General features: G+C 43.8%; 6 protein-coding genes across 8 annotated transcripts; 4 read left to right on the forward strand and 2 right to left on the reverse strand.

The window, feature by feature from the left end:
• Positions 1-10904: 10904 nt before the first annotated feature.
• On the forward strand, positions 10905-18384 carry LOC143109860 (C-C chemokine receptor type 6-like). 2 transcript variants are annotated; one of them, XM_076272654.1, is made up of 3 exons: positions 10905-11225; positions 13576-13748; positions 14299-18384. In XM_076272654.1, the coding sequence occupies exon 3, from the start codon at positions 14313-14315 to the stop codon at positions 15504-15506; it is 1194 nt and encodes a 397-aa protein (XP_076128769.1). In that variant the 5' UTR covers positions 10905-11225; positions 13576-13748; positions 14299-14312; the 3' UTR covers positions 15507-18384. The 2 variants fall into 2 exon arrangements, with proteins under 2 accessions (XP_076128769.1, XP_076128770.1); XM_076272655.1 differs by having other exon boundaries at positions 13579-13748.
• A 5487-nt stretch (positions 18385-23871) lies between these two features.
• Positions 23872-39985, forward strand: LOC143109811 (heme-binding protein 1-like). Its single transcript, XM_076272610.1, has 5 exons — positions 23872-24412; positions 32491-32585; positions 33920-34052; positions 36110-36293; positions 36437-39985. Exons 1-5 carry the CDS (start codon positions 24154-24156, stop codon positions 36618-36620), a joined length of 855 nt encoding a protein of 284 aa, XP_076128725.1. The 5' UTR covers positions 23872-24153; the 3' UTR covers positions 36621-39985.
• Positions 39986-42270: 2285 nt separating this feature from the next.
• fkbp3 (FKBP prolyl isomerase 3) lies at positions 42271-45674 on the forward strand. Its single transcript, XM_076272928.1, has 7 exons — positions 42271-42396; positions 42767-42868; positions 42975-43073; positions 43718-43853; positions 44127-44194; positions 44513-44610; positions 45385-45674. Exons 1-7 carry the CDS (start codon positions 42292-42294, stop codon positions 45437-45439), a joined length of 663 nt encoding a protein of 220 aa, XP_076129043.1. The 5' UTR covers positions 42271-42291; the 3' UTR covers positions 45440-45674.
• Positions 45675-46583: 909 nt separating this feature from the next.
• On the reverse strand, positions 46584-48836 carry faua (FAU ubiquitin like and ribosomal protein S30 fusion a). Its single transcript, XM_076272931.1, has 5 exons — positions 48754-48836; positions 47936-48018; positions 47561-47705; positions 47246-47301; positions 46584-46783 (listed from the first exon to the last, which is right to left on the reverse strand). The coding sequence occupies exons 2-5, from the start codon at positions 48008-48010 to the stop codon at positions 46658-46660; spliced, it is 402 nt and encodes a 133-aa protein (XP_076129046.1). The 5' UTR covers positions 48011-48018; positions 48754-48836; the 3' UTR covers positions 46584-46657.
• Positions 48837-49370: 534 nt separating this feature from the next.
• Positions 49371-60672, reverse strand: prpf39 (PRP39 pre-mRNA processing factor 39 homolog (yeast)). Of its 2 annotated transcripts, none has more exons than XM_076272927.1 (14): positions 60560-60672; positions 59044-59603; positions 58441-58566; positions 57862-57980; positions 57387-57554; positions 55413-55620; positions 54831-54938; positions 54494-54658; positions 53856-53982; positions 53349-53617; positions 52309-52493; positions 51932-52006; positions 51096-51198; positions 49371-49864 (listed from the first exon to the last, which is right to left on the reverse strand). In XM_076272927.1, exons 1-14 carry the CDS (start codon positions 60570-60572, stop codon positions 49787-49789), a joined length of 2304 nt encoding a protein of 767 aa, XP_076129042.1. In that variant the 5' UTR covers positions 60573-60672; the 3' UTR covers positions 49371-49786. The 2 variants fall into 2 exon arrangements, with proteins under 2 accessions (XP_076129042.1, XP_076129041.1); XM_076272926.1 differs by having other exon boundaries at positions 49371-49867.
• A 793-nt stretch (positions 60673-61465) lies between these two features.
• arf6a (ADP-ribosylation factor 6a) lies at positions 61466-64561 on the forward strand. The gene is made up of 2 exons (XM_076271638.1): positions 61466-61862; positions 62033-64561. The coding sequence occupies exon 2, from the start codon at positions 62833-62835 to the stop codon at positions 63358-63360; it is 528 nt and encodes a 175-aa protein (XP_076127753.1). The 5' UTR covers positions 61466-61862; positions 62033-62832; the 3' UTR covers positions 63361-64561.
• The last annotated feature ends 4407 nt before the right edge of the window (positions 64562-68968 follow it).

Genomic DNA, 68968 nt, shown 5'->3' on the forward strand with positions numbered 1-68968 from the left:
GACCAGGCGTGCTCCAGCATTTTGAATCAGCTGTAATGATCTTGTTACACAAGCGGGTAAGCCAGCTAATAGTGAATTACAATAGTCCAGCTTAGAGATGACCATGGTCTGAACAAGAAGTTGTGTGGAATCTTGTGTCAGATAAGGTCTGATCTTCCTAATGTTGTAAAGCATAAACCGGCATGATTTTGCAATAGAAGCTATATGCTCAGAGAAGTTAAGTTGGTCATCAATTACAACGCCCAAGTTTCGTGCCGATCTAGTTGGGGTCAGTGAAGTTGAGTCAAGCTGGATGTTAATCTGTTGGGGAATAGCTGTTTTAGCTGGAAACACCAAAAACTCTGTTTTTGAGAGATTAAGCTGAAGGTGCCGATCTTTCATCCAGGCTGAAATATCCTTAAGGCATGCAGAAATCCGGTGGGAAACACTAGAGTCATCAGGTGGGAAAGACAGGTAAAGTTGAGTGTCGTCTGCATAACAGTGATAGTCAAATCCATGGGAGCGAATGGTATCACCTAAGGAAGTGGTGTTAATGCAGCTTCAACCGTTTAACGTAGAAACTTCATTCAAACTGCGTTGCGTAGGTCTTACTTATGACATGTGGGCTTTGTATTTTTCATCTTTGTAACTTTTATACTTTTTAAACTATTAATTAAAAACTGCTCAAAATTTCCCCATAGACTTAACATGGGCTGATGACATCACAATGGACTAATTAACTTGATTTGCACCTGGTATCATCTTCCAGCTGCTCATCTAGGCCCCATCAAAGAATCAGTTCAACTGATTGCACCTGTATCAACTGCTTTCTACTGAACTAGACCAACTCTCTCTGTCTCTCCATTCTACAAGGATATAAGACCCATTTCATCCAACTTTCTATCCATTCATCCTCTTCAAACCATTCACTCATCCACCCATTAAACTATCCATCAACATCCATTAAACAATCTGCCTATCAACATCCATTCAACTTTCTGTCTATCAACATCCATTACACTATCTACCTTTAACTTTTAAACTATATACTCGGTCTCAGGCTTTAAGCATACAATATGGCTCTATTAAGACTGCCGTTAAGCAATTAGAATCCTAGGCCAGGTGGCCAGGCCACCAGCATCAACTGCCAGTCTCAGGCTTTAAGCATACAAACTGGCCCTATTAAAGGAACACGCCACCCAAAATCAGTAGTGATATATGTTCTTACCGTAACTTTCACGAGTTGAGTCGTACCTCTTCCGCGTCGGTAGGTGCACTCAAACGCTCTGTCGCACGGCGCGAATGTGTTAGCATGTTGCTATGCTAGCGGGCTCTGCCGTGGCCGTAGAGAGAGGCACATAGCAGTATTCAAACACCTCCACGTTTTACCTACTTAAATACAGTTGCACGAGTAGTTGATGAAAAATGTTAGGGCACACAACATGAAACGTGACAATTTTCCAAGCGAATAAACATGAGAACTACAATGTGTGGCGCAATAGCACTTGGGAGTACTTTGACCTAGCGTGGTAATATTATTAACACCTAATTGTAGATCCTATCCACCACAGAGTTTAGAATCCATGCTGGATTGACCCTCAGCCTCTCCCTCCCCTCTGAGCGAGAGGCACACACACTAGAGATGCGCTGATGGGCTATTATTTCAACCATAACTGCATAGCAAAACTTATCATCCATCAGCCATCCATCAGCACCAAAGTTTGTTGACCAATTTTCAAAACTACCTGCCCACCATCCGCTGGTTGTTTTAATGTAAGCTATATGGGTGATGCAGCGCTGCTGACGTGAGGCTAGAAAGCCCTTGCCTGTAGAAAGACTGATCTAATGCAGCAAATATATTAAAAGGCAAAAGTCGTACATTGGCTAGGCCTATCCCCAGAATATCAGCAGCAAACTCAGTCCCTGTCGCGCAAAACAGTCTCCAAATAAAACGCACATCGGCCTGTTGCCTATTCTGCCAGCTTGTGACAATATATCGTCCAAAATGCTTGATTGCATTGCATTCTCCACATTTTTAGCTACATTTTCATGTACCACATCAGCATTTTTGTTCAGTGAATCTTTTGTAAATTGCTTTACAATTACCGTCGGGCCTATAGGCCTATTGCTTGGCTTGCCTCAGCTTCGGTCACGTCCTTTTACAATTTTATCATTGTGATAAAAAACGCAATTTGCCACATAATTTCAGCATGCTCCTGGCCTACTAATTAATGCCTATTGTACTTTATTTTTTGCAAAAAGAAAGAAATCCTTGATAAAATAACAAGTCATTCACATTATAGGCTACTTTACACACTGTTATGTCAGGTTGACTGACAAGCCTGTTCTGAAGACTCCCATTCATTTTGACTGCACGAGCGCGTCTTTTTCAGACAGACATCGCAATTCATTTTATAGCAGGCCATCGGACAAATATGACGCCTCGATATTAAAGAAACTCCGACTCCATTCATTCTGAAAGTCCACCGCACAACAATGCAACGTGCATGTTCACTTTTTTACATTAATACACAGGATTAGATGTTAAAATCCCTTGTGCCAAAATCCAAGGTAAAAACACATTCAGAAGCCCCTGCTCAAGTTTAACTTTAAAAAGCACACTACCCACAAATCCGCCAACAAATGGTCACAAGCACAATGCAAATGGCCTATCCAACAGCAGTAGCCTATATAGTATGCGGCATGTCATTGGGGTTATCAAGTGGGCACCCTCATTCACCGATGTTTCGTTAAGTTAGGCCCACGACACCTCATGAAGGCTTAACAGTGAAACCAGCGTCCTGGAGACACTCCCCTCCATGCTACCACCATATTACCACATTGAAATATCCAATACTCAAAATACTCTTAACCAGCCCAGGCATGGTCTAAGTTGGCTAGGTCGGTCCGTCCCGTTGATGTGGACTGAACCATAAACCATAAAGAACCTTAGCCAAGTACCATCACCCTAGGCACAGCCCATCACAAACACAAAACAAATTAGCCAGTTAGCTTAGCCCATTATCTTAGGCCCCATCCCAAACACAAAACAAATTAGCCAGCAGTTAGCAGTTAGCTTACGCCCCATGCTGCCCCATATTACCACAACAAGCATCCAAATACCCTTAACCAACCTAGGCATGGTTTAAGTTGGCTAGGTCGGTCCGTCCCGTTGATGTGGACTGAACCATAAACCATAAAGAACCTTAGCCAAGTACCATCAACCTAGGCACAGTCCATCACAAACACAAAACAAATGAGCCAGTTAGCTTACCTTAGCTTGCGCCCCAGGAAGGGTAACTTCTCCTTACCCACCACCAAAACAAATGAGCCAGTTAGCTTACCTTAGCTTGCGCCCCAGGAAGGGTAACTTCTCCTTACCCACCACCAAAACAAATGAGCCAGTTAGCTTACCTTAGCTTGCGCCCCAGGAAGGGTAACTTCTCCTTACCCACGACCAAAACAAATGGGCCAGTTAGCTTACCTTAGCTTGCGCCCCAGGAAGGGTAACTTCTCCTTACCCACAACCATTCGCTTGCCCGTTCTGCTGCTAAGGACATGTTACTAACCACCTGCCTTAGACTTCGACCACAAATGCCCAATTCAGACAGCAAGCCAATAGCAGATCTGGCCACAAACCCACGTGCACCGATTTCAATAGGCCTTAATCGTGCACTCCAACCTCGCTTAGCTGCCTCCTCTGCTATTTCAGTATATTTAGCTCTCTTCAGCTCATTGGCCACTTCCACTCTGTCTTCCCAAAGAACAGTGAGTTCAATGAAGTAAACTATCTTCTCTGAATCCGACCATAGAATTACGTCAGGACGTAGCTTAGTACTCACTATATGTGGAGGTACCGCCATCTGCTGGCCAAGATCAACCTTCATTTCCCAGCCCGCCCCATTTTTCAACTGGCCGGTTTTACACCTGGCCTTCGCGGAACAAGGTTTATCCCCCTGACGTACAAAGTTAATTTGCCTTACCCCTTTACTAGCTGCTAATGAATTGACTTCTCTTCTTTTATCCTCTATTGCCGCTGCCACACATTTCAATACCTGGTTATGACGCCACGTATACCGCCCCTGGGTGAGACTTACCTTGCATCCTGATAGGATATGGTGGAGACTGCCCACACACGAGCAAAGTATGCATTTATCATCCTCACCAAACCATTGACTTAAATTCTTGGGAGATGGGAGCACATCATATGTAGCACCTAACATAAATCTGATCTTACTAGCTTCCATGCCCCATAGATCTTTCCATTTAATCTGTCTTTTTTCCACCCCTTCCCAGTTCACCCACTGCCCTTGTTTTGCCTGCGACACTGCCTTAGTACATCTTACAGCCTCCTCCTGTCTATGCATTTCCTCCACTACCATTTTCCTCTTTTCTCCTGCAGAAGCCTTACTCCACAAGGGTTTACTTGCACCCACCCCTAGACCCCCCCGCCCGTGCTGCACATGGCCCATTATATCTCTATGCTTCAATGCTGATTGAGCTTGCTTAACTGCCTGCTCTGGGTTCCACTTCCTCCCTGCATTAACTGAGGGTGCAACTTTCCTCACCACTGGGTCCTTGGACTGAGTAAGAGTCAATTCCAATCTAGCCTTAGCACACTTAAATTCCTCTGTCAGACTAGATATTGGCAACTCTACAATACCCTTCCCATACAAGGCTACACTGCTTAAGCAGCGTGGGACTCCGAGCCATTTTCTGACAAAGGAGTTGATCATTTTTTCCAACCTCTCTACCTTTGACAGAGGAACTTCATAAACTGTCAATGGCCACATTAGCCGAGGCAACAAACCAAACTGCAAACACCACAGCTTGAGCTTACCTGGCAGCCCCGACTTGTCAATTTTTGCAATACCTTGCCTAGTGACCTGTCTCAAGTCTTCAACCTGTGATTTATCACTAAGGCTTGCATCATACCACCTTCCCAGGCTCTTCACTGGTTTCTCCAGAACTGTGGGAATCACCTCCTTATTTATAGCAAACTTCTTATCTGTTACCTTCCCTTTAATAATTGAGAGACTCCTAGACTTACTTGGTTTCACCTTCATTCTGGCCCATTGCAGATTACTATTTAACTTACCCAGCAACCTGTTGGTGCATGGAACGGTTGTCGTCAAGGTTGTCATGTCGTCCATGAAAGCCCGAATCGGGGGGAGGCGTGGCCCTCCCTGCAACTTCTCCCCGCCCACTACCCATTTTGAGGCCCTAATAATGACCTCCATTGCCATTGTAAAAGCAAGTGGGGAGATGGTACATCCGGCCATGATTCCTATCTCAAGTTGTTGCCAACCTGTGGTGTAATCAGCTGTAGTAAAACATAATTGAATATCCAGAAAGTATGCTTTTACTAGGCTTTTAATGCTACCTGGGATTCTGAAATAATCAAAGGCCTCCCACAACAGACTATGCGGCACAGACCCAAAAGCATTAGCCAAATCCAAGAACACAACGTGCAGGTCTCTCTTCTCACGCTTTGCTAATTGAATTTGGTGCCAAATCATGCTGGTATGCTCTAAGCACCCGGAGAAGCCAGGAATTCCAGCTTTTTGCACCGTGGTATCAATTAGTTTATTCCTTTCTAGGTAATTTGTCAGTCTCCGTGCCACCACACTAAAGAAAACCTTCCCTTCAACATTCAGTAGACTAATTGGCCTAAATTGATTAATCTCCACTGCGTCCTTTTCTTTGGGAATAAATATTCCCCCAGCCCTCCGCCAAGCCTTGGGAATACTCTGCTTTTTCCAAACTATCTTCATTAATTGCCATAAAAATCTTAAAACATCTGGTGCACTCTTATACAACCGGTAGGGCACTCCATTAGGTCCCGGGGCTGAAGAGGCCCTTGCACGTTTTATTACTTCTTGTACCTCTTTCCACCTTGGTGGACTATCGTCGCATTGGCTACTTAATTCACCAATAGGTGGGATATCAGCAGGAAGTACCATCTCCCTGAACCTCTCCCTATCTTTGTGCACTCCCTCTAAATACTCCTCAAGCTTCTGCTTAGGTTCCAAAAGACTACCACTCTTCTGCATTACGAATAAAGACTTAACAAACTTAAATGGGTCTTTATAGAATGCTAGTCGGGCTCGTGATTTCTTCTTCCTATTTTTCCTATTATTTTCCTATATTTTTTAGTAACAACCGCCAAACTTGCTTGCTTGCCTTACACATCTAAGTTTTCCGACTATTTTTCTTACCTTCTTTTTCCGCTGTGGATGTTAGTGAGTTTGTAGAAGTTTTAGCTCTTACGTTCTGAACATCTCGCACTGCCATCGCCCGATGTCATTTCTTAGTCATATCACTCTCTGTCTCTCTTTTAAATGCCTATTCCCTGAATGGTAGGCTACAATTATGTGTTTTATATATAGGCTAATATCTAAACAAAATAACCCAGGCAGTCTCATCTAGGATATAACACAGGTTGAAGTTGGTTCTATTTAGGGAGGTGAACATCTGTAGATGACTCAGAAATGACATCGGAAGACAAGGAGTGAATATGGCAAGAGGCAAGCCGAAGTCTGCTGACAAGGGCCCGACGGTAATTGTAAAGCAATTTACAAAAGATTCACTGAACAAAAATGCTGATGTGGTACATGAAAATGTAGCTAAAAATGTGGAGAATGCAATGCAATCAAGCATTTTGGACGATATATTGTCACAAGCTGGCAGAATAGGCAACAGGCCGATGTGCGTTTTATTTGGAGACTGTTTTGCGCGACAGAGACTGAGTTTGCTGCTGATATTCTGGGGATAGGCCTAGCCAATGTACGACTTTTGCCTTTTAATATATTTGCTGCATTAGATCAGTCTTTCTAGAACAGGCAAGGGCTTTCTAGCCTCACGTCAGCAGCGCTGCACCCATATAGCCTACATTAAAACAACCAGCGGATGGTGGGCAGGTGTAGTTTTGAAAATTGGTCAACAAACTTTGGTGCTGATGGATGGCTGATGGATGATAAGTTTTGCTATGCAGTTATGGTTGAAATAATAGCCCATCAGCGCATGTGTGTGCCTCTCGCTCAGAGGGGAGGGAGAGGCTGAGGGTCGATCCAGCATGGATTCTAAACTCTGTGGTGGATAGGATCTACAATTAGGTGTTAATAATATTACCACGCTAGGTCAAAGTACTCCCAAGTGCTATTGCGCCACACATTGTAGTTCTCATGTTTATTCGCTTGGAAAATCGTCACGTTTCATGTTGTGTGCCCTAACATTTTTCATCAACTACTCGTGCAACTGTATTTAAGTAGGTAAAACGTGGAGGTGTTTGAATACTGCTATGTGCCTCTCTCTACGGCCACGGCAGAGCCCGCTAGCATAGCAACATGCTAACACATTCGCGCCACGCGACAGAGCGTTTGAGTGCACCTACCGACGCGGGAGAGGTACGACTCAACTCGTGAAAGTTACGGTAAGAACATATATCACTACTGATTTTGGGTGGCGTGTTCCTTTAAGACTACACATCCTGTTCAACTGCTTCCTCTGCCAAAAACTGTTTCAAAATAAAAGTCCTCACTACAATATTTCACTGTTAAACAATTTAACCCTTTAAACTACTGAACTTTTTAACTGTTCAGCCATTGTAACTGTTACTTGTCATCAACTATGACTCCTACCCACTTTAGCTAGTTAGCAGGGTTAACATAGTTAGCATGTTAGCATACTAACATGTTAGCATGCTAGTTAGCATTTTTAGCAAAACTGCTAAAAATGATTAGCTAAGTTAGCTAAGTCACATGGTTAGCATAGTTAGCATGCTAGCATGATTAGCTAAGTTAGCTAAGTCACATGGTTAGCATAGTTAGCATGCTAGCATAGTTAGCATAACTGTTAAAAATGTTTAGCGAAGTTAGCTAAGTCACATGGTTAACATAATTAGCATGTTAGCATGCTAATTAGCATAGTTATCATAACTAATAACAATGATTAGCTAGGTTAGCTAAGTAATATTGTTAGCATAGTTAACATTTTAACATTGTTAGCATGCTAGTTAGCATGGTTGCTTGGTTAACATTATTATCTTTGTTAACATAGTTAGCATAACTGCTAGCAAACATTGGAGCCATTCCAACTGTTAGTTATCGTCAACTATCTGCCTAAATAATTTAACCATTTCAATTATCAACCTATTTAACTGTTTAGTCATTCCAACTATAGTAAACCTTATCTACCAAGCAAATAATTTAACCATATGAACTCATCATAATTTTGCATTTTCATGCACTATATTTCCTTCAGGAAATGCTTTTCTAGTTAATCATTAAGATACTTAATGTTATCTTAATGAACTCTCAAAGTACACTCTTCCACCACAATAGTTTGTCATTTGTCAGAGAGGCATCCTTAAGTGCTTCTTTGTTATGGGGACGCTTCCTTAAGTGCTTTTTGTTGCTCTTATGTGTTGGTCTACTTGTTCAACAGTATCAGGTAATACTTGGTAACATCAGGTAATGCTGGGTGTGCGTCATAGATATATACACTAGATGTCGCCTTCTGCTTCTCAGCATGCGTCAACACCGCCGCCATCTTTGTACAGGGATCTGAAGCGCTAAACTAGTTCTCCTGTATTGTCAGTGTTACCTATTTAGCGACGTTTGGCCACCCCCAGCGATAGAAAACCTTTTTAGCGATTATCGACAAATTTGGGAACTTCTCACAATGATGGCAGATCGGCTTCTTTGTTGTTGAAACGTAAAACAATCACCTTTCTTATGGCTTTGTCATTTATGAATTCAGCTACATCTCGTTTGCCCATGGCACTGACCCATGATTATAAAAGTAACGACTGGCGTAGCCTATGTAGTAGCAGAGGTAAATGTTCTACAGATCTACAGCAACTTCTGGTGAGATTACAACTTACATGAGTAAACGAGACGAGGGGTATGTGGCCTCAACCAGAGCCTGTCTATGAAGAGCCTGTTTACTTTCATTGTATCGAACCTGGTTGCAGTTTACTCATTGTTCCTCTAGAGGCCGCCGCTAGCTAGTGCAGAATGAATGGGAGTCTATGGGGCTAGACGGGTAAAATGTATCTTTATTATCGTCTTAAGCTTAGTTTTCTCTAGACTCAACCATAAATACATGCCTGTCAGTTGGAACAACCCAAAAAACTAGATAATTGCTTGAGATTTTGACGATTTATGGTGATTTTATTTTCGCTAGATCATTGCCCAGATTGACGCTAATGTATTATAGAGGAGTGGATCACTGAATCAAGATGGCGTCTCGATTGACGCATTCGTTCCAATGAACAGCAGTAGTCAAGGCGACATCTAGTGTATATATCTATGGGTGTGCGTGCGAATAATGCTTGGTGTGCATGCAAACAGAGAGATGTCATAATGGGCAAGTCCCTACATACAAGTGAGGGCATGAACTTTGGGGGAACAGGATAACATGTTCTTACTGCAGAGTGGTACATAGGACTTTTTCACTCTCTTTTCATTGTATCGACTGGATTGGATGAAGGCTTGGAGTAGTACTGCATTTTCTAGTTGGTGAAGAGCTTCGCTTATATACCTCTTCTTGTCCCACACACAGACAACACCAGACAATATCATCTTTATCTGAGAGCCATTTTAGTTCTTTAGATTTTTTTTTTGTAAAAGCTGGGGCAAGAAGGGATACCTGGAGTATACCTGAAGAGTATCTTTTCCTTTGTCCAAACATTATATAGAGGTTATATTATCCAGGTTGTCTGAAAAGGGATATTGTATTGCTCTTTGTAGATTATGACTGTTATTTCTTAATGAAATTGCAACAACTGCAAACAACTTGTTGACCAGCCCATAGCGCTTTAAAACTATTTACCTTGACTATGGATTTAATTATGATGTGTAGCAAATGTATTCAAATGTATTGACCTTTGATACAAACTCTGGCGCCATCTTGACAGTTCAAAAACAGTCACGTGACAATTCAGCTCACGTTGCATGACGTTGGACTGGAGCAACGCGAGCTGAACTGTCACGTGACTTTTCCCAAGATGGCGCCCGCTTGTACAGTATACGTGAACAGTAGGCCTACTGTTTCTAAACTATCTTTTTAATAAACTGTCTGTACACTTACAAAGTTCTCAATGCTTCAGCCAGGACCCTCAGGGGGGGCACAGCAAGTTGGAGGGGAAAATAAAACGAAATAAATATAAAAAATAACTATAAAAAATTAAATATATCAAAATTATTATGGATATTGTTATAAAATAGCACTACATGTTTTAGTGTGTTCATTTTTATTTAGATGGTTTATTTATTTATTGCTTAATTTTGTCATAGTAGCCTATTGTCGCTGTAATAACAAATCTTGCAAATGGGGGGCCATGGCTCAAACCTGATGGTACTGTATATGGGGGGCCTTGTCATGGAAAAGTTTAGGAAACCCTGCTTTAAAGTACACTTGTAGCCTTCCCTCCCCTTTTTAAACACAAATTATGACTTTTCAATCACTCAAAGAATCACACTGTTTAATGCTGTAAACACATAATAAATACAGTAAATACCTTTAAGTTATTGTAGCATTGGTGTTTATCACAGATAACAACAAAGCCCCCCTGATACTATTAGTCGTGATAATTATTTTATTGTATAAGAGCCTTTCGTTAGGATAACAGATTTAAACACAATGTACCACCTTGATTGAGAACTCTTCAGTATGCTAAATATTAGAATACATTTTTACATGTGTTACATATTGGCTGACTTACTGTTGACTGTGTTCCAGTAATCGAAAGTTGATCCTTTTTTTTACTTTATCTTTTTCTGCATGTATGTTCCTCATTCCTTCTTTCACTTCTGTCATTTCATACCATTGTCACATGATTGCTTTATGCTTAGACTTAGATCTTTATCCGTTTGTGAAATTAGTGCTATTCAGTGGCTTTGGAGATGTTTGTAATGCATAATCAAAGGTGACTTGTTTGCCCCCAGTGGTTCAGTGGGGCTTATCTCTGTCTTATTGAAAGGATCATACAGATCATCTGATCTGGCTGGATTTTTTTTTTGCTTCACTTACAGTATATGCTTTTTGATTTTGCTTTGACATTTTCCTCCTCGAGCTTTAAACTTACATCTCTATAGCCAAAATGTGTGTGTATGTGTGTGTTGCATCGCCTGATTCCTGTGCAAACATCACAGGCTGCCAGTCTTTGTGCACCAGTCCCTCTGTGATCACCCGGCAGTGGAGGTCTCTCTGTAGTCTCTGTTGGATTGTGTGTGTGTGCGCAGGTGAGTCAACAAAACTCATTCATTCTTAGGCAAACACTTAGAACCCTGGTTCTGATGAGAACACAGAACATCAGAGTTCCCATAGCATAGTTGTGTTCCTGGAAGAGGACAGATAACCAAATTGTTGAGCCGCTGAGCTAAAAGGAAGCACTAGTTAGAAATTAATAAATGCACTCTTAAAACTCTCTAATGTCAAAGCTGCAGTTTGTTTACCCTTGATTTACATTGCCCCTGGTGTGCTTGTTTATTTGGGTTGTTTGTTCAAGTTTACTCTTGTACTGTATGTGCTGGGGAGCCTTTCATACCGTGTGTGTGTGTGTGTTCCATCTTTGACTCAAAAACCTTTCATTTACAAAAAGGTTTTCATATTATCTCTGGCAATGTGATTTCTCAATGAAAACTTTTTGTAAATCTAAATGCTACAAAATTACTGTCTGACCTCAGGAAATAATCCCGAAACCCATCATGCCTGTCCCACGTCTGTGTGACTGCTGAATGAGTGTTTGAAATAGTTAGTAATTATTGTGTATGAATGACAATGAGCTGTGTGCCACTATGCTTGGTTTTTAAGTCGATATAAAAACTATTTTAGCTTCCACCTTTTCCCTAAAAACGCCAGCAACATGTACAGTAGCTGCACAAAATGAGGAGGGCAGGATTTTCGGTAGCCTGATGAGCCAGAGGGGCGGGATAATCGGTTTTCTTTCAAATTCCCTCTGCACGCACAGCGCTGAGTCCCATGCGTTTTCCCACTAGCGGAGCTAGTTGGCTAGTTCAAACTTTTGCCAACTTAAAACAAGCTTAACTCGTGTCACACTGTTGGCCAACAGCAACATCCATCTTCTTTGTTTTCAAGTAGCAGGGAATTCAAGCCAAACCGTTGCAACTTTGATTGGCGTGATAGAAGTTTAATTTTTCGAGCTCACAAGCCAACGGAGAGTTTGGAGAGCTTGCTGGTCAACACAACACTGTAATTGTAGCGGCAAATATATAGCTGCAACTTCATGATTATGTGTACTTTTAGACAAAACAGCAGTAGCTAATGTGTTCATTCACCTTGACATTAAATTGACATATTTAAGGTAAATAGAGTAGACTACGGCTAGATCAGCTAAAATGTGTTCATTCATAAAGGAACAAAGACCCAGCCTATGCCGACAAACATGACAACAAAACAACAAAAAGGCTTGGCAGAAATATTATATTGATGAAAAGGTTTCAAGTCCCCATTTTGCCTAGGCTACAGAGCCATAATCACTCTGCTTCTAGCCAAGAACGAGTGACTGACTTAACAAGAACGACAGACCGAAGTGAAACAAGTGGGGGGTCTTGGCGTGAGAATGAACGAACGAACGAGACAGATTGAAGAGACATTTATTAACCTGACATGACACAGAAAATACAAAGACAGCATGCATTTACCATTAGACAGATATTTAAATGTAAATGCCAATATTGAAATGCAAAATGGAATTGTTAATGTAAACCATTATCGTTATTTTTTTATTGTACTGTATGCTCTCCCACTACTCTCACTCAGGTCTCACTAGCCCATTTGTTTTTTTTTTCATGGAAACGGTTGCTATTCTTTCATGCCCCTCATTGGCTAATTTGATGAGAACGTTTTAGAAACAATAAAGACAACAGCAGACGATTGGTTTGGCTCTCGCCTTAGGAAGCTGGGCCATAGGCATTCACAGCAGCACTAGGTCAGTGTGATTCAGCGATGAACGAAAGAACGAACAAAAACTGGAAAGGCGAGCCAGTTCAGGTTGTTCATTTTAAAGACCCGTTCGAACGAACTAGTTCGTTCGCGACCGACCCACCTCTAATTTTGGACCATCTGAAGACGATTTAGTAGGGACTGGGGGAAGCCTAGGTATAGACTGTTGCAATAGTCCAGCTGTGATGTAATGAAGGCTAATGAAGGCGTGGAAGCCTTTTTCAAGATCATAAAGGCAGGAAAGGTTTAATTTTGGCAATTACTTGACAAACTGACTGACAAACTGACTGACAAACTAACTGACAATTACTGACAACAGACAGATTTGCTTGTCAAAACAAAGGTCTGAATCAAGCATAACACCTAGGTCTCTAGCATGGGACTTGACATATGAGGCAAGATGATCTAACTTGCTGACAAGAGTGTGTCTTGATTGGGTAGGCCCAAAGATCACAACTTCTGTTTTGTTGCTGTTTAACTGGAGGAAGTTATTTGCCACCCAGCCTTTAATATCCTCTAGACAATCCATGAGAGACTGTAGAGAGTCCCTAGAATTCAGTGGGATATACAGTTGTGAGTCGTCTGCAAGTTTAATGAGATGTTGTGTTTCCTGATAATGTTACCTAGCAGGAGCATATACAGACAGAAGAGGACTGGTCCAAGGATGGACCCTTGGGGGACCCCATAGGAGACAGGAGCAGTGGATGAGAAGAACTGACAGATACTGAAAAAGTCCTATGCTTCAAATAAGAGCTGAACCATTGAAGGGCTGTACCTTTGATGCCAGCCCACTGTTCAAGGTGGGTCAGAAGAGTGTTATGGTCTACAGTATCAAAGGCAGCACTAAGGTCCAATAAAACCAGGATAGCATTGTCACCTGAGTCTAGTTTGAGTAATGAAAAATGATCTTTGAAACCTGACTGAAAAAGTTCCAATAATTAATTTAAGTCTAAAAAAGGTTGCAGTTGTGACAAGACAACCTTTTCCATCACTTTTGAAAGAAATGGGGCGATACAGTGTAGTAGATGCAGTTTTTAAGACATCCAGGTTAGGTTTTTTAAGGAGAGGGGACAAGCACATGCTTAAAACATGAAGGGACGGTGGCAGAAGCTTAATGATTGTTTGAAGCTTAATGATTGTTTGAATGCTGGGGCCAACTGTATCAAAAGTATTCTTAATAATATGGGAGGGGGCAACATTGTGAGGGGAAAGATGTATATGGGAAGATGTGTATGGTTATGTTGGGGCTATGTTAGGTGGATTGATATAAGATAGAAAAGGATTGTTATTAGCCACACATTTTGCAGCTATGTCACTAATTGCGAAACTCACACTTTATTTCCTCTGTAGGGTGACTGCTGAAAATGGCCATTCCCACTGAAGATCCTGATTACATGGCATATAATTATCATGACAACAGCTCATCTGAAATGAATTATACTTTATTTTATGACTATTATGATGAATACAGCCTAGATTTTGGGGTGTGTACGACAGACACGTTCAACAAAGTGTACCATCACCTCAGCCTGTACGTCCATTCCATCATTGCTGTGCTGGGGTTGCTGGGCAACCTACTGGTCATCGTCACGTATGCCTTCTACAAGAAGACCAAGTCCATGACGGATGTGTACCTCCTCAATGTGGCGGTGGCAGATGGTTTCTTCATGGTGGTGTTGCCCTTCATAATCTACAACGAGCAGCATGACTGGGTGATGGGGGATGGGGCCTGCAAGGTCCTGAGAGGTGCCTACAGTCTCAACCTGCACAGTGGTGTGCTTCTGCTGGCCTGCATCAGCGGCGACCGTTACCTCGCCATTGTCCACACTAGCAGCTCAAGATACCTCCGCTCACGCACACTCGTCTACAGCCATGCCATCTGCTTTACCGCCTGGGTGATGGCGCTCCTGCTCTCCCTGCCGACATTCATGTACTCAACAACCCATCAGCCCTCTGATGTAACATTCATGCTTGATGCAATACCTGACACAGCCACCGATCCAGTACATACAAGACAGTGTATGCTTTACTTTGATAGCAATGAGACGGCAGACCTCATGAAGGTCCTGATCCCAGGCCTGCAGATGACGATCGGGTTCCTGCTGCCTCTGATGGTGATGACCTCCTGCTACACCTGCATCATCCTCACGCTGCTCAAGTCGCGCAATTTCCAGAGGCACAAGGCAGTGCGGGTGGTGCTGACGGTGGTGCTGGTGTTTGTTTTCTGCCACCTGCCCTACAACCTCACCCGTCTGGTACACACCATCACTCTGGGTGAGGAGAGGGAGTGCACTACAGAGATCTCCTTCATGGTGGGACTCAGCATCACTGAGACTGTGGCCTATCTCCCTTGCTGCCTCAACCCCTTCTTGTATGCCTTCAGTGGTGTGGGCTTCCACAACCACTTCCAGAAGGTTCTATGGGACCTGTGGTGTGTGGGGAAGGACTACATACATGCGCGACGCCCCTCTTCCCGTCTCACCTCGGAAGTTTGTCTGTCCACGCGCAGATCACTCAACGGATCTAATATGGACAACAGCACGTCCTTCACTATGTGATCCCAACAGGTCCCCTCAGGACTTCCTTTTACTTTAGTTCAGATAAAATGCCAGAAATGCAGACTTAGGGTAGCCTAGAAAAATCCAAACTTATTCACAGTGAATAGAGTCTGACGACTCATGATTGGGATTCCTTTCCAACACTTGCATCGTATCAGGCACTAACTTTGAAATTATTGGTCCAGCCTTACCAATCACATTGATCAGAGATTCCCGATGTTACGTCCTACTTCGCCTAAACTTTACGTCGGCAGCTTAAGTGCTCTAGTGCCACTAACAGGTACAAGTTGGACGTTCATGCGTGTCACTTTTGATCCATTTGTCCGATTTCCGATTTTTGAAAATGAGGTATCCCTGGAATCTTTGAACCAAGCCGAGTTCACATCTATGATATCAATTTTCGCCATATTGGATTTGATAAAAAAAACACAGGTTTTCACAGGTCACATATTTTACATAATCTTCACCAAAATTGGTGCAGACCATCTTCAGACCATGCATTACCAGTGCATCACTTTGTGGAGCTATTGACAAAAGTGTTTGTCTATGACAGCCAATCAAAATAGCCAGTGAAGACGGCAAACAGGAAGTGAACTCATATCTCAGCAACCCTTACATGTATCAAAACCAAAGTTGGTACATTGACTTATTGTGCATTACATTTGTATATGCTGACAGCTTGTGACACTCTGTAACTTGTGAATTGACATAACTTCCTTGTCGTAAGGACTCTCCGTGAACTGGGGATTCTTTGATTTGCACAAGTTCGCGTTTAGGGGGTGTGCCGTCACATCATTTTGCATAACTTCTTGCTTTTCGGTCATCTTACTACTCGTAAAAAGAGCCCTTTGGAAAACTGGATTGCAACTGGAAACTTACACAAGTGGCTTAGTTTTATCAGTTTGGTCTTAACCTCTCAGCAGCAGACCTGCTTTACATTGTAAATGTATCATTGCTGTCTGGCACATTTCCTAAGTCCCTGCTGTTTTAAAGCCCCTTTTCAAGAAAATTAACTTGGATGCCACCATACTAAACAACTACAGGCCCATATCCAATCTAGAATGAAGTAGGTCCCCTGTCATTTTAACAGGATAGACAGATTGGCTATAGTCAGAGTGTAACGGACGGTTCTATACAGCTCGGGATTACAGCTCTGCTATCAGCCCTGGGATTAGGCATTTTGGCCCTGAAAGGAACTATATGTGTGCGCGCACAGTTTGGGACTACTTGGGAGTAACTGTGCCCCTTGTAATCAACACGCAACTTCCCTGTATATGGAATGCTTCTTGAGTAGGAAACAACTCTGTGCCAGAGGAACCTCCATTTTAAGGATGTCTCCTTAACCCCACAGCTCAGAGTCACCGAGTCTCCTTCAGCTAGCCAGCTTTGTACAGTAACTCTAAGAACCAGACGGGGTCTCGCTGTTTTCCAGAAACACAGAAAGAGCCTTAGTATAAATATCAGTACTCCTGATGTGAACAGTGTGTCCATGTTAATTACAAAACTGTATGTTGAACTCATAAAATCCTAGAAGTACACTACAATGGACCAATTCACATCAACAAAAACATCAAACAAAAAATATTAAATTAGAAGACCTCTGTTCAAAAGTGTCCTTTAAATCAATGTTTCTGAACTGGTGGGTCGGGACCCAAGGGTGGGTTGCAGAGTTTGTGTTAAAAAAGAAGAAATCATTCATTTAAAATGCTACCTTATCAGATATTGGACCTTTATTTTCATATACAAATAAAGTCTGTCAGTCATTGCCATGGACATAGATAGACACTTAGACAGTGTTTATGTGACAGGTCATGTTAGACATCATTTTAGCGGTAAACACAAGTAAACCAAATGGGACAAAAACCCCAGTATGTGGTGTGCAGTGCTGGCATATGAGAACATGAAACCATCAAAACTAAAATGCCACATGGATGACTTCACAAATGTAATGCCAAACATCAGCATGTTCCAAAGAAATAGGCTTACAGGCACTCTGCGTGTCTTAGCATGTAGCTCACCATATCTGTTGTCTTGAACACTAAAAAAATATATGGGTCGCGACTTGATGAACATATTGTGGGTCCCAACGCCAGACCAGTTAAGAACCACTGCTTCAAATAGTTACGAAACAATTTTTGTGCAACTACCTTTTGTGTGTCCCAGCTGAAGAGAAATCGCCCCAGTATTCGTCCAAATGAAAACAGACTTGCAGTCATAGCACTCACACTATAATACTCACACTCCAAAAGTAATTTCCAGCATAGTATGTTTAGTCCAAAATAGCCTAAAACAGTGCCTATAGATCTTAAATCAATCACATTACAGAACAGCAGGGTTGAGGTACTTGTGTCCGTGTCTAGAAGTACTTGTCTTCGAGTCTTGACTCAAAGTGTTTTTTATGGTCTCGGACTTGTCTTGGTCTCTGGTATTTGCACTCGGACTAATCTTGGTCTTTGCCATTGGTCTCACCAAATATTCTACTTAGTCTTGACTGAGATTATTATCTAAAATTATAAAATAAGAATTAGAAATCTAAAACAAAACCATTGATTAAGTGACCATGGTCAGCTAACATGGGAATCTCCGGTTCTGCTCTCTCCTGGTTTGAATCCTACCTCACAGGACGCTCGTTTAACGTATCATGGCTTGGTCAGCTATCTGCACCTCACCATCTCACCACAGGGGTCCCCCAGGGCTCAGTACTGGGCCCCCTTCTCTTTGCTATCTACACCACCTCCTTGGGACAGATTATACGTTCGCATGGCTTCTCATACCACTGCTATGCAGACGACACACAGCTCTATCTGTCCTTTCCACCTGATGACCCCTTGGTTTCAGCACGGATCTCGGATTGCCTCTCAGACATAGCTACATGGATGAAGGCACACCACCTCCAGCTGAACCTCTCAAAGACTGAACTGCTGGTCCTCCCAGCTAAACCTACCATACACCACGACATCAACATCAAATTTGACTCCCTCTCTGTTTCACCTACCAGGACTGCAAGAAATCTAGGAGTTGTTCTCGACAACCAACTAAACTTCTCAGATCATGTTGCCTCAGTCGCCCGGTCATGCCGTTTCGCACTCTACAATATACGGAAAATCAGGACTTACTTAACTCAAGATGCCACCCAACTTCTGGTTCAGGCAATAGTCATCTCACGACTCGACTACTGCAACGCCCTCCTGACAGGTCTCCCAGCCTGCGCAGTGAAACCACTTCAGATGATCCAGAACGCGGCGGCGCGCCTGGTCTACAACCAACCCAAGAGGGCACATGTTACCCCGCTACTCATCCAGCTACATTGGCTACCTATGGCGGCCCGCATCAAATTCAAGGCTCTAACGCTTGCCTACAAAGTAGTCTCCGGTTCTGCTCCCACCTACTTGAATGCCTTCATACAGACATACGCTACCTCCAGACCGATGCGCTCCTCAGACGAACGACGTCTAGCTCTACCTCCGGTACGCTCAGGCCAATCCAAACTTTTCTCATCTGTTGTTCCTCGTTGGTGGAACACACTGCCAGTTCCTACAAGGGCAGGGACATCCCTCTCCATTTTCAAAAAACTCGTGAAGACCCAGCTCTTTAGAGAACATCTCCTCTCATAGCAACACTTACAACAAGTCTTGCTGATCCTAGCACTCACCAGCCGTCTTAAACGGACACGTAACTGTTAACAACAGCACTCACTGATGCACTTATTCTTACTGTACTTATTCTTATGTTTTTTAAATTGTCCTAAAATTGTTGTGAATTGCTCTAAAACTTAAACTGTTTACCATGTTGTTAGTCGCTTTGGTTAAAAATGCGTCAGCCAAATGTAATGTAATGTAATGTAATGTCAGAAAAAGAACTTTAATTTGTTGAAAAACAATTTATAATGGCTGGGCATTGACATTGGCAACCTATTTGAATTGAATACTCGAAAATCATACTTAAGGTACAGCAATCAAGTAAATGTAGCCTACTGTCTGTCCACTCCTGGCTACAGTTACAGTAGTCTATATTGTAGCCCACACACTGAGCGGAACATCACATCAGACAGATGAAACCAAAGCATGAAGGAACTCAGAGAGCAGCTGATTCCATGCAAAGAGCTCCATGCTGCCCCGAGACCTGTGTGCCTGCGTGCTCCCCTGATGGGTCAGGAGGACAGTAAACGTTTAATTTGTTTGCTGTAGGCTATAAAACGTGCAGTAGCCCAACACATAGGTGAAGAGCCACTACTGCACCGGCGAGAAGAGACACGGAGGCACAGTGCACTTTAGATACGCCTACATGCCGCTGTGAGAGGAAAACATGCAATGGGGATTTATTCTGAGCTGCTAACAGTCAGGCTTGGTTCATTCTGGTGTCTCATTGCCTCTCTCTGACCCGACATTCAAGTGTTTTTGCTATGATTTCATGTTGTTATATGTATTTTGCTGTATTTCAATGAACTTGCAAAACACCACAGGTGATCTACATGTTAACACATGATTCATATTCATTGTATACCTAGTTTGTTGCAAAAGCATTCATGGTCAAACAGGAAAGAAAGGCCGGACTGTTTCAGCTCTGCTTTCGAGTAAGGAAAAAATATAACATTAGAAATGTAAACACAGGATACATCCCTTGTATCCCTATATGTGCAGTGCTCCTCTACTTGACAATTGAAGGTTGAGCTTAGAGAGCTGGTTGATCACTGGTTCATCCAATGCTCCCCTTTGTGAAGTCAAGATCCACCTGACACAAAAAAAGAATTTTACGGACTGATTATAAATTACAGTTGGTTCATCACTTTGCAATAATAAGCAATTAGCTAAAGGGGGGTATGAGTATTCATCCAGAACCAATATTATGCATGTTGACCAACATGACATGAGCAATTGATCAAAAAACAGCAGGCAATTATACACATGCATGTTTGTTACACAATCAAGTGCATGTGTGTGGCAAAGCACTGGCTCTTTGTTCCAAATCATGAGAAATAGCTTCGCTGATGTGCACAAGTGAGATAATGGGTTTTTTTTGTGACAAAATAGCTTATTTTCTCTGTACATGCATCTAAACGTTTTCTTTAGGAAATTTTGATATTTTTTATATTAAAAATATTATTTTCATATTTTACACCCTTTCAGTGTGTCCTTCTCACACTGCCACAAAAGGGCACTCAGGACCACTATACTTGCAGCGTATATAACGCTCTCTCCACCAGAGGGTGCTCATAACCATCTTGGCCCTGTCAAGCATTGGGCCTGCCCCTTTCATTGACAATGATATTATGATTTGGACAGCTCAGGAGCTGCATTGTCAGTAAGGCTGTGATATCAAAAACACACAAGAGGTGGAGGCGGCTTCACCACGCAAACTGGTAATTTCATACTAATAATGCCCATTCACTGTAGGCAACATTCACTGATGGACTCATTTTTATTCTACCTGTTTAGCCTCTGATTGATCTGAGAAGGTATGTTTCAATTGGTTAATCATTTCTTGTAAATGATTCATATGTGTACACTTTAAGAACACATGCTGTGATTTAAGAACATCACCTTGAGAATATGCATGGCTATAACTAAAAAGAAAAAAGGCTACACTGTCTGAAAAATCACGTTATTTTTCATGCACCTACGTTTGTGTCAAGTTCCTCATGAAATGATCTCTCAGGTAGAGAGGTGTAGTGGTTAAATACGATGTGGGTAAACTGAATTCTGTGATCATGGTAAGGCAGTGGTTCTCAAACTTTTTCTTTCATTCCCCACTTTGATCAAGGGGGCATTTTCGAGCCCCACCTGTCCCTCATCGCTCTAAAAAAGTGGTAGGTCAAGCTTAAAATTGTGAAATTTATTGAAATAATGTTCTAAATATATCCTCTTCAGTAGAGTAAAAATCAGCTGGTGCTGCAGATATAATACATAAATACATAATGTGCCATTGTAAATTAAACATACATATTTCTGTTTTCCAGCACAATTTGAGAACTAACTTGTTTGTACAAAATCAATGGTTATTGCATTTCCATCATATCTGCGGGTGTAAAATGTAATAGAATATAAATGACAACTATATATTTCATAATTTAGGATATTTTTAAATAAAAAATATAATTATTTTTAATAAAATAAATTCCACTATTTTTCAAAGCATTAATGTATTTTAGAATAAATAATTATTAACACAACAAATAACACTTTTTCACTTTTTATACTAGCGTTTAAATATAACAACTCATTTACTGTTCATTTCCTGCAGCAGTGCTTTCACTTCAGGTCGTTATATGCTAATTAAGAACATTGGCACGCCCTGACAACTTAAGAATAAATGGTATTCAGCATGATAAGAACAAAACTGCGAACGATTCTGAGGTTGAACAGCTTTGTGAATCTGCCTAAGAGTTTTCGTAGTACATTCTTAAAGGAGAATTCCGGTGTGATATTGACCTAACATGATACAGAGTGTGAACGTATGTTTCATAGCTCATCTCAGCTTGTCCCCTGCTCTCGGTGCTAGTTAGCCGATGCTACCAACAGGTTTTCAAAGGGGGTGCCTCGGGCATCAGCCTAGCCATGCAAATAAATCACTGTTTTACACCATTTACGAGGTTCAAAGAAGCTCCACACTTCATTGGTAGACTTCCGAGTGCCCTGACATTTAAAACGAGACATTGAGAACTTTGAAAAAGCACTGGTAGTTTATTTACAAGACGATTTATACAGACAGTACCTTCAGGAAGTTTACCGTTCGCCGCCATCTTGAATTTAGTCACGAGCGACGAGTAAGAATGAACAGGTATGATAAGGGATCAGATTCCAAAAATAATTCTGTGGAAATGCATGGATTCCAGTTTCTTCCAGTAGCAGCAACTGGAATCCATGCAAGAAATCTAGGAGTTGTTTTCGACAACCACCTAACATTCTCAGATCATGTTGCCTCAGTCGCCCGGTCATGCCGTTTCGCACTCTACAACATACGGAAAATCAGGACTTATTTGACTTAAGATGCTACCCAACTCCTGGTCATCTCACGACTTGACTACTGCAACCCCCTCCTGACAGGTCTCCCAGCCTGCACAGTGAAACCCCTTCAGATGATCCAGAACGCGGCGGCGCGCCTGGTCTACAACCAACCCAAAAGGGCACATGTTACCCCGCTGCTCATCCAGCTACACTGGCTACCTATGGCGGCCCGCATCAAATTCAAGGCTCTAACGCTAGCCTACAAAGTAGTCTCCGGTTCTGCTCCTACCTACTTGAATGCCCTCATACAGACATATGCTACCTCCAGACCGTTGCGCTCCTCAGACAAACGACGTCTAGCTCTACCACTGCTACGCTCAGGCCAATCCAAACTTTTCTCATCTGTTGTTCCTCGTTGGTGGAACACACTGCCAGTTCCCTCAAGGGCAGGGACATCCCTCTCCATTTTCAAAAAACTCCTGAAGACCCAGCTCTTTGGAGAACATCTCCTCTCATAGCACCACTTACAACAAGTCTTGCTGATCCTAGCACTTACCACCTGTCTTCAACTGACACTCAACTGTTTAAAAACAGCACTCACTGATGCACTTATTCTTACTGTACTCTACCGTCTACAATTTAATTGTCCTAAATTGTTGAGAGAATTGCTTTAAAACTTAAACTGTTAATATAATGACTCTCCCCTACAGAGAGAGGAATCTAATGTATGTAGATGTATGTATGTATATATGTACGTGTACATGTGAATGTTGTGTTTGTATGGCTGCTGGAACACTGCAATTTCCCTTTGGGGATTAATAAAGTGTATCTATCTATCTATCTATCTATCTATCTATTATTCTCTGAAATCAAAAGTAGGCCTAATTTTTTTTCTACATTTAAACTTAGATCAGTAATTTGCAAGATTTTGCCAGGTTTAAAGCCCAACACCTGGTTCCTGCAGGCTTTGACACTCACCCAAGATATAGTTCTGTATAAGTTCTTTTAATTTAAAAGTTTTAAAATAGGTGTATGCTATAGCCCATCTCTATGCTAATGAGGATGCGTTCGTCAATGCGCTTCTACCTACACACACCGGCGTTGTTTGTTTTTCCTTTGCTTTACAACAAAGATTCTAGAACAGAGGGTTTCATCAGGTCCCTTTCCAGAGGTGTATAAAATCAAGCGCCTAGATTATGAATGTAGACTGCATGGTCCTTGATTATTACACCTGTGGAAAGGGACCCGATGCAACCCATGAATAGGAGAACTGTCTGGAGGGGCACGTCGATTCAATCACGAGGAGAGAGCTCACGTCATATGGCCCACGTTGTCTTTCTGTCACATGAAACCCCTCCCCTTTCCGTCCACTCACGTGGCTCATCCTACTCCGCTCAGTTGTTGTTTTGGATAGGCTCCCTCCGTGACTTCAGCGGAGTGAGTCTCTCGTAAGAACACGCTGTTTAACGTAGGCTATGCATACACTTATTTAAGGAGAAAGGTGAAGAAAGAGACGAATTATTCGATTCCATAGCCATATGTATAGGCTAGTCTTTGCATAGCTGGTTACTTTGTTGCGGTTGCGCTCCTATTCTGTGTTACTTTGGGTAGTAGCCTTAATCGGTATCGGCGGCTAGGCTACTTTTTGTATCGTTTGGACTCAGTCCTTTGCGTGAAAAACACTTTGATGCCCCATTTGCACTATGGACGGAGAGGGTTGTAGATTGAATGGTGAAGGTCGAGTGGGTGGAAGAGATGGAGGCGTTGAAGCGGGCTCGCAGTTTCACCACTCTGGACTTATAACCCTGGAGGACCTCGAGTCTTTCACCGGCGACCTCGACTCCGACTTCAGCGGCAGCCCGGCGGGAGACAACGGAGAGGTCATGGACTTAGAAGAGCCAGATCAGCTGTTGAATTACTGGCAGGAAATCGGTAGAGGACACCGTGTGAACATACCCCAAGGTATGACCGCTGTCTTTAGACAGTATCTAGCACTCACAAATGCCTTGGTCTGTCGTTTTGCATAATCGAAGTGTTGCTGACGCAAGAGCATTTGGTTAAAGGTAGGCTACACTATCCAGGTTTAGGTAGGCTATTTTTGGGTCAACCCGTTACCCGCGGACACCTGCGGGTTTACTCCCGGGTCGGGCAGGTGCAGGTAAGCTTGATCGGAAAATATCGCGCGGGCAGGCGGGTCAAAAATTGACAAAGCACTTCTAACAAAGTTCTCAGTTATTAATCATGTAGGCTAGAACATTAAGTGCAACAAACTTTCTTGCAATCTCTCTTAACTGCATAAAACAGGTTAAGATATGATTAGTCTACAAGACCTTCAATCTTCCCATCTGTGTTCAATTGGTTTAAATGTGTGGGTTTGCGCGCGCGCGCCCGTAGAGAAAGACAGAGAGAGTTCATAGGCTACATGATGTAGCCTATTACTTTATTTTTACCTTTAAATACATCAATAAAGAATTAAGGATCTTTCAGTTTGTTTATTTATTTAGTAGGCCTAGCGTATGTCCATGAAGCTAGATTCAGATTCAATTAATACAACATAGCGAGCCAAGCCGCAACAACTCTTTGTTGAGCATAGCCTACAGTGCAAATTCTTCTTGTTTCAGTGTTAGTAGTTAATAAGAAAGCATTGTCTCTACCTCAATAATGTAACAATCTGCAAGGTTGTCTCAAAATGGTCTTTATTGGTTATGTACCAAAAACACACGAACACATAATTCCGGGCCAGACCTGACCCTTATGCTCCAGCACTAAGCATCTATGTGAGGCTGTATCTGCAACACACACTAGTTAGACCCGGTTATGAACACTGTAATCAACTATAAACATCAACACGACAGTCAGGACGCACAACATTGGTAACTTGCATGGTGAACATTAACATTCAACATAACACACACACAACCGAACAGCATCATGGGAGCACAGTCATGAATAGTTAGGCTCAGATCATTACACAGCCCCCCCCCCCCCCCCCCCCCCGAGACTTAGGGCCCATCCCAATACCTCCCCTACCCCTAGATTTTTGCCTTAACCCTCGTTTTTGCGCGTGCACGTGTAGGGCTAGGGTGTCCCATTACTTTAGGGAGCAAGGGGAAGTGCTATTTTCCCCTTAAAATCAACCCTCAAAACATAGCCAGGACCGATGCAGGCTTAAAACGAAGTGGGAGATGAAATTACCCTGGATACCGTGCAAGCTCAGCGAGCCGGACAAATTTTTCATATATTTTCGCAAATAAGCATGTTAAAATTTCGGAATATTTTGGAATATGTTAGCTGGATGCACATCTGATGGACTGTTGAGTTTTGAACACTAATGTTAGAAAATATCTCACGAAGCTATCTGACGATGTTCATGACATCTGCTGAGTGCTTTGAGAGAGTCTGCCCATCAAATAACGTTATATATCTGATCTGGGTAGTTTCGTCAATATTTAAGGTGGGTGTTCTGGCGTTCACATGAACACGAATATCTTTGTTGATTAACTAGACGTAGATAAACCAGCACAGCCCACACAACAACGACCGCTGGAATGGGCATGTTCCTGAATGAAAATAGTAGCAGGCTACTACCGGTAGACACGTCGGCGCTGCGCGTGACGTAGGTGAGCACGTTCGCTACGCTAATTTGCATTTAGTGGTGTCCCAATTCATAGGGAAAGATCTTCACCTCCACTTCCCTTGTCGAGGGGGCTTTAATGTTGAGGGCAATCAAAACCAAGTGGAAGTTTTAAGGGGGGAGAAATGGGACGGGCCCTTAGTCCATGTCCCCTTGACTCAAGTCTTACCCTACGTCAGTCCATGAGCCTAGCTGGGACGCGACGCTGGCGTTGTGGGCGCCCCGCTGTCATGGCGGTGACTTCCGGTGAAGGCTGCACGGTGACCGGTGTTAGAGCCACAGCTCCATTGTCACCAAGTTCCACAGGGTCGGTGTCAAAGTCTCCACGACCCTCAGCTGAGGCCAGGGGTCGATACGGGGCCAGTCGATCACGGTGGAGAGCCACAACTCTCCGACGCTTAATCAGCCTCACACGATAGACCACGTCAGACAGCTTCTCTAAGACATCGCACGGCCAGACCCACTGGCTAGTGAGTTTCGGGGAAATGCCTTTCTTTCTCTCCGGGCAGTACACCCAAACTTTATCGCCGGTCTGGAACTCCTGGCCGCGACAGCGCGTATCGTAAGCTCGCTTCTGCCGTATTCCAGCTTCACTCATAGCCTGCCGGGCCAACTCGTGTACTCCTTTCAGTCTCTCGCGTAGCTGCTTGTAGTATTCCAGGCCTGGCTTACCTCCAATCTCCGCTTCCGGAGGCGAACCGAACACCAAGTCCACCGGCGTGCGTAGCTCCCGCCCGAACATCAGAGCTGCCGGTGTGCATTTTGTTGACTCTTGCACAGCTGTGCGATATGCCCAGAGCACCAGGGGCAAGTGTAAGTCCCAGTCCTTTTGTCGGCGGACGGCCAATATGGCCAGCTGCACTGCTAGCGTCCGGTTAAACCGTTCCACCAGCCCGTCGCTTTGTGGATGCAGAGGTGTTGTCCGCCTCGAAATTCCGCCCTTGGTCGCTGTGGAGCTCTTCCGGTGCCCCGAACCGGCAGAACATCTCAGTGACCAGTCTGTCCGCTGTCGTCTGGGCGCTCTGATCTGGCACTGCATACGCCTCCGGCCACTTAGTGAAATAGTCCATGGCCACGAGCACGTAGCGATTTCCCCGCTCTGTGACTGGCAGTGGGCCCATGACATCGACGGCTACCCGCTCCATGGGAGCCCCAACTGCGTATTGCTGCAGCGGAGCGTGCGAGCGTCGCGTGGGGCCCTTCTTCGCTGTGCAGGCGTCACAGCAGTGAACATGCAGTTCAACGTCCAGCCTGCATCCCGGCCAATAGAAGTGGCTTCTCAGCCGACGGAGAGTCTTTGCAATGCCGAAATGAGCCGCCCCCACTGCCCCATGCACATGTTCCAGTACACAGGCTCGTAATCCAGCAGGAACCAGCAACTGGAAAATGTCAGATTGTCTATCGGGAGCTCGCCAGTGTCTATACAACAGTCCTTGACGTGCTACTATTCCCGGCCACTGTGAATAAATCGCTTTGGTCTCTGGATCGAGTGCTGATACGTCAGTCCATGGCGGTCGCTGACCGGCTTCGATCCATGACCACACTCGGCCAAGCGTGGCGTCCTCCGATTGATCTCCTCCCTCGACATCACGTCCACCGGCGACTGCGCGTCCATGGCCTCAGCTGCTGCTCTGCAGTGCTGTGTTGTGGCGTTGGGCTGCGGTGCGTTGTCTCTCTCGCCGGCGTGAAGCTGGCGAGCGGTTGCTCTCTTGATGGTGCGGCGCTGGCGAGCGTTGAGTCTCTCGCTGGCGTGCTGTTGGCGAGCGTTGACCCTCTCGTTGGCGCGACGCTGCTGAGCGTTGAAAACAGCGACTCTCTCGCGACTCTCTCGCCGTGAAGGCGACCCGCCCGGTGTCGAATCTCCATGTCGTAGTCCTGGAGCGCCTCCAGCCAGCGAGCCAGCTGGCCCTCCGGTTCTTTGAAGTTCAGCAGCCAGGTGAGTGACGCGTGGTCCGTTCTCAGCAGGAACCGTTTGCCGTAGAGGTAGGTTCGGAAATGGCGCACTGCCACCACCACAGCCAACAGTTCTCTGCGTGTCACGCAGTAATTCTTCTCCGCTCGGTCCAGTGAGCGGCTGAAGTATGCGACCACTTGCTCGCCCTGCTCGCCTGCTTGTTAGAGGACGACGCCCACGTTGCTGGCGTCGGTGTCCAGGATAAACGGCAGTCGAGGGTCAGGGAAAGCGAGCACTGGGGCCTCACATAGCGCCCTCCGCAGCCGCCGGAATGCCGCGTCGCACTCCCGTGTCCACTCGAAGAGTTGGCCTTTGTGCGTCAATCGATGCAGCGGGCTGGCGACTGTAGCAAAGTCCCGAATGAAGCGCCGGTAATATGACGCCAGGCCCAGGAAGCTCCGCAGCTCAGCACCGTCGCATGGAACAGGCCAACGTCTCACCGTCTCCACCTTAGCTGGGTCGGTGGCCACTCTGGCAGCCCCCACGACATGGCCCAGGAACCCGGTTTGCCTCCGGAACAGGTGGCACTTTTTCGGGTGCAGTTTGAGCCCAGCACCTCGTATGGCGTCGAACACCTTCTCCAGATGTCCTATGGCACCGGTAAAGTCCATTGCATGACACAGGATGTCGTCCAGGTAAACCACGCAGCATGTTCGTGGAATGCCCGCCAGGACACGCTCCATCAGCCGCTCGAAGTTCGCTGGCCCGTTGCATAGGCCGAACGGAAGTAGCCGGAACTGCCACAGCCCTTGCCCGATGGTGAACGCTGTCTTCGGCCGAGCTTCCGGGGCTAGCTCAATCTGCCAGTAGCCACTGCGCAAGTCCAGCGAGCTAAACCAGCAGGAGCCGGCAATGCTGTCCAGCGCATCGTCAATGCGGGGAAGCGGGTAGGAGTCTTTCCGGGTTACCTGGTTGAGGCGCCTGTAGTCAATACAGAACTGCCACGAGCCGTCCTTCTTCCGGACGAGTACAGCTGGCGCAGCCCAGGGACTACTGCTTGGCTCTATTACTCCTGCCGCGGCCATCTCCTTTATCTTTTCTTCAGCTGCTTGTCGTTTGGCGAACGGTAAGCGATGAGGTTGAAGTCGGATGGGCCGGGCATTTCCGGTGTCGATATTGTGTTGGACCAGACTCGTTCGGGTGCAGTCCTCATCTCTTGCGGCAAAGATGTCGGTGTACGCTGCTAGTAGCCTCCGCACCTTACTACCCTGTGCTTCACTCAGCCCCTCACTGCTACGAGTGCAGAGTTCATTTACGGCTTGCTTTGTCTCTACAGAGTGCCGCGCTCTCTGAGCGGAGAGTGGTGATTGCTCAACCCGCTCTCCTGGCTCCTCTCTAGTGGGCGTGAGCTGAGCAGTGGCGGACTCAGCAAGCGGACCTGGATGAGACCTGTTGTTTTTCGCGGGCTTGAGTTTCGCGGGCTTGTGTGGGGAGGGGCGGAGTCTTGGATGGCGAGCACTCTTTGCGAGTTTGCTTTCTGCGGGCTTGTGTGGAGCGAGTTGGAGAGTTCTTCGTCGCGCCAGCTCTCCGCACTTCGTGCTCTGTCTTCCCCGCCGTGTGCAACACTACGCTGCTCGTCCCTAAGTGTAGTGTGAACCGGGAAATGTCCACCACAGCCCCCCATTTCTCTAGCACGTCCAGGCCGAGAATGCAATCATCCTGAATGCTAGCCAACCAAAGCTGGCGGCTCGCCGTCTCACCGTTGATGCACACGCACACCACTTTTTGTCCATACAGTTCCGCTCGCTCTCCGGTAACTGTGGTGATGCGTGTTTTTGTCTCTTCCCAGCCTCTGGGTCTGGCTACCAGCGTGCCGGGTAAGAGACCGGGGCGCACCAGCGAGATGGTGGAGCCAGTATCGATCAGGGCGCGACACCGAGTCCCATCTAGCGTACAGTCCACATAGATTCCTCTTGTTTGGCCGAGCCGGCCCAGCCGTATGCAGTCCATAGCCAGGGAGGTAGTGAAACTTGAAGGTGGCATCCCTCCCGCCGTGCCACCTCCTTCTAGTTTGACTGGGGCGCGCGCGTGTGAGGGGTGCTGGGGCGGGACAGTACCTCGCGATGTGCCCCGGCTCGCCACACCGGTAGCATCCGTCTCCGCTGGCCGGCCTCTTCCATTCGCGTGGGCGGCGTTGTGGTGGCTGTGCTGTGGTCTGTCGCGTCGTCTCCAACTCCCCCCCCGTCTTCCTCCATCGATGTCTGGTGTACGCAATGCCTCGACTCCGTTGTGTGGAAGATGTTTTCCACCCGTTCGGCCTCCGCCAGCGCCACGGCCAGCGAGCTGGGGGCGCTCAAGCGAAGGTGTTCTCTCTGCCGCTCCGGGTGGATGCCTCGCACAAACGCTTCCAGTGCCATCTCTTCATGTACATTCTGGCTGTACGTTGGGTAGCCCCACCGGGCATACAGCTGCAGGTCAGCCGCGAACTTGCCCAGTCTCTCGCCCTTGTGTCGCCGTCTGGAAGCGAGTTGTTCTCGAGCATCGCTGATGAAGATTCTCTGGCCGAATCGTCGTTGCAGAGCGGCTTCGATTGCGGTCCAGCTTGCTTGCTTGCTCTGCCGGTGGCAGGTCTTCTAATACTTGTAGCGCTTCCCCCTCCAGGGCCAACGCCACCTGTACGCCCGTTCCCCCCGCCGACCAGCCATTCAGCTCGGCTGCCAGACGGACCTGCACCAGGTATGTCGCCAGCAGCCTCTCACCATTGTAGCGGGGCAACTTGGCGTTGGAGCGCCCTTCCGCCGCCGTCGCGCCGGGGACCGGCCGATTTCCCTCGCTCCCGTGTGGAGCGGGTTCCAGTGGCGGGATGCTGCCATCAGCCCGGTTCGTCTCCTCCTGTGGCCTGGGGTGGGCTTCTTCGTTACGGTCACGCTGCAGGCTGGCTCCATCTGCTGGGCCCAGCAGGTGGCCATGGGCGAGCGCGCTGTCGAAGAGTCGCCTTGGCAGGAAACTCATCATCGCCCGGACATCGGTTGCAGCTTTCTCCTCCCGTCCAGTAGGGGTCGACATCCCACTTCTGACACCAATGTAACAATCTGCAAGGTTGTCTCAAAATGGTCTTTATTGGTTATGCACCAAAAACACACGAACACATAATTCCGGGCCAGACCTGACCCTTATGCTCCAGCATTAAGCATCTATGTGAGGCTGTATCTGCAACACACACTAGTTAGACCCGGTTATGAACACTGTAATCAACTATAAACATCAACACGACAGTCAGGACGCACAACATTGGTAACTTGCATGGTGAACAATAATATTCAACATAACACACACACAACCGAACAGCATCATGGGAGCACAGTCATGAATAGCTAGGCTCAGATCATTACAATAATATGAACTACAAAGGATAGCATAGGCTATAGGCACATTGTTTTGTTTTTTTGTCGAGTCGGGTCAGGTTCGGGTCTAGGCTATTCAGCGCATATTTTTGAGGGTCGGGTGGGTGCGGATTAACTCTCCTGACGGGTCGGGTGGGTGCGGATGTTAAAAAACCTTAACCCGCGCAACACTACTGTAGAGCTCCCACTAGAGTCGCGATATATTACTCTGCTGTCGTAAATAGCAAACTTGTCGTGACATATCCCCCTGTACACAGGGATGGATTACTGCACGGGCCTACCGGGCCCAGGCCCAAGGGGTCAGGGGGCCCTGAAGCCCAAGTCTTTGCATGGAATCATAGCCTACATCCTGATTTGTTGATATTGAGGCAATGAATCTGATTGAATTTAGTATTGGCCATCCCCAAAATGCACCAGAATACAGGAAATCACATCAAACAAATTTTAAAAAATCTGGGGGAGGACCCCCAAACCCCCCCTCCCACATATACGACAATAAGTGGGGGGGCCCAAAAGCTCTTAATCCGCCCATGCCTGTACACAATGAAAATGCTTTTGTTTTGGAAGTGAAGGAGTAACAACAGGCAAAAACTATCTCCGAAGAGCTATATTTACTGACAAGTTAGGCCTAATGTTTCACGATTCTCGAGATTGTCAGCCTATGCAAATTGACTTTGGAAAGGTGAAAATCCTGCATAGTGTGCCTTTAAAATGTTGCACAATTTTAAAATAACTAATGACTATATTCTGCTTACCAGTAACCCACGTGAGTTTATCAGAATGTTGTCATTTATCTATAAATGGCTGAAAATAGTCTTTATTACAAAGTTAATTGTCTTGTATACCATGTCACATATCACCCAATTACACAGACAGTAAGTTAAGATCAACAGAAAGGCTTTTGTTTGTTCAGTTGAATTTTATTTTGTGTCAGCAGGGACTTAATGTTTTCATAAACAGAACGCCATCTTGTTATCTCCAGATTATCAGTCTCTTATCACTGCAAGTCTTCAAGCTCTAAAAATGAGGTCATCATATTAAAGGTGAGTTGAATGATGCATCTCCATTTTTGTAAGTGCATTTTTCCCTCTCTTGGTCCTCACCACAGACATGGCCGAACCAATCCAGCAGCTGACCATGGAGATGGACACCAGCCAGGAGCGAGAGAGAGTCCCCTTCACAGTCCTCAAATGCCTTGACAAGGTGGCCATCTCGCTCTCATGAAAATACAGCTCTGGAAAAAATTAAGAGACCACTGCACATGTTTCTGACGTCATCCTACGGTTGCTGAGTGACATTCGAATGGGTTTACGGTCATATTCAAATGTGCAGTGGTCTCTTAATTTTGAACATGATCGTTAACTCATTTGAATGTCATTCAGCAACTGTAGGATGACATCAGAAACATGTGCAGTGATCTCTTAAGCTTCCCAGAGCTATATATGATCTTACTCCTGATCTTATTTATGAAATATTGCCAGCTAATTTAGGTGCACCCAATTAGGGGTACAAAAGATCGACCCCATGCCCAGGGAGGAGGTAGGCGACACACCCACAGGTCTATGGGCTATTGCTGGTGCAGAAGGATGATTCCAAGGCAGATGCTTTTGTCCAAAGCGACTTGAGACATTGACATCAATAAACATTGCATTAGCATTAAAATGAACAGTTTAAAGCGAAGTCAGAGTAAGAACAGCCCTATCTGGACAACGACCCCCCCCCCCCCCACACACACACACACACACCCTCTTACCAAGGCAGATGCTTTTGTCCAAAGGAACTTGAGACATTGACATCAATAAACATTGCATTAGCACTAAAATGAACAGTTTAAAGTCGGGAGTAAGAACGGCCCTGACTGAATGGACAAGATGATGTTTCTGACCTTTTAAGGACATGGATTTAATCTTGTGACGGAATTTTCCAACTGCGCTCTGAAGGAGCTTTTCCCCTGCATTACCTCCGTTCCTTCCTGTTGCTTGCGCTCGCAGCCCTTTTCATATTAGAGGCATGTGACTGACTGGACATCATAATCCCAAAGCAGCTTTTTCATAAAAAAATAGAGGAAGGAAATGAAACTGGTTTTCAATACAGCAGCCAGTTGACATATACTGAGCCAACTTTAGGCAAGCAATTAAATAAGCCACATCCAAGTGACTGATGATGTGTGTATCTTGAATGCCTGCATATGTTTGTCACTGTGTGTTGGGGGGGGGGGGGGGTTCTCTGTGTGTTGGAATTTGTGTGTGTGTGTTTGTGTATGTGAGAGAGAGAGAGAGAGAGGTGTGTGTATGTGTGAGATTAATCTATTTTTAATCGAAATCACAATTTGAACAAATGCAATTAGCGAACTGAGAAGGCCGCAATGAATAGTGCAGCTCACTGCTGATTATTTGGGAGTATTTTGTTGCTTCCAGAGGCAACAAACATGCAGCCTCTTACCAAAGCAGATGCTTATTGTCCAAAGCAACATGAGACATTGTGTGTGTGTGTGTTGAGTTTACTCTCTCTAACCCTGTGTGTGTGCGTGTGTGCAGGTGCAGGTGGATAAGCGGCGCTACGAGAAGACGGTGTGGGCGTGCATCACCATGAGGGAGGAGACGTATGAGCAGAGCATCTGCGCCGGCTTCATGAAGATCATGCGCTTCATCTGCCAGCAGAACTCCGCAGGTGACCAGGCACTCTCTAGCCAGACAGGCCAAATAACACACACACACACACACACACAGAGCATACACACATATACACCGAGAGCTTTATCAAACTCGGAGAGCCTTTACACACACACACACACACACACGCATGCACGCACGCAAGCACACACATATACACATGTCTTTTCACACACACACACACACACAAACACACACACAATGCATACACACATACACACACCGAAAGCCTTTATACACACCTTTACATTTATTCATTTAGCTAGGTTTTTATCCAAAGCGATTTACACAGTCAATTATATTACAAGGGCCACTATCCCCAGAGCAACTTGGGGTTAAGTGCCTTGCTCAAGGGTGCCCTACAATTTTCCAGACTACTGGAAGAAGCAAAATGCACGCACACACACACACACACAGCATATACACACCGCGAGCCTTCACACACACACACACACACACACACACACACACACACACACACACACACATGCATGCACACACACACACACATGCATGCATACACACACACACATGCATGCACACACACACACACACACATGCATGCACACACACACACACACACATGCATGCACACACACATACACACACACACAGAGCCCTTACAAACATAGAAGACACACACACACAAACACACACACACACAAACACAGAGAACTCTTAAACCCAGCACAGACACACAAAAGAAAATATTGTACACCATTACTGCTCACATGCTTAGTGCAAGTCGAGATCTTTCAAAGGTTATTGGTCAGATGCTGTTGAGGGGGAAAACAACAGTGCACAAAGGACCTCTTAGTTTTAAACACAAATTACAGAGTACAGGCATACTGAGAGATGAGAGAGGAATCAGATATTTGGATCAAGGCCAGTTCTATTCCAAATGTCATGAAATTAAATTTTCTTTACTTCAATGCACAAAGATGGGATTTGAATTTGGAAGATGTTAGTAGTCGGAGATGTCCATATTGTAACATTTCATTCAATCCCCCAATTCTACTCTGTTAGAGTAGCAGATCATCATTGATGTGCTGTATGTTGTTTTTGGATGTAAGACATGGTTGTTTAGTATTGGATTATCCAGAAGCACAACCCTGCAGGTTTTAGTGGTTTGCTCCACAAGGTCACCCCAGATTTTCTGTTCCATAACTGCTCTTTTTAATAAGAGGTTCTTCACATCGCAATGTGGGTTGGGGTCAGGTTATTTTTAGGATAAAAAAAATCACTAACAGGTGTTGGACCAATCACTTGTCAGGGAAATTCATTGCAATGTAGGTCTACGGCTTAACCTTTTAGCCCCAGAGATATGAAGATGTTTGGAGAGGCTGTCAAGGGAGGGACTGAATGCCTCTAGCATTGTACATATTTTAGGTATAATCTTTATTAGATTGTGTATGATATTCCAAGTAAGTAAATAAGCCTGTGTAGCTGCACAGTCTACTATTTTTTTGGACTTTAAGAGGAGAAGAGAGAATCAGACCGAGACTAAATGTGTTGAAGAGTACATGCAAAAGAATATCTTAAGTGTAATTTCGCCGGAAGTGTAATTCCGGCGAAAATTTACCCAATGGTGTTTTTCTGCATTAAAACACATCAAATAAGCTGGGGGGAATTTTCGTGTAATATTACACTTTAATATTAACATGTTTTCTTGAATTCACCTTTGGAATTACATAGTTGTTGTAGTTGGCTGAAGGCATTTTTGTATGTTGCATGAAAACGCAAAAGTACATTGAGCCTGCAGCAGGATTTCAGCAGGAAACATGGAACAGGTCCACACTAATGCACGCCTGTCTGGGGACTGGCCATGTTGCAATGCCTGTGTTTTATGCAGGGGCCTGTAAGCTCATGACCAGGTGCACTTTGAACACATGTACATTTTATTCATTTAGCATATGCTTCTATCCAAAGTGACTTACAAAGATAAGGAAAAATAGTCTACATAGTTGACAGGATACAAACCTTTGCAGCGAGAGCCACAATGGAATTCCAATTTTGAATTGGAATTGGATTTTGAAACACTTGTGCTTCATACAGGAACCTATCTGGGCATGACCATCCCCATAGTGACGGTGGTTCAGACCGACACGTCCCGCAGTGCTTTGGCGCCAGAGGTCACGGTGGCGTACTGCTTCCCCGAGCAGTACCAGGACCAGCCCCCGATGCCCTTTGACCCCGATATCACCATAGAAACATGGCCTTCAGCAGTGGTCTACACCAGGTAAGAGGAATTATGTTTATAGTCAGTTTCCCTTTTCATATTGGTGACTGGGGACATATTGTGAACATTCTGGAATGTTTTGTCAGCCCTGGAAGCATTGCATATCTAAACAGCTACTTATATTTCCTGTCTCTGGTGTACAGAGAATTCAGCGGCAGCACTAATGAGGTGTCCATTCTGGAGCAGATCCAGATTCTAGTCGCAGCTTTGGACTCCGCAGACCTGAATCTCAGTCTTGGCATCTCGTTCATTGTGGCTGGATACACCAGCCTTGCAGCCACCCACCGCCACAATGAGATCTGGTTTGTGGATCGAGGGGGAGCGTGAGAGTTTGTGCTCATAGTCCCTCCTACTCCCACTGCAAACTGGCTCTGGTCCAGGCACAACGCCACACCAGAACAGAGCCAGAGACATTCCAGAATCACTGACTCTTTTACCCCATTGGTTTCTTTGTCATTCTACCTCAATTCCAGAATTTTGAGCATTTATCAACAATCCACACACCTGACTCTGGAGCTCTAGCTTGAAAACGGTACACTCGGACAGTGTGTGAATCTGTGAACACTGTTGTCATACTGCTGTTGTCTTATGCTGCTTGGGTAGGATTCTCTTCTTGTGTTGTCCCAGCTGTGCAGCTAGCAGTTTAGGCCTCCTGTTCATTTGAGTGCACCTAGTGTTGGCAGCATTGGAATGATGAATCCAGTGTTGCTCCTGACACCTCTGAGTGGATAAATCCACATTATAGAGGCTTTTGGCATATGTAGACTGTTCCTCACACACATAGCTGTGCACACTGTTTACACTGTGATAAGGTGTATGTCAGCATATGGCTCTTTAAATACCAGCACACTCTTTAACAGATCGGCCTCACAGTCAACTGATGTGCCATTTGTACTGTACACACACTACACTTGCATTAACGGACCCGTGCCACCTCTGAATTGTGTCTATGTCCTAGATTTTGGTTGTATGAAATGTAGGCCTCACACTACTACTTGTATATTAGTGTAAGATATTCAGAGTTTATTCAGAGTATATAGGAAATGTTATTTCATCGTATTAATGATTGACATGTTCTCAGACAGAAGAAATGTATTTTGATATTTGTATAACCGTTATTGGTACACATATTCCATATATTTTTTAAATACCTTCTTGAACACAGGGTGCGAAACCAAAACCAAATGTGTGCCACTTCTTAATGTTGCGGCAAGAGATTTTGACTATTCTCGCTACAATTATACTTCCATTCGGACATGTGTCATGGTTTAGAAAGACACAACTGTAGAGTCTTATACACTCCAGCGCCACGCAGTTTCCACATAACAAAGGAGATTTGTTAGAGAACACATAAAGAATTTCTCAGTGGTTATGGTTAAAATAAACTGTTGGTGTAAGTCAGTGTTATTTAAAACGGAGAAACTGAAAACTGAATCCATATGCTGACAGGCAGGAGGAAGCTGTCCAGATACGAGAGGGCAGCTACTTCCTCCTCAGGGCAGCTACTTCCTCCCGAGGAGGCGCTGTGGACCCTCTCACATACTAGACAGGAGAGAGCTGGGGGCTTTAAGCAGGGAAGCAGGGAAGTGTGTGTGTAAACCACACAGTATTTAAAAGGCAGTATGTGCAATGGATCCAATTAAAGTCCTTTTAAAATGAAGGATACTTAAAACTATTTAAAATTAAAACACATACTTAAACCGATCTCGTCAGGTTCGGGAGGAAAATTGTTCTAATAAGTAAGCAATGAAGGGCCTTCTCAGCTATGCTTGCTTAACACAGCAGGGTGTCTGTTTGCCGCACCATAGTTTCATGTTTTGTGAACGCAGCCCATAGAAATATAAAACACAGTCTATGATGCAGACCATTGAAATATAAGAACGCAGTCTCTGATCCAGCCCATAGAAATATAGAACGCAGTCTCTATTGCAGCTCATAGAAATATAAGAACACAGTCTATAATGCAGTCCATAGAAATAAGAACGCAGTCTCTCCATGTCTTGTAACCTCATCCTCGTCAGGGATGGGCCACTCACACCTGAGGGAATAGAATGGATAACATACACTAACACGCACTAACACACACACAGACACACACACTCACACTAACACACACTAACTATGGGGGTAGAATTGTCTCATAAAGATTTGTTTATGGTTATGGTATTTAGAAGACACTTTTGTCCAAAGCGACATACAAATAACAACAATACAATAGTTACATTTAAAGTAGTAAACTTTAAAAATAGTAGTAAACAATTAAAAAAGTTGGTAAGACTACACCAAGAAGAACAGCAATAATAAACAACAATGTCAATTCAATCAATAGCCTAATTAAAATAAATAAAGACTATAATAGACAAACCATAACGCATAAGAAAACGAAGTGCATGTTGAACAGATATGCCTTAAGACCTTTTAGCTCGATTGTCAGCATGCTCAACTCCCGATCTGCGGTGCTGCTGTTTGTGACTTCGCTGCCTCTAAAACAGAAACATGAACCCTTGAATATTATCTTTCACTCTTTCGTGCAAAGAACTAAAGAAGATTTGCTCTCGGAGCCCCCCTACGGTTGAGAAGCATAGTTGTCTGTTACCACTGTACAGCACGAAATGTGTGTCTGTAACAAATTCTAAACATTACTCTGATACGATATAGAGGGAATGGATGGACAGCAGTGTAGAACGAGAGCTCCTAATTCCGGCAAGTATCTATTTGTACACTACAGTCTATCATAGCAGCTCTTTCCTATTTAGATGTTTTAGTGGAGATTCAAATGGAATGCTGCCACTCAAGTCGTCTCTTTGTCACTTAGTGATAGTATCCACGGTGACCAATGCTGTGACATGTGGAAGGGGAAAAAAAACTCTTTAGTGCTGTTTTAACTACTGCTGCTTTTACTTCTAGAGTCTGCTTGTGAGTGCATCTTCTTGTTTCAGTGTATGTACTGTTTGGTTCAGAGTGATGTTTTAGCTAAGTTCTGCCTCTGTCTCATTTCTATCACAGTGTCTTGTATCACAAGTCATGTGGGAAGTTGCTGTTTGCGGACAGTGACCCCATGTTCTCTTAAGTGTCTCTTAGAGATGTCAGTAGTGTTGTGTTTATCCAAATCTCATATTTCTCATCTTGACGTGTGTAATAATTTGTACATCATCATATGCTATATAGGCAAAATTGCACCTTTAACTTTACTCCTGCATTGCAAAGATATATGACCAGCAGAGCACCTCATTGTGTTATTTTGTAGTGAATTTTACAGATTTTGGTTGTAATACGAAAACTTTGTCTGTGATAAGCTATGCTATAGATTTGTATGCTGTAGAAGTCGCACTATGCTGTATGCATTATGCTGTATGCTAATGCTGCAAAGCACTTTGGAAGCTGAAAAACTAACCAACCTCTCAGATTTCACACTATTCTGTTTATTCTTTTCATATAGCACACACATTTTCCAGTTTTCAATTAGGGTGTTTATTATAACAGTAGCAATTACAGGACACATACAGCAAGTTTATATGACAAAATAACTAGGCTACAAAAGATTTGTTCTTTGGTTTTATTTTGCAAACATTGACACTGGCATGATGAATATAAACACATGTCTAAAGCTTGGCATACTAGGTTTTTGAAAAAAAATGATGTTCTCCTGAAATAAATTACATGCTGTGTTCCCCTGTGACTTCACTTTCCTTTTTTTGATGGTAGGTGATCGAGATATTGAATAAGTGGATAGATGTTCTGCTATAAGAAGTTCATATGTGCTCAAAAAAATAAATAAATAAATAAAAGTCATAAAATAAACACTTGGTATGAATTCAGAAGGGATACAATTCAATGTTTATAGTTTCAATTATTCTGTCACCCTTTCATATAGCCTTAATTACAGTTACAACCAATTTAACCATGAGAAATTGAATCACCATGTAGCTGACATGGTAAACAAACTGCACTCAAAAAAAGTCACCCTATGTGTGGTAAGAACCAAATTGGTGAAGCAGTTTTTATGTCAGCATTAGACTATGAAGATGTAGGCTAATTTAGGGACAAAGCCCTGGTCAGTCAGCCTTTAGATTTATTGCTGGTGAGGGCTAGTATGTGGCCCTTTTAGGTCATCTTTAGCAGAAAGGAGAAATAAACATGGGTATTTATTTGTCTACAAAGCTTTTGTTGGGAAGGTACTATCTTTCAAATATTCAAATATGCTTAAAGTTTGTAGAGTATGGCGTGCCCTTATCCAGATAGTTTGTTGGTTTCTTGGGTTTGGGTGCTCTTTAGTCCAAGGTATTGTACATCCAGGTTCAAGAATGAGAATAAATTCTCTGACTAAGGCACTCCAACTTAAAATGTCTTTATTAATTTGACAAGTCCTACGCGTAGCGGTATGAGTGCCTTCTTCAGGGCAGTAACACAAAAGAACAGAGTAGTGTATTTGTTAAGGATGCGGGTAAGGACAGGTGCAGACAACTAGACAATTAGTGCTGAGCTTCTCCCCACTGCTGAGCCCGCCTCTCACACAGCTCTCAGCAGTAGAGAGCTGTCAATCAGAATAGCAAAACAAACTTTGGGCCGCCTCTCACACGGGTCCCTGCATAAGATGGTAAACATTCACAAAATCAAGAAAACCTACATATTTTACTTGTTGTGAGACTACACAATCTACATACATACATAGATACAATCTACATACATACATGCTGAGAGCTGTGTGAGAGCAGTGGGGAGAAGCTCAGCACTAATTGTCTGCACCTGTCCTTACCCACATCCTTAACAAATACACTACTCTGTTCTTTTGTGTTACTGCCCTGAAGAAGGCACTCATACCGCTACGCGTGGGCCTTGTTTTTAATATGTCCATGTAGGACTTGTCAAATTAATAAAGACATTTTAAGTTGGAGTTCTCATTCTTGAACCTGGATTCAAATATGCTTGTTTGAAATTGATCAGATCAGATTTTTGGTGCATGTTCCTCATAATCATTGAGTGGCCTTTTTAGTGATGTAGTACTCGAGTCCGGTCTTGGACTCGAGACCGGTCTCGAGACCAATTTCTGCTTTCTCGGTCTTGTCTCGGACTCGTTCCTTCAAAGACTCGGCCTTGACTCGGTCTCGGACCACAGTGGGAGGAGAAGGACTCGTAATTTCAGACCGAGTCCTCGAGACCAACGCATTTTTTATGTTCATATAAAAAAAACACACAACACATAACAACAATAATAATAAAATGCAATGTTGACCGGCATTATTTGAAAATGACATCCCATGGTGCAATGCAAAGATACTGCCGTCAGAGCCGTTTATTTATCTCTATGGCTCTGCTGCCGGTGAGTGTCTGTAGCATAGTCCATATTAAGACGTTAAGACTGCTCCTCTAAACAATTCCCAATCTAGCTTAGTCTGTAGGCCTAATGGTTGATTATTAACTGGGGTGATATTAAATTATGAATATGAAAACACATTTTTTTATGGTCTTGGTCTCGACTCGGTCTCGACTCGGACTTGCTTCCTCAAAGACTCGGTCTTGACTCGGACTCGACTGTATTTGAAAACCAACAGACTCGGTCTCGACCCTTCAAAGACTCGGTCTTGATTCGGACTCGTAGGCGGTCTCGTCCCCATCACTAGGCCTTTTGCTCTAATACTTCCTGGTATAATTATCAACACGCTCTAAATTACCTCTCTACGCTATTTTATTATTCAGGTAGGCCTATGTTATGTATACACAAACCTACATCATCAGTTTGTAAGTGTTTTAATTACCCCCTCTAAAATAATGTATTTTTTATTCCTTTCATTATTTTTGTTTTTGGGTACATTTCACCACGACTAATGTATAGCCTACAATTTATTTTGTTGTTGTTTTCGTGTGATTCTAATCTCAATGAACTTTCGAGAATAAAAAAATAAAAAAAAAGGTTGAATGAAAAATCGAGGAGTGACTGTGATAAAGTCCTCCTCAGTGCTCCTGCGCGGGGTCAAAGTTCAGTGAGTCCGCTTGTAAGATGGCTGCTGAACCGACGAGGGAATGGAGCGATGAACAGCTCAAAAGTGATGATCTCCCCAAGAAAGACATTATAAAGTTCATACAGGATAATGCTGCACACTCGGTATGGTTCGCATATGCTGGCTGCAAACAGTGACTTTGCACGGTGCACGATGCACTTTGTTGCGTTTAGCTGCCTACCCGGCTACACATGCTAGCATCGTAGCTACGTTGTGAGACATGTGGGTTAGATATCCATTTTAGGATTTTCTGCGCATCGCAGTTATTGCCTAATGTGACTACCGTCATAAAGGGTCCTATAAATAATCGTTTTTAAACGTACAAATATATGAAAAAATATCTGTAGATTTGTGTTCCTCTATACTTAAACCACATCTGGCAAAGTTTGTTATTTTGATAGAAAGAAATAGTCTCATCCTTCGCCAGACAGTCATTTGTGATGTGAAATGCTCACGTGTTTGTCTTTATTACAGTTTCTATCAGAACACAAACTATTGGGAAACATAAAAAATGTTGCAAAAACTGCGAAGAAAGAGCAGTTGATTATAGCCTACGATCAACTTTTTGAGAGCAAGGTATGTGACTTAAAGATGCACCTTTTGTGATCATAACATTGTATTGGTTATCATGATGTTCCTTATCTGACATAATGAAGTAACACATGTGTGTGCCTCTGATAAGAGATTTAAAGGCACTGAACCGATTGAGGAGGTGACACAGAATGTGAAAGCTGTGAAGATAGACGACAAACCCAAAGAGGTTGCTGAGGTCATTGATGAGGTAACGTTAAGTACCGTCTCCATTTCGGTTTGCGAACTTTCTTTGTTTTCATGCTAATACAGATTTAAGCACCGGGATGGCCTTGGAGGGTTGTTTAAACATAAATTAAATTAAATTAAATGTGGACATACTGGTACACATTTATTATTATTTGAAACATTATCATCGGTATACTACATAATTTGGACACAAGTCCCTGAAGGCTTATTGTAAGCCAGTGTCAGGGTTTTTTTCTGAAGCCTTTTCAACACTGCTTAGTTTTTTCTACCTTAACCCGTACCTTCAAGTTTTGAGGTGTTTCCCAAAATGTTATTGTGAGCCATCAACTAGCCTAATCCGAGTAAGCACATAGCTACTCAGAGTTAGATTGTGGGCGGTGGAGGTGTAGTGGTTATAAAATCTGGCCTCCAACTGGCTGCCAATGATCAAGGCCTTAACCCAGAGTTGCTCAAGACTGTGCCTGCAATTGGTCCTGCAATTATTGCAGATTGGACAGTTAGTAAAACGGAAGGAGGGCTTACATTAATATGTGTTACTATAATCTTAGCCTCTTTTTAACACTGATGATGACTAGTGTGTGTTGTACATTTGTGGCTTCACCTAATGAAAATGGTCTGTGTCTTCCTCTATCCTTGTTCTGACAGGGTCCTCCAAAGTTCACCAAGGCTGTCCTTAAGAAAGGAGACAAGACCAACTTCCCCAAGAAAGGAGACACAGTAGGATGCTGGTATACAGGCTCGCTAGAGGATGGAACCGTTTTTGACACCAACATCCCCACAAGTAGGACCCTGTTTTTACTTGACTCATAAGCTGCCTGGGGTTGTTCTGTGCATGGCAACATTCTGCAACGTCAGCTGGTAATCAAGGAGTGTTTCACATGTGTTTATTTTTGGCTCATGCTCAGGAAGAAACTAGCCCATAATAAAGCTTAAACAAATCCTTTTTATATTTTTACGTCAGTAAATAACATTGAATGTACATATTTATGTATGTGGAATAATAACCAAGCCAATGATGGAATGAATTCTTAACCAAAATATGACACCCCTCTAGCTGCAAGGAAGAAGAAACAGACGAAGCCCCTGTGCTTTAAAGTGGGACTGGGCAGAGTGATACGAGGGGTGAGACTGCACATTCTCACTTGGTCAGAACCCTACACTGGCCAGAACCTTACACTGGCAGTACATATAGATCATTGAATAATCAGCAAAGCTTCTCTTAATGTTATAGTGGTCAACTTTTTATATGACATAAAACATGTCAGAGTGAGAACTGTAAAGCATTCAGGCATAGCGAAATGTAATGGGCACCTGAGCAAGAATGCACCTGAGATTTGGTGCATAACCTGGTTCACAATGCAGTTATTCATTCCTAATTTGTTTTGATGAGAAGTATTCTTGATGGTGTGAGCATCTCTGCATCTCTCTTGACTCACACAGTGGGATGAAGGAGTGCTAACCATGAGCAAGGGGGAGACAGCCAAGCTGGAGATCGAACCAGAGTGGGCTTACGGGCGGAAGGGTGTGCCCGACAATAAGTATCCTTTACTAATGGGGAGGTAGTGGGAACACAAACACACACACACACACACTTCCTTGTTCTATTCCAGGTGGTTAACTGGCCATGTTCTTTTGCAGTTAAGTCTCATGCCGTTTGATTAGGTTTCCATGTATGAAAATCATCAAGTCATCAAAGGCGTACTTGCAACACGCCCCTGCAGGGCTTGACAGTAGAATTTCCCCTTGGGGATCAATAAAGTATCTATATATATCTACTGTATCTATCTAGTAATGGTTGCCCGGGTGCCCTTGTCTACCAAATTGTTGGCAACCAGATTTGGTTGGCTTTGGCAACCAAAACCTCATGCCTGGTAACCACTTTTAAAAGTTAATGTTGAGTCCTGCACTGTTAGATGGGTTAGATCTGTTGTATAGACCTTTTCAAGAGAGTTCCATTATCAGCATCATAGTTGGCCCCACAAGGCTTCCGTTTTAACATTCCATATGTTATCTTAATGCAGAGGAAGTAGATTGGGAACCAAATAGAATGTTCAAGCATTGTTTTTGTTTTTATTGTTGAAAGGGTCTATAGAAATTGGAACGTCATTAGTTATGACTGGCTTTTTTTGTACGGGGTTGTACACTTTCTTTTTTTTTTTCCCTCACCCAAAATGTAAATAGCTGGATAGAAGTTTAGTGATGGTAGTGAAAAATTAATTACCAGTTATCACCAGGCACACTATGCCATAGCATTATTTTGCTGCATCTGTTCTCCATGTTTTAGTGGTACACCTTAACCCACCTACACCCAGAATTCCACCAAATGCTAAACTCATTTTTGAAGTCGAGTTGGTATCCATCGATTAACCATGGAATACTACAGATTCTCCCAGCATGCACTTTTTTCCGACTTTGTCAAAAGGATCGACGTCTGTCCCAGATGATTACCAATGAGATTGTCCGTGCATATTATGCCTGTTTTCATTATGTTGTGTAACTGAGTTTGATTGCTCGTTGGGAGTAAAGTTGTCTTGACTCTCAATCTATGGTCACATTGCATGTCTACCGCATTGTACAGCTGAATAAAGAGAATGTTTGCTTATTTTGTTGCATTGTTTTAATTGCTCGTTAATGGCCATGTCAGCATTTTTAGGGCCACTATAGAATGTATATTCTCAGAAAACAATGAGCTGTTGGTGGATATGTCCACATGCACAAGTCTAGCCAGTTACCTGAATTTCTCAATCCATGACCTGTTTACATTGTGCAAGTCTCACTATTTAAGTAACTTTTTGGAGGTTATTAAATCTAATTCAGTGATATTGGGACTAAAAATCAAATTGTTGAATATTAGTATAATAGAGGGAATGATTGTGCCTCGGGGAGTCACATTCATCAAGTTGAATGGACGCAACAGCAGATATCTGAAAAAGGATAACGTCTTCTCTAAGGCCACGTTTACATGTAGGAAAAACACACATTTTCATGTGGTTTGACCTTACATAAAACATCGGTTTGTTTTATGAAAATGATTGGTTTCACATGTAGAGTTTAGTAAACAAGGGAAAACAGCGTTTTTCCATTGACTTGTTCCCTCATGTTTGAAATCTGATGGTTACGAACCCATTGAGCAGAGGGGGGTGGCCACCCTTCCCCAGCTGTTTGGCATAGGTGTGAACGGAATTATTAAAAATAAGAGGGTAAATATCTTTAATAGTGCATTCAGTGATCAGACATTGACCCTAGCAAATTTATTTTAAGACTGCCACCTCTGGCAACATAAACCAAAGTTAAACATGGTCATCAGGTATTGTTTGCATGTTAAATATAAGCATTAAAAATATACAATATTTGCTTCTGCCTCACAAATTCAATTAGTTCATATTAAAGCCAATGCTACTGTGCCCTTGAGAATGCATTAAGGCAATAGACCAAGAAGCCATAATGAGTTTATGGTCCCATCCTTGAACTTCATTAACAGTGTTAAAAGAAAGAATCATGTCAATCGTAATTCCAAATTAAACTTTTATTATAATCAGGAGTTTGGTCGTGTTCTCCATAGCCAACTACAGGGCAACAGAGTTCTTAGGAGTTGGCGTTGGGTCCCTTCTTCTTTCCGAAGGTGGGCACCACATTGACGAAGCGACGATTGTACTGGATGCGACGCTTGGCACGGCCGGTCTTCTTTTTCTTTTTCTCCTGCTTGTCCACCTGAGGCAAAGACGACACAACAACCATTACACATACAACCAGGAATGCCTTTGTACATGTATTTTGCATCAATAGCCTGATTAACCCAATAAAGGGTTTAGAAACAGTCTAAATTCTATAGTAAATGTTCAGAATTCACACAATGTAAGTGATTACTACGATTACAAATTACAGACATTCCCAGGGGAATTGGCACTGAGGGAGTGGCTCTGTTACAAAGTCCTATTGCTTCATTCTTCTAGCAAAATATAGGACTCGTTCAGAAGCTTTACAACTTACTCTGTAAACCTCCTTCTCCACTTGCCTCTTTTCCCTCCCCCTCACACTGACTAGTACTTATAATGTCTGCACTCCTATCCTCTAGTAATTGTATTGACAGATACAGTAAATGAACACTAAATGAGTAAATGTAAACAGTTCAGACAAACTTGATTGGTTGAAAAGAATGCTTTTGATACCCACCTTTGGTGTCTGTCCTCGCACTTTGCCAGCACGAGCCAGGGATCCGTGGACTTTACCTGATGGGCACAGTCACAAACAAATTGTAAACAAAAAGGTAGTTGCCATTTATCCTTCTATACTCACTAGGCAATCCAATTTTAAAACACACGAGGACCTTTAATACACACATTGATAGAAGAAAAAAAACCTACCAAGGATACAGCTATACTAATTCAAGCCTTAACTTCCCAATGTGACAAGCATTACATTGTGAAAATGGCAGGTGGTATATGGCATAGGTTGTGTATGACCAAGAGACCATAAAGGAAGACTGACCTCCCAGAAGCCTTGCAACCACATCCAGGGTGCTGTGTTCAGCTACACCACAGTCCACCAGGGCAGCGCTATCCTCCAGAGGGGCGCCAGCCAGCAGCAGCACCTGATCCTCCACGGAGATGCCCTCCAGAGTCTGGACATGAGCCTGCAAACCACCCAAAGAGGCCAGTCAGTACTAAATCAAGCTTTACAGGTGCACCTTGTTTATTGGAGTCGGTCATAAGATCTACCACCACAACCTTGTAACATATGGTAATGGACCGCCATCTAAGGTTAGACGTAAATTAATTGTACAAAGTACACCAATTTGATATTTACTGTGTAGTATGTGGTCTTGTAAACAAATTAAAATGGCATGAGTGCGAGTCTTCTTACCTTGAGGTCCTGGACAGTCTCCTGTCCGGTCACCTCGAGGGTGTGTGTGTTCTGCGCACGCAGGAAGAGCTGCATTGTGTCTGCTGGAAAAAAAGACATTGCGATGGTTAAAATACTTTCGATTGCAATTTGTAGTAGTATTACAGTAAGTTATTGCAGCCAAATAGTTTTGTTGATTAGAATCTACAGCGGTGCGGTGAAAAGTACACTGACATTTCCTGCAACTCAACTTTTCCAGGCAATCTGGTCGTTTACTTGCCAAACTCCACACTGACTAATGTTACATAACTAAACAGACGAATCGCAACTGATAACATGCGTGCTGGTTAAAACTACGCCAAGCTACCAACAAGGTTCACGCCACTGTGGTACCAAATGTTAGCAGGATACTGTTAGCTTATCCAACTGTTAGCTTCTCCGTCAGGACTGATATATAGCTGCTACTCATAACATTTGAGTTCAACACCAACTTGCTTCTACACATCGGACTGTGTGATACAAGTTCGGTAAGTAAACGACTGTAAGATGCCGGTCACTGTTAATAATGACGATTGGGCTTTTCTGGATAGCTTTCCAAGAGCGAGATTAACCATAGAACCTACGGTCTCTCTACACATCTTTGCTACCATGGCTAACGCAAGACATCATGTGGTACACGCGGTACCTATAAGTCACATAAAATGGCGAAATATGGGTATTTTTGAGATTATTTGCCCCCGTGTGTGTTTCCTGAGAACACATAAGACAGACATTTGTCCAAAATGTGTATATTCAACACAAAATAAGACCTCTAAAAAGAAAAACTTTACAGGCCTCACCTCGTTTAGTGCTAGTCGCTCCACACTTGACGAGAAAAGGACTTAAAGAGGTTGCTTAGGCGCATGTGCAAGCTAAAGAATCATGGGAAACCTTTCACGCAGACGCAAAGGCACGCCTATTTGATGTTGGACCCCTATCAAAGAGTATAGAAGTTACTTCTATACTCTTTGCCCCTATGTTGGACCTTGCCAGAGCGTCCCATGCCATATTCACTGATGATAATTTGGGTAATTGGGTTGTGGCAGTAATATTAATCTAGGCCATGTGGTAATAATGTTCAGCATTAGAGAATATTCTTTGCCTTTTTCGTGTTATCTGTATGTTGGTGTATGTGACATTCACCGAATGCCGTCAATAATGCCTTCAAGATAGTTCATTCATAAATCCTGGACTAAAACCTTGCCTATGGAAATCCTTGGTCGTCATCAATCGATGTTCAACTAATTATTTGAATGAAGACACTGCCTAAATGATTAATCTATGTGATTGTGCTGACTCCATAACATGTTCCTTTCAGAAATACAAGACTCATTAAGGAACAGTTCAATATTACACACTTTATCAAAAGTGTGTATTCATGATGACTACCAATGTATAACATCACCGACAAGACAAGTGAGGATATCAATCACTTTATTATGAAAGTCAAAATAAAAAACAAAACCTCAGATGTTTGCCCAGAAAACACATTCAGGAGATGTTAAAGAAAGACATTTTAGAGGTTTATTACATATTTCAATCTTCATCTTCTTCAAATACAACTAAATTCCCCAAAAATTAGATTCTACTCCAGGCCAAACCAGTCTAAAAATCAAAAGCTGTATTTGCAACTTCACATACGAGGGGAGGGGGAGAAAAAGTAAAATAATTTGCACAAACACACATACATGCCCAACAAACACAGGTCAGATCAAAAGCTGATCAACAGAATGGCTGTGAGGGGAGTCAGTGACTCGAGCGGTTCGATAGGGTAAAAAATTGGATGCTTGCTTTGCCGCCTCCAATCAATCGGTCTGGTCATTCACGCTGAGATCATGTGGGGGGAGGGGGGTAGTACTGGTTATACCCGGCATATTGGTTGTACTGGCCCCATGAGTTCTGGTAGTTGTACTGCTGTAGAGAGAGAGGGAGAAGAGAGTGAGACAGTCAGTCCGAGAAATAACAGAAATAACATGTCAAACATGGTCCAGTTATGGAATAGAGAACTGAGACACTACATTACAAGTCCAAGCCCACTAAACACCAAGTGATCATTTTCCTTGGCAAATGTTGCCCATTTAAAGATAAACACATCACGTTTATAACAAAACAAACAATTCTTTTTTCTTTTTTGAAACTCAAAAAATAGCATTCTATCAAATTGTACTGGACACCTTGCGCTGAAAAAGCCATATGAACTTTTCCCATAAAGCACTCACACGCCCCGATTGGTATATCAGACCACGTACACTAAGGTCTTTCGCATGAACCAGGGTTCCCCCAGGATTTTTAATCTTAAATGTAAGACTTTTTAAGACCTTTTTAAGACCACTTTAAATGAAATTTAAGACCAACGTAGCACCTTCCCTGGTATGCATATGAATGGAAAAAATAGGAAATCAATCAATCAAATAAATAACTTTAATGAACAATATGCTCTGAGGTCTACAGCCTTCAAAGATCTGCTGCAATCTCTCAACATAACATCAACCATATTTTAACACAATAACTGTGTGAGGAGTATGTATGCACATGCACACGTCTGTGGGTGCGCCTGTGTGCGGATGTATTTCCCAAAGCAACCTACAGCCTTCAAGCTGTTGCAATCTACACTATATTCAAATCATAAGACAGAATCATTTAAAACAATAACTGAGGGGTGTACGTGTGTGTGTGTGTGTGCCTGCATGGGTAGCCTATTACAAGTGACAATGACGTTTTCCCTTTTCCGTGGGTGATCGTGACTTGAGTTGATTTCACTTTGCGCGCACTCTGAGCAAAGACAGTAGCCTACAATGCAGCTAGGCTAGGGGGTGTCAGTGTCTCAGTCAGGTGACAATGAATGTGTACAGGGTGCCTGATATTTTGGATGTAGCCTACTAAGATGCGACGTTTGGTGTACTAAGATTCGTTGTAACAACGAACAATAAATAAATGTTGTGGCGCCGTAGGCCATCAAATAAAAATGTAAGACCTGTGAACTAAATTTAAGACCTGTGAACAAAATTCAATGCCTTTTCAAGGCCTTAATTTCTGAATACTAAATGTAAGACTTTTTCAAGTTAAGACCTCGCGGGAACCCTGATGAACTCGCCTTGTACCCACACTGTTGACCCCCTAAACCAAGGACATGGAGACTCACCTGGTACCAGTTGTAGTTGTACGCTTGGTCGTTGCCTGCTGGCATCATTTGACCAGCTGCAGAGTCGTCTGTTCTCTGCCTCTTGGAGTCAGGGCCTTCAGACCTGAGAGATGAAGGTAAAAACAGGCGATATTTAGCAGACGAGGAACTGAACCCGGTCCCAACAGTTGTCAGGAAGCAACACAACTTAGTGCTTGCTTAGTTGTGTTTTTTATATTATATACTTTTATTACTTTTTCTACTGTTAGTGCATGTTGTGTGTGATGTCTGTATGCTACCGAGACCTTGAATTTCAATAAAGTATCTATCTATCCATCATCTATCAACTGCTGTTTCACCATGCCCACAAAACACATATACGATACAATAAAACAAGGCAATAAAAAAAATAATAAAAAAAATACCACAAGTGGCATACACGGTAACATTAATGGTCAGGTCACAACCCGCCTACTTTCTTTTTTTTTTAATTAAGATAAATTCTATTCATTTAGAGCCACACACATTAGACCTTAATCTCAAGGTTTTACCAAGCTCAAGGCCTGACCCTGTAGAGGAAAGGACATAGGCAACAGTGGCAAGGGGGGGTGGGTGTCTTTAAAGGGAAGAATCCTTGAGTAGACCCCAGTTCAGCGCACAACAGGCCTGCAGGAGGGTTGTTAGTGTTTAGTCTTTAAACAGTGATTTTATTCAGGTTTTTACAGCCACATGGCCTCCCTGAATTAATCAGTGAATACTTCCCAGTAATTATATTTCAGTTTTGTACATTGTATAGACGTACCAGAGGCAAGAGAGAGAATTCAACACAAAGAATATAACCATGCACAGTGCCTTACCCATTCTCCGCTTTCCTCTTTGTGGAGTCATTCTCTTTTAGAAGCTTCTGATGCTCGTCATATGCCGCTACAAGACTGAAAGGGAGAGGGGGGAGATATTGGAAAGGGGTTACTTACCAACAAATCTATGTTCACAGCTCTAATGTTGACTAAACTGTGACCTGTAACACATTTCTGAATTTTGAAGCAACATTGATGGTCAACATATTCTTATTAAAGTGCAGTAGTTTCTGAAAATCTGTGAGAGGATGTTAATGAGAAAGTCTGCTTAACCACTAAGCTGATGTTTACACACCAATATAACCAACTCAAATCAGAGTTTTAGGGTGAGCTGTGCATCCTTTACACACACACACAGGTTGAGGGTGAACACTTACACGTTAATATCACTGCCAAAGTCCTCCAGGAACTCCACCTTGCGCTGGGAGAAGGTGATGCGCGACTCCAGAGGCATGGAGCTGCTCAGGGCGCGGTCAAAGCAGGCCACGATGTCCGCCTCGTTCTGCTGCACGTCCCCGCTGTACTCCAGCTCCAGCAGATTCAGATACAGCTTTGGACACGTCTACCAAACACACACAGGTGGGCTTCATCAAGACCAGTGTATCCGTAGGTGTGGTCTATCATATTCCTCTTACCCACTCTCAGTCTCAGACATCAACGTCCTTCAAATGACTACAGCTTTGCTATTTTTCCATAGCTTCATCTGGTCTCAGACATCAACGTCCTTCAAATGACTACAGCTTTGCTATTTTTCACATAGCTCCATCTGGTCTCAGACATCAATGTACTTCAAATGACTACAGCTTTGCATGTAATTTAATCGATGTCCTAACATAATGTTTTCACCCAATCCTGGTTCCTAGTCTCATTACTAAGGGGAGTGTTTAGAGTGCCCGCAGGTCAAAGGGTATAGATCATCTCCACTTAGTCTTTCTTCATGGTATCGCCCAGTCTCTCTCATTTCTCTACCTAGTCTCCATGGTATTTCTCCATAATCACACCTGGTCTCTCCAGTCTCGCGCCACCTTTCTCCATGGTCTCACCTCATTTCTCTACCCTTTCTCTATGGGATCACAGTCTCACCTCATCGTTAGGTACCAGGTATTTCTTCACAACTCTAACCGGCCTCTCTAAGGCACGTTTCACACCGGGTGCGTGTCAGCTGCGTGGCATGTCCGTTTTTATTTCGGCTCCCATGTTAACACGTTAGCCCTTGCACACCGCCTGCGTGACAAGCGCGTCTCAGGCGCGGCCCAAAGCGCCTCATCAGACACGCTTCTGGTAAGCAAAGACATAGTAAACGCCACGCAGTCGCCATGCAACTGACACGCGACGTTCTCGCCACGTTCCCCATGTGAAACAGGCCTTGATCTCTCCTCTCTGTGGCCTCCCCTCTAGCGTACCATGCTGCGCTCACCTGGTCCTTCTCGATGGCCTCCAGGAGCACCTTCTTGGCTTTTCCCAGACTCCTTTGCACCTTCATCAGTTGGCGCGCCAACTTCACCGCGTAGAACGACGTCTCGCCCGTGTTCTTCCCGTTTTGCATGTCGTCGCGGAGCAGCGCTTCCGCCTCGTCCAGGTTGCCGTGGCGACGCTCCAGGCTGACGCGGCGCAGCTTCACCATGGCGAGACCCGGCATCGCCTCCTCCAGGGCCTTCAGGATGCGACGAGCCTCCTCTATATTCCCTGCAAGGGAAGGAAAAAAAGAATCATTTACACTTTTCCTCCCCTGTGAATGTGAGTGTGTGTGTGTGTGTAGACATATAAAGGATTAGAATTAGGGACCCTATTTCTCTAAAAGAACGTTAAACCATAAGGCTGTATTCAACATGATATTTCTTTGAACCATATCAGTGGCGTCTTCTAAACACTCAACGAATTTCACAGATTGAACTCCTGCATATTTATAACAAACAAAACATACCTTGTTGCTCCTCAAATGCTGCCCACAGGAGATGGATGGTGGGCTTCTTGGGAAGGTGGATGGTGCACGCCTTCTTGTACACGTGCCGCACTCCCTCCATGCTGTAGCCCTCTAAATACTTTGCGTACTTCAAGAGTTCAAGAGGAGACAACAGAGAGGAGATAGAAGCAGAGAGATGGAGAAAAGTTGGAGGAAAGGAGGAAGAAGAGAAGGAAAGAGAGAGGGAAGAGGAGAATGGAAAAAGACAAGGAGAAGAAAAAGAACAGCAAACACACTTGAGTTTTTCTTTTGAGTTCCTGCACTTGTGAATTTCCATTGACAAGATCGTGTTTAGAATTTCTTTTTAAACCCATCAGCACCTTCATGGAACCAATAAGATAAGTTTCTGTAAGGTAGTGGGAGACGGAGATGCAACGTAGTTGGCAAATGCTGGAGTCAAATCTTGTGTGGCAAGCTGGCCAGCCCCTAATACAACAGATACAGTCAAATATCAACGTTACACGCAAAGAGTGAAGGATGTCTTGTTTTTTTTTGCTAAGTTTTCTTTTTTCTTTTTTTTGTTTTGTAGTGAGGAAGTGAAATCGAAATCGATTGGGAAAGGGTGAGGGGGTGCTCGGAAGGAGAGAAGTGATATTTACCTTGATCCAGAACTCCTCGTAGAGGGCACAGGCGATCAGGCAGCGCTCAAACAGAACCACCACCCTCTCCGGAGTCCCGTTCTCCAGCTCAAAGTCCAGGTACTCCCGCCAGTTTGCAAGCTGGGTCTTTTCCAAAGCCTTCACGTGAAAGTATGGCCGCTTAATCTAGAAAGAAAGGGAAAGGAAGGTCAGTCACAGTCCTAAACTACATTGAAATGTCGGAATGTCAGACAGAAAATAAATATTCTCTGGCACGTGTAACCCACATGGATAGCCAACTTGCCCATTGTGATGTACCAATAATTCTCTGGTGACCCCTAGAGGCACACACACTTACCCCTTCTTCGAAGGTCCATCGCTTGCTGACTTCGTGCTCGTTGTGGTTGAAAATCTCCTGCCGCGTCTCGATCACCTTGTGCCGCATGTTCTCGATCTCGGTCACACGCTAGGGAGGCAGAGACCAAAACAGAGCACCAGGTGAGCACGTCACATGCCAGCATCATCGCAGGAACGTGTGTTAATCACGTGTCCAATCTGAAGTGCGGTGAAATCTGAAGAGTCCAGCTACCCAAAGAGTTACCATCGGTTAGCACCATGTACTGGCAAGCAACATGTTGCCATCTTGAGGGAACGAGGGGAAGGGTGTGCGGTAAGTGCACACCATCTGCTGTAGGCCCAAGCTCTGGTGCTGAAGGGGGGACAGAGACGGTGTCAGTTTTTACAGCGCCCCGCAAACCCTTATGAAAAAGGGCAGAGGAGGAGGGGGGAAGTCACTGACTGGAAGTGAATCTGAAGGTAGCAAAAGATACTAAAGTCTTCATGCCTGCTGAGATTAAGATTGTTTTCTGATGAGTGTGGGGGCGTTTCAGACACCTCTGAAGCACTGTCCCCCACACAGATCTGCAGGCCACCGGCTTACCTTGGCGGGGTCGGGAAGGTCCTCTGTTCCGGGGGGGAGCTCCTCGCTGGGCGTCTCACTGGGTGTCTCTCCATCTCCGTCTTCGTCTTCGTCTTCGTTGGACGCGTTTGACGCTTTGGCGGCGGCAGCCAGCTCCACCCTCAGCTGCACAAACTCTTCCTCAGACAGGAAGTGCTTGGGGTTGTTATTCTGCACATGCTCTTTAAACCTTACAAGTTCAAGCAGAAACACAGAAAGATTAATTAATTTCACCATTAGCTGTGCTTCTGTCCACATGCAACTAGTACCATTAAGGGACTCAGCAAAACTTCCATTTCTTAAAGTATGCAATCCTGTTTCCAAACAAGATCAAAAAAAGTTATGAATTGCCCCCTGATAAACACAAACCCTAAAAAATGGCAGGTACCAAGCCACAGGTGACAGACACTTTCAGATAATCTCCCATACATGGAATAAACCTAGTCCTCAACAAGAACCTTTTTCTCAGTGGGGATTGTCTGTAGTCCCTTTCCCACCGGAGGGATTTTTGCAGTTCCTAGAACCCTTTTTTTCTTGTGTTCCAACCGGACCAATTTGGGGATTATTAAGTTCCTCTGACCGCAGTTCCTGTAACTCTTTCAGGGCAGGGTCTTTTCCCTTTTCCGCATAGGAACCTTTAGTGACCTAGGTCTACGTTGATTGGTCCAAATTATAAGTCACGCCCACTTTCAACCCAAATTGAATGGGCAATTTGAAATTGAATGGGCAACCAGTTCCTATGGACACTTGGCCAGTGCAAATGCAAAAGCTGGTTTTCGAGGAGAATAGCTAGTAGAACTGTTTAGAAATGGACTGTTCCTATAATTACGTTCCTGTAACTACTTGGTGGGAAAGTGGCTATTGACGTTTAATCCATGTACGGGAAACCTACCCTGTAAGCCCGAACTGGAGCTCTCCCTAAAGCACACATGGGCAACATGCGGCCCGTGGGCTTTCTCTGACCGGCCCACGTAAAGTCCGTGAAAAAACAGTAGTCAAGAGCCTAGCATAGAGATAATGAACGCAAATCAATATCGTTGCTTTTATTTTAAAAGCGACTGCTATTTGTACGCTCATACATTTGTGCGTGGATGCATACGAGGTAAACACCCTCACTGATGTGCTGGTGAATAGAATTTATGCTTCTGCATCGACACAATGCAGTTGCCTTTGGTCGGCGTTTAACCTTTAAAAGTTTTCTGTCTCCTGTGTCTGCGTCGCTCACCACCGGAACGGTTGTTAGAATGTCAAACTCCTACTGCTGCTCGATATGAAGTGTTAATTTCAAAACGTTACTGACAGATAGACAGTTTACAATCGGATAACCCCGTCATTGTAACCAAAATATGTCTGAGTTTATTTGCAAAGCTTATGTTAGCGAACTAGTATGATGCTACTACCCACAGGTTGCTTGATCACAGTTTTGTGTATAAAGTTAAAGCAAATACATAGCCTACATTTTCAAAATAGTTTTCTTTGTGCATGTTGATTAACTAATGACAGCCTACTATTGTCTGCTCCACATTTTCATAGTCTAATTCTGCATAGAGTTAATTTAATGATGGTAATGATTTAATGATGAAATATGAGTGTTGATGAAATGGTGGCAGAGGCCTATGGTTGTACTGACTCCTTCACATTTTCATGGCCTAGCCTAATTATATAGATATTGTACTACTTTTTTATATCAGTCTTTGAAAGCTGAAAAAAAATCATGTCAATGTCAAAAAATCATTTTCGAGAATGAGGATTAAATACTGGACATATATTAAATATTGCCGTTTTTCCTTCGTCTCCCTCACATTTTTATCTGTTCTTACGAGTAGTCAAAACCATATGATTTACTTAATGTTATACAAGAACAGAATAGAATTGAACATAATTGAGTTCAGCCTTGAGTTCGGTACATGTCTGGCGTGCCCACCGGCAGAGCAGCAGCAGCATCGCAGTGCCTACCTCTGAAAGTGCTGGGAGTAGAGCTGGGTGGGGATGCCCAGGATGCGGTCGTACACGGCCGTGACGTTGGCCAGCTTCTCCTGCTCCGTCTCCCAGTTGACGTAGGCCTCCCACAGGCGGTCGGAGCGGAAGTCTGTCCCCGCGGCAAGCACAGCATGCTCATAGGTACTGCAGAGAAACAACAACAACAACAACATGTCAACAATCACTATCTCCCCATGGTCAACCTGATGTCTGCAGTAAGGACACCACACTAATGAGTTCATCTGCAATTATCATCACCAGCACACAAGCAGCATGAAATAAACAATAAACCAAATGGGTTTTGCATCAGAACATGGTCACATTCTTTCTAGTGAGCCCTTTATAAGGGGAATTGATTCATTGCTTCAGGGAGGTTGAGACATTGATCTGGGTTAAACTGATGTTGTTCTCCTCCTGTTCTCTGAACTGTCTCTCTTCGGACAGTACTTACGCTCTGATTCGACTCTCTGCTTCGCCATCAGTATTGTCCTGGTTCTCCTTAAGGAAGGATATGTAATGGAGCCAAAGGTCTACGCTCAGAGGGATGGCCTGCAGACCCCGTCTGTACACCTGCAGAAACAGGACAAATGCTTACATTACAGAATGTACAATTCTTGTCAGCAAGCAAACAAACAAACAAACAAGTTTTAACTTGGTGCTCTAGGGTTTTTTTTCCATTTGGATCAACAACCCTCAGGCTTTTCTTAAAGGATGATAAATGATAAATCTACCAGTGCCACAGAAAGTGAAAGGGGACAAAGCCGGTACTGTTCTCAAGATCCTGTGGCGACAACTCTGACCACTCAAGCACACCATAGCTTGGTGGATGGATTTATCATGGTCTGTCGTCCCATTTCAGAGTCATGTGAATAAAACAGAGAGGTCTATTTCAAAGTAAAGCACTATAGTAGCCAAAAACTCTTTACAGTATATTTCACTCAATATTTTTTTGCAAAAGCTGACTTAACTATGCAGATGACTCGTTGGGGTATCGTCACGCACAAACAAAACCAAACGTAAACAAACTTACCTCGTCTGCTACCTGGACCTCGCCATTCTTCTTCTCTATGTCGGCATATTTCTTCCAGTAACCATAGCAGTATGGGTAGTGTAGGAAGAAGTCATCAAAGGCTTTCCTCGCTGCTGGCAGGTGGTTCTGTGAATCAAACAGGTCAAACAGGTTTAGAAGTTGGTCAATTAGTATAAATTAGTTAGGGAAATTAGAAAGTAAAAAGTGGAAAACCAAATGCCAGACCCAGCCTTGATCTGAAGCCGGTGTGTGCTAGGCATTCTGGCACAAAATGGCTGCCGTGAATCACCAAGGTGGGTGCTACACATTGGTGGTGGCTGATGTGAGCACTCACCTTCACTGTAAAGCAATTTAAGTGCCTAGATAAAGCGCTATATAGACCCTTTCAAGAGAGTTCCATTATCAGCATCATAGTTGGCCCCACAAGACTTCCTTATTAACATTCCATATGTTATCTTAATGCAGAGGAAGTAGACTGGGGCCCAAATAGAACGTTCAAGCATTGTTTTTGTTTTTATTGTTTTTATTATTGTCTATACATGTAATGTGGTGTTGATGTTGCACCTGCTGTTGAAGTGGAGTCTGCTGCTGCTCTGGACTCACCTCTTGCTCAACATACTGCAACAGGTAAACCCAGCCATTGAAGTCGTCAGGGTTCTCCTCCACCACTTTGCTGAGTCTATCGTACTCTGAGGGGAGGGCCGGCTCTTCTGGAGCGGCATCTGTTAGGACCATCGCTGAGTCTTCCTCCTCCTCACCTCCTTCCTTCCCAGCATCCTCCAGCTCCATGTTTGACGGACTGCCTGCATCTGACGTTGGCGCGGGCTCCGCTGGCTTCTCCATGTTCTGGTCACCTGAGGCGGCGGTCTCTGACTGCGCAGTTTCATTGCCCTGGTGGTCAGATTTCTGCTCATCTTGATCTGATCCATCACTCCCTGGTGCAGAACCTGTTCCTTCCTGTGGCAACCCATCCACGGGGAACAAATGCGTGTTCTCCAGCTGGTACTGATCCATTTGTGGTGCAGTGTTGTTGGACATGGTCCAGTCGGCAGCCTGGAGGTCTGGAAGAAAGGCGTCTCCAGAGCCCTGCATGGGTGGAGAGTCTCCGTTCTCAGGAGCGTTTGTGTCCAACATTCCCGTCATGGGCTCTGATAGATGTAGATCTGAAGAACGAACACACCAATGAAAACAGAGCATCACCAGGTGACAGATACTACCATTACTGCAATGTTCCCATCATTGAACTTATCCAATTATAAATACAAACCTAGTGCAATGGAAAGAACACTAGTGCAATGGAAAGAACACACAACTTGATACTACTACCAAACATTACGAATGTAAGGCCTTTTACATACAGTATAGTCGACATGTCTGAAGTTGATACCATGTTAACCGAAACAGCGTGATAGATCGTCTTTCAGTCACACTCCAAATGATGTTAGGTACACAACAAGGGTTAATCGTAAACTAGACAAACAAATAACTTCAGCGTTTGACCCGGAGTTAACTTCGCCGGTCAAAGCTAGCTCCTACGTTTGGGGAAACATGTAAACAGAGCTTACCAAACACTTGGCATGAGACTGGATAAAGGCCTAGCTGTTTAACGCGAAGACTGCTGAAACATGGTGGCTTGTTGCCTGACATGCAGTTTCGGTACTTCGAAGGCTAACAAGAATGTCGTTTGAGATCTAACTGCTAACATTCGCAGCTAACGTTACACTCCAACCACGAGTGAGGGCCAAGCGCCTTAGCGAACTGCGCTACACCGTTAACACACAAGAAATTACGCTATGACATGAAACTACACCGAAACTACAAAAAAGAACATATACGTAACTTACATCTGAGGGAAATATCTGTATTGTTCTTGGAAAAATACACTTACGATGATATTATCTACATGTATAACAAAGACAGTAAGATAGCGAACTACTAGCAAGCTAAACAGTTAGCCACAGTCTCGGGCCTCCTAATGCTAACTATCTAGCTAGAACTAGCATACACACCACACTTCCGTCTACTCCAACGATGTTCTGTCGTATCTAGTGTAGTCTACCTTGCGTGTTTGAACACGTCCTTCCAACAGACAAATAATTTTTTTGTGTGTCTCACTTACCAGTATCTTCCATGAAATATGGATTCGATAAGTGCAAATGTCAACTACTTTGTAGTTATCTAACCAACAACATGTGTTCGAGTGTCTGGTCTTTCATTCTCCAGTAACTTCGCTGAGAAGGACAAGATAAGTGTGCGCATGCGCACTACTACAACAATCTGGGTAGGCGGGTCATTCGACATAGAATGCCACGCAGGAAATAGGTAGTTAAAATATTGTACAATGTATCCTATGAACACACAAGAGCCGTTCTGTTTGTCATACAGGCTGCGGCAGCTACATACAGTGTAGCCTACAATAAGTTTGTACAGCCAATGCGTCTGTCTGGCTACACACACGTAAGTAGGTTAGCCTATATAATTTGGTTTTACCTAGAGCATGGATCCTAGATTTGCTGAATGTTACAACTGCATAGCCAGTGTGGAAAACACTATTTCATAAACTATGCATAATCTCATCACGTATGTAATGCAACTTGCATTATTATAGTAGGCCCAATTGAATAATACAATAGACTTGATTGGCATATTGTGACAAATTTATTAGAAATTGCTGAACGCAAAATTCAATGAAGCAAACAGACTATAATTTGACTCCATGTTCATAATATTCCATGTCCATCACTCTGTTGACATGTAAAGATCTGTAGCCAAGGCTCTATCATGTGGTCATAGCCTACAGCTACATTATGCATGTGTAAAACTAGCTTCATAAATAGAGGGCTGCGCTGTAAACCTGTCCATATGACTGTCAAGGTCAGGTGGTCACACCGGTGCCCGGTGGAATGTAGTGAAAACATTCATATTCATTTGATGAGCGAGCAACCTATGTTATTACCTCTAAGCATTATTTGAAATTTGGACGTCACAAAGAACCGCCTCCTTACGTGATTTTACGTCAGTGGCCGGCTGGTCTCCGTTGCACAGACGATTGCAAATATTGTTTCTTTAGTATACAAGAGGCAGAATCCTGATCGGTTCTAAACGACTTTTCCCTGTCTTAACCATTGTATTTAAGTGAAAGGAATTTGTAAGTGTTTTGCAACTGAAAGGGGCGGACAGGCAACATTTACAGTCTGAGCCTAAATGGCGTCCATTTCAACTCCAGTGAGATCGACTTGCAGTTGAGCCTGTTAGCGAGCGCATGCCAAATGGCGTAGTGCATGAGCAGAGAGGAAGTGGCGGGTGAAGCAGGTCCGCACCTTTTCCGGTAACACCACACGGCTGCGACTGAACGACTTGGGAGGAAGAGAGGCAAGAGCGGGGAGAATCGACCTGGGAGAGGGGGGTTGCCGCAGTTGCAGGTAATAGACCTCCTTCCTATTCGAGGTGTTTGATCGCGCATGAAATTATTTGTAGTGTGACCCTATTGGTTTTCCGGTTGAAAACGACGCGTTTCAGACAGAAGAGCAAACGATTAAAGTTGTACTCTGTCTGACACCCCTCCCTTTTCTGAACCTCTCTTGTGTTACAGGGATTGAAGAGAGGGAGGACGGAAACTCGGATGAATCAATGACCTTTTAAGTTTCTTATTCGACCGCTCCGGTACCGATACGAGGGTACACGATAGAATAAAGGGTTTGGGACCATGGACTCTTGAGAAGAATACCGCTTCTGTAGTTCGCCTTGTGAATAAGGGCGAGGGGGACAGCCGGCAGACAAGAAGGAAGTCGGAACTACCAAGGGCTCTGAAAGGGCCTATCCACAGAGCGCAGCTCTTTCATTTTTTCTTATTCTCTCTTCATTCACCCCAAATTTTCGGCACATTTCTTTGACCGGGGAGTGGTTGTTGCCTGAATTACTATCGCGACTGGTGAATGAATTCGATTCGTCATTGCCTCTAACACATCTTATCGAAAGGCGTTGAAAGCGCCCGGTCTACCCACACCCACTGTACACATTTTGCATTTATTCTGGAGCACTTAATTTCGTTGAACGGGACATTTTCTCGCCATTGGTCATACTGTTTCGGAATACGTTTTCTCCAGAAATTGGCGAGACCGTAGGTTATTGTTTCATCGAGTTGTTTGGACTTTTTTGACAGAAAGCCAGGCTACAGGATAGCGCTGCTACTGTGTGTCAAGAGCAACACCACTGACTGATATCTGACGAGGATACGCTGTCACGTGGAACGGGCCAGCTTAAGTTTGCATGTAACATTTAACCATAGTATAACAACTATTAAAGTAGCCTGTTTTCAGACACATTACTCTATAGGGGGGGAACTCAGTATTTTTTACCTTAGGAATAGGATATTTATGCACAGCCAACAAGATGGGGAAAATGCTCTCAAAAATCTTTGGCAACAAGGAGATGAGAATATTGATGCTTGGACTTGATGCCGCTGGCAAGACCACCATTCTGTACAAACTGAAACTGGGACAGTCTGTCACCACCATTCCCACGGTTGGCTTTAACGTGGAGACCGTCACCTACAAGAACGTCAAGTTCAACGTGTGGGATGTGGGTGGCCAGGACAAGATCCGGCCGCTGTGGCGGCACTACTACACCGGCACACAGGGGCTCATCTTCGTGGTGGACTGTGCGGACAGGGACCGGATAGACGAGGCGCGCCAGGAGCTGCACCGCATCATCAACGACCGGGAGATGCGCGACGCCATCATCCTGATCTTCGCCAACAAGCAAGACCTGCCTGACGCCATGAAGCCGCATGAGATCCAGGAGAAGCTGGGCCTCACCCGCATCCGAGATAGGAATTGGTACGTTCAGCCCTCCTGCGCCACGACTGGGGACGGACTCTACGAAGGCCTCACCTGGCTCACGTCAAACTACAAATCGTAATGTCACCAAACTGTCTTGAATGCAAGAAAAAAAAAAAACAAGGGGAGAAAAGGAGAGCATATAAATATCACAACCACAGGCAATTAACAAATAACGTGGCTTCTCCAATCAGTGTATATCAAAGAGAAGTTTAATGGTATCCCCCACCTCTTTTTTGTTTGTTTGTTTTGTTCTCATTCTTTTTGGATTCTGACAAGTCCCTAACGGAATTTACTTTAATCAATGACTGTTTTTGGCTGGCTTTTAGTTTGCTTTTTGGCACTGTAGTCTTTCTATCAGAAATCTGTTATTACTCACTGAATATAAATATTCCATAAAGTATTATTTTCAGAAGCAATGATTCATATTATTGTTTTTCCTATGTTTCTTTTCTTTCCTTCGGGTTCCATGGGTCTGTCACTTCTAGGTTTCACTTTGGTTTAGGCCTTATTCTATTGGGTATTCTCACATGGACTGAGGGAGGCTTGGGAATGGCCAGTCTTATTTTTAGGTTTCTATTAATTTAGTCACTCATAATTATCTTGGAAAATCAACAGGCCACCCATTCACGCTCCCCATCCTCTCCTGATAAATATCTCTTGTCTTACAAGAAGGGGTCAACACAAAGCAAACACGACTTGGCAGACACACATGTAACCATTGTTTGATGTACTGAACTGAATACACATGACATGTATGGAAAAAAAAGAATAACCAGGACAGAACTCTCCATCCATATTGAGCGGTTTTCTTGTGAAGGATTGCTATATATTTTTTCACAATCCAAATGTATGGGTAGCAGTTACTGGTGTTTGATTTTTTGCTGCATTCTTTCAGGAGCTTCCATTACAACTGAGTATTTGTAGCTTTGGGGCCCAGTGCGTGGACGCCCTATCCACAGATGTTCCTCCATATAAGAGAAGTGACACTTAACAATGGTTTTGATCACAAGAGGAAGAGAGCTATTCAAATGAGAGGGCTGTAGTTGGCTTGGGCCAGTAGCAGGTGCCCATTGACTTATGGCGAACACTGAAACACTTTCTGGTGGACGTTGCAATGTCCGAAAGTGCAGAATAAGTCCAAAGCCATGCCACCTGTCTCTCTCACGGTGCTCCTGACCCCTGACTAGTCCTTTTTTGACTACCTTAACATCAGCTGTGTAGCTTGTGTCTTGCCATCTGACAAGCCTATTTTTTCTCTCTAAATAAATCATAGGCAAATGCTTTTGTTTATTTTTTTTCTTATTTTGTCCAATTTGCAATGCTGAAGAAGAAATAAAAAAAAAAAAGTATATCAGGACAAAAAATGCAATTGTAACTTCTTGGTGATTATCTTATTTAACAAAACCTGTTTTAGTGCAGTATTGTGTTCAGCACAGAAAGAGCCAGAGAAGTTTGATGTTGGTGGAAAAAAAAAAGACCCACGGCTGTGAAGAGGGTTCCCCTGAACTTCTGCGTAGTCATGTGACTCAATACCTGTGAATAAGAGATGAGATCTCTGGTTTCGGAGGAGAGATTGATACCTACTTGTCTGTGTGTCTTGATGCTTTCATTTCCCTCGTAGACAACGTTTAAATGCTCTGCATATTTTGGGTCTTGCCTGTGAGATTATCGCACTTGTCCGTTGAAAAGGCTTCTTAGTCAGTTGACCGAATATCTAAAAAGTAGTTGATTGTGGTGCAAGTTTTGGCCCTGTTCTTCTATGGATCCGTGCCAGATCTGTTCCCCAGTCAACTGCTGTCTTTAGAATCTCAAACTTAATGCAATGCTATTGTCTGATTAACTGGATGTCTTTTAAAACTGCACTCAAAGCACTCTAACAAACCAGATACCTCCTCACTGGAACGGAACTGGCCTTGGACGGGGTCTGACCACTGCCCCATCAGATCCAGATTTGGATGCTATCTTGGAATGACCTGAAGTCTGTGACATTTCTTTTATTATGCTAAGGTCAAAGCCTGCCTAAACTGTACACCTGTATTAGTACATACACTATGACTGGTGCTTTACGTTTCTATACACATGCCATATCTGGTATTTTTTTTTCTCCTCTTGATCTAGTAAATGTTACTGAATTGTATATACTTTTAAGTGTGCGGAAAGTCTCTTTTGTTTAACGGTGACGGTAAAGTGAAGTCAGTGTCCCTGAGCAGCTTGGGGTGACATCATAGGCTGACCAGAGGAAGCACAGGCCAATCACGTCCCTGGAAGAAGCTGACTAATGGTTCTGGCCCTGTTCTGGCTCGGATCAGCGCCGGGCCAGAACTAGGGCAGTTCCAGAGGCAGTCTGACGTGGGAATATAGCCAGCTGAGCCAGGAGCCAGACTAACATGGGTGACCTCAGCCGCGCAGAGATAAAGACGAGGAATGCCTTTCGCTGTGTGTCACTTAAACATGTGACACCATTGCTGAGGTGTGGCAACCGAAAGTGAGAACTCAGTCCACCAATGTTAGCGGTGTTGCCTTAGAGACAGAGCCACTGTGTGTAGCTGAGGGTGTCGTCCTAACCTTTAAATTTGACCTCTCTGTCTGTCTCCCTTTCTCTCCCCTGTCTCTCTGTACCCCGTCTCTCTCTCTACCTCTCTGTGTATACAAAAAAGCAGCATTTCAGTGCGGATTGTCTTAATCTCGCTGATGATAATCTCACAGCTTGCAAGTTCCTATTAAAGGAATGTCCAAACATAGTTTGCCGCTGGTGGGAGAGTTTGAGTGAACTGTTTGTTCTGCAGCGCTGGGGTTGGAGTTTGACCTTCTGCACTGTTGAAACTGTGAAAGGGAGGGGTGGAGAGGGGAGAGTGACATGCAGAAGGCTGATCGGATCGGGCTGCACCAGGTTAAACATAAATGACACGAGTGGAGAGATCAGACAGGGCCGCCCTTCTCTCGCCTGCCCGCTCTCTCTCTCGCTGAGTGTGCACTGACGTGGCCTTATCGTCCATCTGCAAACAGCAGACGGGCGGTAGTTCCGCCCCGTGACCCTTTGTATTGTGTATTGGGACTGATAGTGGTTACAGGGGGGTGGGGGTGTAGGGGGTGCAGGGTCACTGCGGCCTCCACAGCTGTCTAAACGCTAGGCTGTACTCAGAACAGTAGATCTAGCCCTCGGCCCCTGACCACGACGGACACAGACAGACTGTTCGTCAGCATGTGTTCACTCCGAGAGAAAAAGGGCTTTGTTTGTTACTTAAAACCATGACTAGCTGTAAACATTCCCTCATAAAGAACCTTCCCGTAATTTCATACCTTCAAAATGTCAGCCTTTCATACAAAAGTGGTAGCATGCTTAAAATTCTATATGGTAACGGAAATGACATTCACTATGAAAATGTTCTAAGCAGAATCTACTATTTGACGGTTCTAAGCATGTGGGGTTCTCCAGCGTACACTGTCCTGGGGAGAGTATATCTAGAAGTCAGACTGAAGTGTGTGTGATGTATATGCAGTGGTCAAAAGGCAAATGCAGAACCAGGGATGAGATCAGATGCCTGCCTGGCAAGTTGAGTTGCACAATTTTGTGTCAAAGTTCAGCCCCGGGTGTCCTCAAGCCCTGTGTGTGGGTGTTTTTAAGCCAACATCTGAGACATTGGTCATTTACATTAACATTAGATAATATTTATCACTGATACCTTCCTTAAGACATTTTAACTTTAGGCCTACAGACAACATAAACAGAAACATTTTCAGGTTGATCATAAATAATTACACTGCTCAGTTAACACATGTATACGCAAGCTGTTATTATGTTAAGTACTTCCAGGCACATAGATATTTTGTTATACTGCAACTATATATACCCCTTAGTTTGATTATGCAAAGGCCCAGGACTGGCCATCCCACGAGGATTTCCATTTTATGCTAATGCCCTCAATGAGAGTTTTATTACTCTGTAATGGTCACTCTACCTCCGATCCTCTGCTTGAGTGGCAGATCAGTGAAGAGGTGGCACACCTGTCCCTCGGTGCTAGTTGTTAGCCTGCAGCTAGTGCATTGTGCTCTGATGTGGTGGGTGGACTGCTTTATTGTGTACAGTTAAAAAGGGTGTTGACTCACTCGAAGCAATTAAAGCTGCCTTTGCTGTAGGGACTGTAGTTTGTTTACTTGGTTGTCAACTTTAGATCTTAATCTTAGCCACTAGGGCCTTTGCGCCCCCTGAGCAGTGCCCTACGTCTCTTGAGATAACATTTATCAGAGGAAACATTAGACTATTCAGTTGTGTAGTGTAGTGTTTGTAAGAATCATTCTTCAGATTATGTGTCCTGCTTATAGGAAATGCCTTCATTATATTGGTTTGTGTTTGTGAATCACAGTTCCTCAAAGCTGTTTTCTGTTCTACAGATGCAGTACTCTCGCGTTTGTGGTACATATATGCGCTCAGAATGTGGTAAATACTGTAAGTATGTCCGCAGTGCCTGGAATAATGGCTGAGGCTTTAACATGCTAAACTCTGCTGACCACACCCTAATGAGCCAACATGGCCTGAGTTACAGCGAGCACTAACCACCCGACAAAACCACCCTGTAGGTTTCCATGCCAACACATGGTAATCTTGACGACTTGTTAGAACACATATTGTTGGATGGATGGAACAGTTGTGTGTAACACGCTTCTCTGTGTGTGGGGGGGCGCGGGGGGGGGGGGGTGTATACAGAGACAGTTAAGTTGTAAACCTGTAAGATGTTTGAAAATAAATACAATATAAAATATATAAAATATAAACCAGGCACTTCCTTATAATATTAATAAGGACTCTTTTAGATCATTCCCATGCCTGCTACGGGTTGCTATAGTGACAGTGAGGCGGCAGCATGAATGTATGTGTCTTTGGCTTTAGGTTGGATAATGTAAGCATGGAGTTTGTGCTGTACGTCACGCGTGTACAGTGTGTTTGAGGGTGTTTGCCCAAGCTGGTCAGCAAACACATTCTTTTGGAGGCAAAAAACTCTGGAAAGCCAATGCCTCAGGAGCACAGCTCTGTGCCAGATCAGGCCCAGAGGACAGAAGACCACTGTGCTGTGCAGGCAGGGCTGTGTGCTTTTCACTTGATCTGACAATCTACAATATTTGTCATTTGAAGGGGTTAATGTTTGCATGTCTTGATCAAATGGCATGATTGCTTGATTGTTCATATTAATTTGTACATCTATTATGTTTATGTTTATGGTACTTAACAGACGTTTTTGTCCAAAGCTACTAGCATATAAACATTACATTAGCATTAAACATTGACAGTTTATACTAAAATCAAATAGTCTACAAAAATACCTGAAAATAGAATTTAACAACGATAAATAATGATAAATTACTAAATAGAACTGAAATGATAACAATAACCATAAACATACAAACTGTGACTTTGTAAGGTATAGTTAAAAAAAGGAATTATTATTCTATCATATCATGGATAGGAAATATTCTGGAAATTTGTGCACCCTAGTTTGAAAAATGACCTCCTACAGCTCTGCTTGGGATGCACCATGCAGCACAGGAGTTTGAGTCCTCAAGGCACTAAACAGGAGCTACAGCTAGAGCAGCACAAGAGTTTGAGTCCTCAAGGCTAGACAGGAGCTACTGCTATAGCAAAACTGAGTTTGAGTCCTCAAGGCGCTAGGCAGTAGCTCCAGCAAAACTGA

This window comes from Alosa pseudoharengus, unplaced genomic scaffold, assembly GCF_046254945.1.
Source record: "Alosa pseudoharengus isolate Yale_2024_CS ecotype anadromous, Long Island Sound unplaced genomic scaffold, YU_APseudo_1.1 YU_APseudo_1.1_scf_7, whole genome shotgun sequence".
NCBI classification, from domain to species: domain Eukaryota; kingdom Metazoa; phylum Chordata; class Actinopteri; order Clupeiformes; family Clupeidae; genus Alosa; species Alosa pseudoharengus.

Bases quoted from the DNA above. Each gene is read 5' to 3' on its own strand.
- prpf39 (XM_076272926.1), bottom strand. The intron at 58,567-59,043 runs GTGAGTCCAGAG...TTTGATTCACAG, and splicing joins TGCAGTATGTTGAGCAAGAG to AACCACCTGCCAGCAGCGAG. The intron at 57,981-58,440 runs GTAAGTTTGTTT...CTGTTTCTGCAG, and splicing joins AGGTCCAGGTAGCAGACGAG to GTGTACAGACGGGGTCTGCA.
- fkbp3 (XM_076272928.1), top strand. From the start codon at position 42,292: ATGGCTGCTGAACCGACGAGGGAATGGAGCGATGAACAGCTCAAAAGT. The intron at 42,869-42,974 runs GTATGTGACTTA...GCCTCTGATAAG, and splicing joins ATCAACTTTTTGAGAGCAAG to AGATTTAAAGGCACTGAACC. The intron at 43,854-44,126 runs GTAGGACCCTGT...ACACCCCTCTAG, and splicing joins TGACACCAACATCCCCACAA to CTGCAAGGAAGAAGAAACAG.
- faua (XM_076272931.1), bottom strand. From the start codon at position 48,010: ATGCAGCTCTTCCTGCGTGCGCAGAACACACACACCCTCGAGGTGACC. The intron at 47,706-47,935 runs GTAAGAAGACTC...GGTGGTTTGCAG, and splicing joins AGACTGTCCAGGACCTCAAG to GCTCATGTCCAGACTCTGGA. The intron at 46,784-47,245 runs GTGGGTATCAAA...TCTTTGCCTCAG, and splicing joins TGCGAGGACAGACACCAAAG to GTGGACAAGCAGGAGAAAAA.
- arf6a (XM_076271638.1), top strand. From the start codon at position 62,833: ATGGGGAAAATGCTCTCAAAAATCTTTGGCAACAAGGAGATGAGAATA.
- LOC143109811 (XM_076272610.1), top strand. From the start codon at position 24,154: ATGGACGGAGAGGGTTGTAGATTGAATGGTGAAGGTCGAGTGGGTGGA. The intron at 32,586-33,919 runs GTGGCCATCTCG...GCGTGTGTGCAG, and splicing joins TCCTCAAATGCCTTGACAAG to GTGCAGGTGGATAAGCGGCG. The intron at 36,294-36,436 runs GTAAGAGGAATT...TCTGGTGTACAG, and splicing joins TCAGCAGTGGTCTACACCAG to AGAATTCAGCGGCAGCACTA.
- LOC143109860 (XM_076272654.1), top strand. From the start codon at position 14,313: ATGGCCATTCCCACTGAAGATCCTGATTACATGGCATATAATTATCAT.